The following is a 72,089-nucleotide window of genomic DNA, read 5'->3' as shown; positions in this document are numbered from 1 at the left end:
CTGTTGTGTCATGATTGCTCATCAAACATCAACATCAAATTGATAAGTGATACGAGAGCGCACAGGTATGCATATTTGGACGCCGGCGAGTCACTTATGAACTCGTAATGGATTTATAAATTATAGGTTGTTCAATAAGTTTTGTGGAAATCACAATTATATGGTTCGAAATACAATTTATTATTCTGTACAGTCTGCCTGAACATTAATACACTGGTTCCAACGATATTCCAATTCATGAATTTCATACCTGAAGTAAGAATCTGAAAGTGCTATTAAATGCACTTCTGCAGCTGTTATTACCTCATCATTTGAAGAAAAACTTTTTAACGCATAAATTTTTTTAGGTCTGGAAACAGATGGAAGTTGCTAGGGGACAAATCTGATGAATACGGTGGATGCTCCAACAATTCGAACTTTAATTCATGGATTTTAGCCTTTGCCGAAATGTTCTTTTGCAATGCACCGCGCACTGTGCATTTTTTCACGATTTCTATTATTTCTCCTGGTCTAAAAGGTTGCAATAATATTTAGAATTTATTGTATTCCCAGTTTGCAAGTAATCCACAAACAAAATTGCTTTCGCATCCCAAAAATCTTATGCTCACACCTTCTTGGCCGATTTCTGGGCACGAACTCATTTCGGAGCCGAAGAATCAGCTTCAAACCACTTCTTAACCTTTTATTTGTAATTTAGGATCATGGTGATAGACCCAAGTCTCATCCATTAGTAATGAATCGATGCGCAAAATTTGCTTTACCCTTTCGAAAACGCTCTAAATGTTGCTGAGTAAGTCGCATTCGAATAGGTTTTTGTTCCCATGTTAGCAAATGCATCACCCATTGGTTTCTGAAACCCAATACTTCAGTCAAAATATTGCATACACTACCCAATGAGATACTTGCAAAGGCTTCTACTAAATCTCTTTCAGCCACGATTTCTGGTGTAGTTGGACTTTTTTTGGACGTCCTTGATGTAAATCGTCTACAAGGCTTGTACGACCACGTTTAAATTCAGCAACCCATCTTTCTACTCTACTAATTGATGGCGAAAAGTCCTTATACATTTTCAACATTCGTTCATAAATTTCCTTTGTTTTTAAACCTTCCAAAATAAAAATTCAATCACTACACTATACCTGATTTTTTCCATTGTAGAAAGTACTGGCTTGTAGCAACGCCCTCGCTTATCGAACCGCAAAACTTATTGAACAACCTAGTAATCTTTGCCAGCTAATAGTAAGTTATGAAGTATTGCTCAGTCGCTGCTCATCTAGGTGCAATTCAGAGAATAAGTGTTCATTAAGGGGTTAGGTTATTGTGGACTGTTTTTTTTTTCAAGATGACCTAATACAAAGTTCATTCAACAAGTCTTTAACCCTTTCAGACCCTGACGCATCAGTTGCACATGTTGGTTGAGTTTGTTATATCTTCGTTTGCATGAAGTTCCAGAAAGTGTGGGCCTTACGTTATTTCGATCAAAATACGCCTACTTCGCAATTTTTGGTAATTCTTTTAGTCATTGTTATTTGTCAAAATGTGGCTACAAGTAAGTAAAGATATAATATTTGGGAGGAGATACGTTAGGTTAGGTAGTGATGGTTGCCCAAAGAGTAGGGCCCACTTGGACGAAAAAAGTTTGGTTCATCCTTAGTGGTACCATTGCAAGAGGGTGAAGGAAAAAAGGGGAGAAAGGGAAGGGATGGGGAATGGTGAGTGTTTGTGGACTACGAACGGTGATTAGTCTGCGGTTGTGTTAACCTCTTTATGCTGCTGCTGAAGTTCATCAGATTTTTGTTATCAACACCTGCTAAAGGGTTTTTCAATTGTCGCGGTGTTTGTTTTGGTGACATCTGTCAAATCGTTTGTTTATTATTCAGTTGTTTATGCCAAATCATGGCATAGTTACACGATTGAACAGCACGTTCAAATGATAAAACTTTATTATCAAAATGAGTGTTCATTAACGCAAACGTTGCGCGCATTGCGCCCATTTTTCGGTAGACGTGGTGGCCCTTCCAATTTCTTATGGCCCATATTGAACCATATGGACCTAGACGACATGTGGTTCGAGCAGGACGGCGCTACGTGCCACACAGCAAACGTCATTTTATTCCATTTCAACATCTACCCGCCCTTATTGAAAAATCCTTTATATCAGCAGGCGCAGAAAAGAAGTGAGAACCAAGATGCTTGAATCTTAGTCCCGCCAAAGCTAGGCAGCTAAGGAGCAGATGCTGAGATGATTCCACCTCATCCTTCATACAGCTGACGCAAAAAGGACTCGAAGTAATTCCGAGTCTCACGGCATGTATACCTCGTGCCCCGTGAGGGTGCCCACAAAATTTGAGAGATGACATTTTGTCATCCCCAGGATATCCCTCGAACGCCTCCTATCCAAACGTGGCCAGAAGGACTTCGCGACCCTACACGTTCGTGTACTTGCCCAGCGCTCGCTGAATTGGTGCAGAGCTCATCCTTCCAGGAGTAGAGCGCAGGTTGTCAAGGGGATCCCGATCCTCTCCTTTCGCGGGCACATTACCTCACAGGTCCTTTGTCTGGCCAGCTCGTCGGCTGCGCAGTTTCCTGTAATGTCACTGTGACCAGGTACCCAAATTAACTTTATGTCGTAGAATTCTGATGCAATCGAGAGGGAGACCAGGCATTCCCTGACCAGCTTCGAATGCACCATAATAGAGCCTAGGGCCCTAATAGCCGCTTGGCTATCGGAATAAATATTTACCTTCTTAACAGTTATTACGCAAGTAAGTAGCCAATCAGCTGCTTCTTTAATTGCGACCACCTCTGCTTGGACCACACTGCAGTGATCCGGTAGCCTGAATTTGAGTTTGATGGGGAGCTCTTTGCAGAATACTCCTCCTCCAACCCTACCGTCCAGCTTTGAGCCATCCGTGAACAGGTTAACGACGCCCTGTCCCCAAGTGTTGCCCCCGGTCCACTCCTCCTTTGGTGGAATATGGGTGGAGAAAGTTCCACTTGGACTTAGCGAGGGCACACACTCATCCGTCGACGAGGGAATGAACTCAAAGTTTCTGAGGATGCTTGAGTGCCCATATGTGATATTGAGCTTATAGCCCAAGCCCCTCAGTCTGATTGCGGTACATGCAGCGGTAATTCTGCCTGCGATGTCTATAGGTACCACATTCAACATTACATTAAGCGCCAGAGTAGGAGTAGTTCGAAGCGCCCCACTGATTCCAATGACTGCAGACCTCTGGACTCTCTCTAGCTTTTTAACTGATGTCGTCCTCTCCAGTGAGTTCCACCAGACAATGACTCCATATAACAAGATTGGCTTTATTACGGTATTATAGAGCCCAAATACAACTCTAGGCGAGAGGCCCCATCTTTTGCCAATAGCGCCCTTGGGAGAAGATATTTTGCAAGGAAATAAAGAAATGAAGCTAAAAAAGTTTATTGGATTTGATTTAATCACGGCTCAAGTCCTTCGTAATCTGCCAAAAAATCGCATAGCCTTTTTGACCAGTTTGTTTAACAGATTCCTTAGCTTGCCTGTACTATATATTAGAAACTCGCCGAAGTTACCATGATACCTAAGCCTGGTAAGTCACCTAATGAAGTGTTCTCCTACAGGCCAATATCTTTGTTACCAGTAATGTTGAAGCTTTTTGAAGAAATACTTTTAAAACATCTACAGCCAGTCATTGAAAATAAGCTAACCAGGATTCAGAAAAAATCACTCGATCAAATACACAGAGTCGTAAGCACTTTGGAAAGCGTTATGGAAAAGAAAAAATTGTATTCAGCCGTTTTTCTTGATGTATCGCAATCTTTCCACACAGTATGGCACAAATCGCTCCTCCAAAAGCTCAAGTCCGTGATGCCACACAATAGTGCTAGGAACTTACGCCATACATATCTTTAGGATAGATACTTTTGCGTAGAACACGAAAATGCATATTCGTCTCTAAAAAATATAAACGCAGGCGTTTCACAGGGAAGCATTCCAACATGTAACTACAAAATTTGCGGATGCCACTGCCATATTTAGAGGCGATAACTCTATTGAAAACGCAGCGAATAAGCTACAAGAAGCTGTTAATTTTATTGCTACATGGGCTAACATATGGAGAATAAAGCAAAAGTACAAAGTACAGAAAAGTTAAATTATCAAATGAAAATTGCTTATTAGTACACTTTTAAATATACTTGCTGCAATTTTACCGCTGGAATAATGAGAAAATCGCGGAATTGTGGTGTTCCGTGGAAGTCGCTCTGCAAGGTAGCGAACGGGTCACATTTTGCTGATAGTCAGACATGAAGGGTTACTGTGAATAAATATTTGTTTACAAATAAGCAGTCCCGCACAAGCTGCTGGTAGGAATAACGGGTGTGGGGTGGGGTGTGTCTGGCCTTGGGGTATGGCAAGTCCTTCAAAATACCCACAACGCGCGACAATTCCTACTGACAAGGCGACCAATTGTCGCCTTCAAATAAGCATTATGCCTAATTCCACATCGCAGCGTCTGTCTTCGTGTGAGGAAGACTACTAAGAAATAACATCTTGCTTCCATCGACAATAAAATTAAAACCATTTGATCCATCTTATCAAAAGCTAACCATTTTTGATGCTAATTCAATGGCTCTAGTCTAGTCTAGTATTTATTGAAAAAATTAAGGAAAAGAAAATGTCTAAATACTTCTAAAACGCAATTTCACCCTTTTTTCGAAATTAGTATAGACCGATTGCCTTGGAATTTTAACTGTATATTCAGCCGACATAGGTTCGAATCGACGTGCCTGAAACACCAAATGATGGAACAAGTTTTTCTAAAGCGGTCGCCTCTTGGCAGGCAATGGCAAATCGGCAAGTGTATTTCTGCCATGAAAAAGCATTGCTGTATTACTTTTTGTTTATTATTCACATTATTGAACCCATTGTCGGCGATTACCTATCTTTTGTATCAGCAGGACAGCGCATTAAGCCACACACAGTAGGTTCAATAAGTTTGCTATGGGTGTTGCATGGCTATTTCGGAGACGCGATTTCAACCAGTTAGATTAGATAGATAGATTGAATCACAAATGATAAGGCTCCTTTTACGGGTCAATTGTGGAATAGAGCTTTTGAAAGCAGCAATAAAGTCTTGGAAAATTGGCGTGACAAAATTAGCTTCCGCGAATCCGGCCACGGCGGGCGCATGAATGAAATCGACTGGTGACATTTTTCATTCTTCCTAAATAACTTTTGTGACTTTTATTTAATTTCTGAGGATACAGCTTAAGTCGAAAAATGAACAAAACAAAATTAGTTTTTCATTCAAATGACAATCTCCAAAAAAAAAACTCAGTTAGGAATAGCTACATTACTGTGGGCAAAAAGTAAGGTGAATTTATTTGTCAAACTTCACGGGATTAAAATTTCGCTCTAGTTATTTTTTTCATGGGTTGGCAGCACTGTTAATAACATCTGGGCCAACTTTCATGTGAATGTCATTATCAGTAATATATTTCGTCCCCTTAGTATAACAATAGCCTATGTGCTCATAGGCTATTATTTTTTTATTGAATTTTTGGATTCTCCATCGTCGATTTAATATGTGGTCAAAATTTTGTCAAATTCTAGTTCCACAAAGTGGGTCAAAACGTGGGTCAAAATAATAAATATTTACAAACATAACGAGATTTGAGTGAAAGCTACTTTCGACAAAAAGTTTGAAATTCATTTTCTCAAAACGTCAAAAAATGTATAGGCTATTTTAATACTAAGGGGACGATTTACGCTTGTGTTTACCAAACGACCAAGAGTGCATTTTTCGATTTTTACAATGTCTGATTTGATTGTGCAGAGAAGTGCCATCAAATTTTGTTTGCGGAATGAAATTTCGGTTGCGGAAACGTTTAGCATGTTGCAGAAGGCATTTGGTAATTCGACCATGTCGCAGAAAAATGTTTATAAGTGGTACAAAGACTTCAAAGAGGGTCGAGAACGTGTTGATGACTTTGAGCGTTCCGAACGACCATCGACGTCAACAGATGACTAACACGTCAATAAAGTGAAGGAGTTAGTGCTCAAAAATCGTCGGTTGACTGTTAAAGACCTTACTGATATGATCGGAATATCAGAAAGATCTGTGAAAACCATTTTGAAAGACCATTTGGGCCTACGAAAAATCAAATCTCGTTTGGTACCGAAAACTATCAATTTCTTGGAAAAAAGTCGTCTCGTTAATGTGTGTGAAACAATGCTTTCAGACTATCAGGACAAGCTCAAATGCATCATTACGGGAGATGAGACTTAGATTTATGCTTAAGACCCTGAAACAACCGACCAATCAAGCGAATATCGTGCTAAAGGCGAGGCCAGACCGAAAAGAGCACGTCAAAGTCGTTCAAAAATAAGGGTCAGGATGACAGTTTTTTTCGATTTTCGTGGTGTGGTGTACTATGAATTCCTTCCACCTGTCCAAACTGTTAATAAGGAATATTATTTGAGCGTTATGCGTCGTTTACGTGAAGCAATTCGTCTAAAAAGACCAGAATTTTGGGCCGACAACTCTTGGTTTTTGCGTCACGATAATGCACCGTCTCACACTGCACTCGTTTTTCGTGACCATTTCGCCAAAAATTCCACGCATATCGTTCCGCAACCACCGTATTCGCCTGCTTTGGCTCCGTGTGACTTCTGGCTATTCCCAAAACTCAAGAGACCACTCCGGGGAAGGCGTTTCGAGTCGATTGAGGAGATAAAAGCTGAATCGAAGAAGGTGCTGATGGCTATACCGAAAATGGACTATTTGGCATGTTTCGGGGATTGGAAAAATCGTTGGCATATGTAAGTGTATTTCATCTAGAGGGGATGAAATTGATTTACAAGAATAAATAAAGATTTTCCATTTTACAACCAAATTCACCTTACTTTTTGCCCACAGTAGTAAGTAGAAGTGACTTAAAATACTGTTTTTATTTTATTCAGTAATGTTTTTAGATACTCATGCCGATCAAATAGTTTAACTCAAATTGGCGGAGATATTAGAAAAAACATTGTGAATTTCTTTGAATTTTGGTTTAAGTGCATATGGGAAAATTTTTAGTTAATATTTTGTATTTGATTAAGATTACAATTTGATTAGATTGTAAGTGCGAAAGGGATTTAAAAGAATATATTTCGAGAAAAGTGTAGAGTCAGTGACTCTTTTCTATTTTTTGTAGGCAACTTAGGAGTCCCTTAAAGGATCTCGTATTTGGTTTACTCTTTGATGAGACGAAAATTTTACTGCGAACTGCAAAACTTATAAAAGCTGGCCGTTTTTTGGGTTTTCTGTACTTTGAATGCGATACGATTTAATAATAAATATAACACATCTTTTCTTTAGATATTTAGCCTGCTCCAATTTATGGTGCGCGTACTAAGGTCGTTTTACGGCGCCTCTGAATGACAGATTATTTCTATGAACAGCTTCTTTACGGCAAAGATATACTTCACTCACATTTTCAAATATTTATGGAATATGGAATGTCATTAGAACAACAAAAATAGCAAGCATACTAATAACAGTAAGTCAGTTAGTTAGATTTTATTTTCTATTGAGGCACTTACTTAGACTTATTGTTCCATATCACTAAAGGAGTGAGTCTTCATCTTTCGAGAGAGCTGCACATTCGGAGAGGCTGTGCTTCGGCGTTTCATGGCCCAATTCATAAAACCGACTGATTAGTTCTAGTTTCCTGAAATGATAGCGAGGTCTACAGAGTGCTGTATAGAATAAAGTGAAAGTTCCAGATTTAGGAGCCCATTTCATGTTCTTTTAGACGAAGAGATAAATGGTTTTATGTGCTTCGGTGCTGGACTCTGGTGTATGAATTCTACGTCCAATAACATTGTGCGACAACCGAAACCAGCTCGTAATTTGTTCACATTTTCTGAAAGTATACCAATCCAGTAACCAAATACTACTACTGTTGAAGTTGTTTTGATCACCTGAAACTTCTCAAAAATAAATTGGTATCGAGGTCGTGTAAGCTACAAATCTACAGGACGCTAATAAGACCAGAAGCAACATATGACTGGGAAGCACGAGTACTGGCATCTAAGCTAAATAACAGCCTTCTCCGCTTTGAGTATAAAATCAGAAGAAGGATATTTGGACCAGTAAGGGAAGCTGATAGATCTTACAGAATCCGATACAATGATGAGATCGAACAGCAGATATTGCGTTCGGACATTGAGCGTTTCGCTAAAGCTCAGCGGCTGAAATGGTCTGGACGCGATTGTGAAGGCAGCACTGACTTGCCACTAGCTTAAATTGCTATGATTATGATGACGAACGTTTTTATGTTCTAAGCCTAAGTTGCTTTCAAAATGGTGGAAAAATGGTTAAAATATAAGTATGCCTGAGCGAAACGAAAATGTAAGACCAGTGAAATTTCATAGCCGACATTTTCGTAGATAATTTTAACGCGTTAGTTCTAACTTAAAAGTGCTCTAAAAAATCATTTTTCGGAAGGTTCTACCAGTGGTCTTCTCAGAGAAGCTAAACTAACTGGAAGAGAGCTAAAATCCTTTGCTCTTGCCTTGCATTAGTTCGAACCTGAATGAAATGCCTAGCAGCTCGACAATATGAGAAGTTAAAATGTCTCTGGGCTTCAGGGCTGCTGAGCTTCAGGGCTTACTTAGATTCGCAAAGGACGCAGGCTTATTACAAGAAGTCAACTACAAAGAAACGTAAAGGTCAAACTCCATCTAGTAGCACTAAGTGCCAATAGTGGGCTTCGAAAACGGGATCAATCCAAGGTATGCACAAATGCACTCAGCTCTAGCAGCTGACTAAATATTTTCGTTTGCATAATTTTCTAAAATATCAGCATCTTTTTTACCACTTGCTAATGTATCCTCTGCTGCAGCTGATTATCGAAAATTTTTAATTTTGCACGAATTCTTCTTTTGCTGTTTTTTTGTGATTTGTTTTTAATAATTTTTAATTATTATAACATATTTATTAATTATTTTTAAATAGCACAGAACTTCCTTCATTCAATTTTATTTTTGTTTTTGCTTAGTTTATAGCACGAGTTCAATTGTTTTTTTTTTCAGTATAACCACATAACCCTCAATAATTTGGGATTATCACTTTTTAATGCAATACCGCAATTAATTCGACCGCCGCTTACCACCATCTACGATGACAGTTAAAAATCAAATGAAATGGACGACCGGTTGAAATTTTTAAAATTATGAAGAACGTGCAAAACGCGCGCAGAAGTTGGTGGTGCTGCCAATAGGCAGAGCGTCGGTTGCATGCAGAAAAGCTGAGGCGAAGCAATCAACAGCAGTACAGCAGTTACAGCAGTCACAGCAGCCAAGCAGCAAAACCACCCCCAATGCAAGGGCAGAAGGCGAGCGGCAAAAGCACGAAAAGCTACAGCAGCATCCGGCTGTAACAATGGCAATAGCCAAGGGGTGGGTGCTTGGTGAGTTGGTGGCGGCGATGATGGTGACGCTGAAGCTGACCGCATAATTTTGTAGTAGCAACAATTGGAATCACAGCAGCAAAAACAACAATAACAGCTAACTGGTGATAACCGTCAAGAAATCAACGCATCACAACAATTACTGCAACATCGTCAACATTGATTTCCACATTGCCTGCTTCACTGGGACGCAGTGGTTGATGATGACTTGAAAGGTAGCATTTAAGTGAAAAGAAGTTTGCAGATTTTTTTGCCATTCTCGTTGCTTGTCGTGTTTGCTACAACATAAAATATTTGTTGTGACTATTTTGCACGTGGTTTACTGCTGTTGCTATGATATTACTTTTGTTGTTATTGTTATGGCTGTTGACGTCGCAACCAGACTTGTCAGCATGCGGTGATTTTGTCACTCAGCATAAATCGTTGGCAACGCATTCACATCAACATCAAAATCAACATCAGCATCAGCATCAACAGTAAAATCAGTAACACAAAAACAATAACAACAACTGAAACACCAAAGTTCTCAACTGTCATAGAGTTGCTCTCATTGAGTGTGAGTTCGCATGTGTTGGTAACAGGAAGCAGTCATCATTGTTATCAACATGAAAAGATATGAGTTTCACAACAACAATAAACTACAACCACGAAAGATTTGTATGCGAAGAAGACTCAATACAAGTGTGTCATGATCATGCCATGCAGTTCGTTTTAACCGTTATTTATAGAAAGCACACTTAAACACTTTTTGCAATTTTACTTATTTCTCTTTTTACTCTATACACACAACTATGAATGTATGTATGTATGGATGGATGTGTACAAATTTCATTTGCCACGCGACGCGTCTTAATTATACAGATTTTAAATTCTTAATTTACAAACACAGATCCATATGCCATATATATACATATGTGTGCATGTGTATGTGTAAATGTAATTGCAACAAATGCCCAGCAGCAACAAATGCTAGATGCCTTTGTTGCTTACCAAGAAGAATGAGGTTGGAGTGGAGTAAATGTGTTGCTAAACTGACAGCAATTGTTTGTCGTATGCCTCGTATCCACATTCGCATCCGCAGCATTCAGTGGCTTCTATTAATGCACATGCAGTTGGAGAACAGTAAAGCAATTCTCCGCAATGAGTGCATAGACAGCACACTTTATTCGAGTCTCAGAAAATTGAGAGGGAAAGCCGTGACAGGAGTGTTCCATGGTTTATGTTATTTTCTCAGATTACTTATCGAAGTTGCGGCTGAGACTCAAATGCTAGGTCCGTTCATGAAGCAAATAGTTTGTACCAATTGTTACAAATTATCACTTTTTGGTGTTCATGTACCCAAAATTCTGCAAAGTAGGGGAAAGTGAGAGAGCGAAATGACATTTCATTTTGAGGGGAAGTTGCAAGTTTTTACTGGATAAATTTTTACTTGTAAGAATTTGCAGATGAGAAAAACTGCTGATTGCAGAATAAAAATAAACAGGAATTAAAATTGCGAATTGCAATTTCTAACGGAATGTTCTTCATTTATTTGCTTTATTTTTTTTTTTATTTACTACGAGGTAGCTTATGAAAACTTTTTTAATTTTTGTGATTTTTCCCGCCAACAATTTAACCAGCTGTTGCAAACTTGCAAATTGTTACTGGTTTTGCGTCCATAAGTTACTGGATAATTTGCGAAATTAAGTTACTGGATAATTTTTACATGAATAGACCTACTATCTGAGGATGAGGTAAAAGCAGGGCTTCGGAGCAAAGTTTCTAATCTTCCGCTTCCAAAGCCTAGATAAAACCAATCAGATTGTAGATTCTATAGATCTATTTGAATTTGTAATCGGGTACGATCATCAATTTTACCCATCAATTTTACAATAACAGCGGCCTCAGTAGTCTAGCGTTATTTGCATTGTGGTTGCATCAGTGGCGTCAGCAAGAGGAACCGGGCAACCGCGTTAATAGCATAGACACACCAAATTTAAAGAAGTCCTCACTTATCTGCGCGATCCTCCTGGCAGAAAAATGTGAAGCACAGAGGGCGCTCGAAACAGTAAGAAGGCGTTGTTCCTAAGCAACGACAGGTGGGCATTCCCACAACTTAGGACTGGTAGCGGCAGGCTAATCACCTACCCTGTCAGAAATCAAAATAGATTAACGAAACCAACGCAATACTGAGTCTTGTCGAGGCCCTATGCTCCCGAGAGGAGTTAACAAGGAAGAAAAAAGTTACAATAAATCTTGATGTAAATGTTATCGACAATTCATGAACAGAGACATTTGTTCTTAAGACATTTTTTTTACAAATCTTTTATTATTCTTAATGAAGTATGTCACATGGCACGCTCGGGAAGTTGAACCATAAAAATCATTTATTAGGAAATCCATAAATTGTTTGTAGTTACATCTGTTCCGTAAGAGCAGCTACATAACTATTGTAAATCTACAGGAATGTTACTGTGATTTACTTATGTGGGATGAGACTAGAGGTATAATTTACGAATGGTAATATAATTTAATCCCCTAAATGCCATGAGCACCTTAGTCGACTGTGAGTGCGCGTGACTACTATTCGGTGGGTCCTGGGTTGGGACCAGTTGTGAGCATGAAGCACCAAATGGTAGAAAAGATTTTTTCTAATAGCGGCCAACCATTGACAGACAATAGGGTGATCGGATTGGAGGTACTTTTTCCAATAGGGGTTTTTAGACTGATCACGTGCGACAACTGTCAAACTAAATACATAATTTTTTTCAGTATTCACTAATATTCATCATGGAAAGACCTACGCCTCAACAGCGTTTACAAATCGTACAATTGTATTACGAAAATCGACGCTCTGTCAAAAGTGTTCATCGAGCGCTCAGGCCAACAATTTTGTTCAGCGAGGAGGCTAATTTTTGGCTTAATGGCTACAATAATCAAAATTGCCATATTCGGGCTGAAGAGTAACCCAAAACCATTCAAGAACAGCCATTACATCCATTGAAAGACGAGGCTGACGCCAATGTATCATAGTAGTGAATGGCGAACGCTATCGCGCCATGATAAACGACTTTTTGATGCCGGAAATTTAAGCCCATGATCTCCACAACGAGACGGCGCTACTTGCCATACAGTCCCTGAAATAATGGATTTACCGCGTCTTCGTTTCGGTGAGCAATTTATTTCTCCTCTCTGATCAGTGGATTGAACAACAATATCGTATGATATCACACCTTTGGAGTTTTATTTGTGGGGTATGTAAAGTCTAAATGCTTTGTGGATAAACCCGCTTCGATTGAGGCATTCGAAGCCAACATTACCGAAGTTATTCACGAGACACCGACCAAAGTCTTCCAGCTAGTCATAAAAAATTGGTGTGACAGGTGATGAATCATGGATTTAGGCGTATGAGCCCGAAAGCAAACAGCAGTCGACTGTATGGGTGTTTCAAGATGAGCCAAATCCAACAAAAGTTGTTCGCACACGAAGCACTTCCAAGCAAATGGTCGCCTGTTTTTTCGGAAAAACTGGACATGTCGCAACCGTACCACTAGAACAACGCAGAACAGTAAATTCTGAGTGGTACTCAACCATTTGTTTGCCAGTTGTCTTCCAAGAAATTAGGAAAACCAATCGCCAAAGACGGATCACTCTTCACCAGGACAATGCGAGCTCTCACACATCGGCTCAAACAACTGCATTTTGGAGCACCCAAAACATCGAATTAATGGGTCATCCGCAGTATAGTTCTGACTTGGCACCGAATGACTTCTTTTTATTCCCGTACGTAAAGAACAAACTGGGAGGTCAACGTTTTTCGACACCTGAAGAAGCGGTTGCGGCATTCAGAATGCATGTTTTGGAGGTACCTCATTCAGAGTGGCAAAAGTGCTTCGACAATTGGTTCAAACGCATGCAAAAGTGTATAGATATATAGTGTATTATATGAAAACAATAAAGTGATTTTCGATGATTAAAATTTGTTTTTGTTCTCTAATCCCGACATATAAAAGGCACCCCTCGTAAATTGAGAGCAGCATGAAGTTCTTTGGATGCCGGAAGATATTTCGATAAATGAATAACATTTCAAATGATTAGCTCATGAAAAACTTGAATTTTAAGCTGAAATAACGAAAATGTGTATTATTTACAGGCTATTCATCTTCACTGCTATTACGTTCCAAACAGCAAATGTTGAATGGAATAGATCCATATGTAATTATGTATTTTAGCGAATGAGTCCAAGTCTGCACAGCAGCGCCGTCAGAATTGGGAAATACCTTTCCGAGCCATTTGATATCAAACGAGGTTTCAAAGAGGGTGACTCGTTGTCGTGTGACTTCTTTAACCTGATGCTAGAAATTATTGTGCGAGCAGGCAATTGAGACAATTAAGTAGAGAAGTCCCTCCTCGACGAAAAAAAAACTAAGTCTCTCATCGTGCCCGTTCAATTGTATGGCGGAAAACCTTAGACGATGACAACATCCGTCCTTGGAGTGTTTGAGAGGAAGATTCTGCGGAAGATTTTTGGACACTTGAGCGTTGGCGATGGCGATTATAGCAGGCAATGGCAAAATGAGTTGTATGAACTTTACAAGGATATAGACATTGCGCAGTGGATAAAGATCCAGCGGCTCCGCTCGCTGGGTCGGCTGTCGAATGGGTACAAAGCGCTCCGGTTCTGAAAGTATTCGATGTAATACCTGCAGGTGCTGGCAGGCGAATAGGTAGGTTTCCTTTCCGTTAGTAAAATCGAGTGGAGAAGGACTTGGCTTCACTTGGTGTGTCCAATTGGCGCCGGTTAGCATGAGAAAGAAACGACTGGCGCGCTTTGTTAAACTCGTTTAGGCAGTTATTGCACCAATAAAGAAAAAAAGAGTTCAAGTCTGTGTTTGCCTTGAAATGAAATATTCGTCTGAATTCAGTTTTGAGTTTCCTGAATGCATTTTCGGAAGAATGTAACAAATTTTTTGTGTTTACTCTTCTTCGTACTACAGAAATAGCTGTTTCACATTGAAAAGGTTTAATCAAAAATGCAAGATTTGTATGGACAATATGAATTCCGAGTCTTAGCAGTCCTTTCTGCAACACTTTTGTCGGAACGCCTGGCGACTTACGGCAGTCACGGCTTTTGGTCTGTTCGGGAAAGAAGCAGCCAAAACGGTCAACCCTCACAACACCCACTGTCAACCAGAAAAAAAGGAAACGATTATCCATTTCCTCTGTGAATACCCCGCCTTATGGAAGTAGAGAATTTCAACCATTGGCAAACTACTGTTCGAGAGTCTCGAGCAACTGTCTCGCTTAGACGTTAACAACCTAATAAAGTTCTTAAGCCGCACATACTGGATATAGTCATACTGTAATTAACCGTTAAAATCGTTGGTAGCGAGGATGTGGCAAAAAAATGGTGCGGAAGCGTCACTGAATCACCACTTTGACCAACCAATATCTGAATAGGTATGTTTTACATTTATTGGCAAAAGTCTACTTCAGCTTAGCAATAATTTGTCTATAATCAATGCCACCCTCCACACTATTATAATACTTCTCCTCGATCATAGTGCTCTCCTAAATAATTTTCCTATTTCAAACAGCATTTCTTCATTTTTGTTCATGCACGGCCCATTATTGAGACAAAACTACCCAACAGCAATGGCATGTTGGCAGCGAAATATTCTTTTTTCCATTTTTACTTTTTTTTTTTTTTTGCACACATTTTAATTCCTTTTCGTTACTACACTCCATATACATTTTCGTTGAGCCGAGCCGAGTTGGGCTGAGCTATGCTGAATTGAGCCTTTTTCCTTTTGGCTTACTTTGCATGTATTTAAGGGGGCCTAACTGTTACCACGAGTGCATTGCATTTGTTTCGATGATGCAAAGCGGCGCCCAATGGAAGGGGTAGTAAGCAACAAATCCAACAAACCGCCAACCGCTAACCACCCGACATCTCTCCCAAGCAACATTCATCTGCTTTACTTCATATCATTTGTGGTTGCTGTGTATTGTAGTAGTTGTTGTTGGCCCTGTTTGAAATAAATACCGATTTTTAACATACGAGTACATCACTCGTTTTTTTTTCTTGCCTTCTTTTTATTCTTGTTGCATTTTTATGAAGAATCACCGTTTCGTTTATTAGTGTGTGCTCTGTGGAAGGGGATGCAACTGTAGATGAATACCAACACCAACACAATAGAGTTGTTGGAATTTGTTGCTGCGTGTTTACACTTTGGATTTGGTTGGCTGGTTGGTCGACTCGTCGGCGGGTGTACAGGTTGATTGGGTTGGTTGGTATGGAAATGTGCTGCAGCAACTGCGAGTGGCTCATTGTGTTCCTAATGGTTGTGGCAGGGTGGTGTGAGTTTGCATTGTTAAACACTTTTTTCACTTTACATTTTTTTACATTTTGTACCAGGTTATTTGCATTCGCTTCCCATAGACGTTGCAATGCTTATTTCCATTTTGCTCGCTGCTCCCTCCTAACATTTTTTCTTAGTTTTAAATGTTTTATACTTTTCAGTTGATTGAAATGTGTTACTAGTAAACAAGCGGATTTCATGTTTTTTGAAGTTTAGCGGTGCCTGAGGGAGTATGAGTGTCATATCATGCCAGGAATAGTCTACGAGTATTGGAAAAAAATACAATGAAAATTCTAATATATATAGAAATATTCAATTAACATTCAACTAATTTTCTCAGTGGCTTCTACGTATAAGCAAGACTAAAGTAAAAACTCGTTTAAGACAATATAAATCCAAATTCTTCCACCTGAAGCTCCTAAAAGTAGGCAACATAACCGAAAAACTTAGTAAATAAAAAGCCGTGGCGTTAAATTTGTAGGAAATGATTATGAAAGTCCTCACCTATAGCAAAAACAAATTTATCCAAATCACAACAATCCTGGTACGGCAACCGAGGTTTCAAAGGTCTTACCAAACCATTTAAAGATTTTAGAAAAGTGGCTGGGGAACTATGCGAATTGAATTATGCTCAAAACAAATAAAGGGTTTTTCAATAAGGGCGGGTAGATGTTGAAATGGAATAAAACAAGCTGTGTGTGAGTTATTGACAAAATTATTTTTTTATTTGAAAGGCGCATATATGCCATTAAGTGTGGAATATGACATCATTCAAATGCCCGCCTCGGCTTCTTACGGTGGAACGGATCCGAGTGGTCCAATTTTCAATGACTCTTCCGCATAGATCCGGCTGAATTTGAGCGATGGCCTGTCTTATGTTTACCTTTAGAGCATCAGTCGATTGTGGTTTATTTGCATAGACCTGAGACTTCAAGAAACCCCACAGGAAAAAGTCTAGCGGGGTCAAATCGCATGACCTTGGTGGCCAATTCACATCACCCCTGCGAGAGATAACCTTACCCTCAAATCGTTCACGCAGAATGTCAATCGTGGCGTTTGCTGTGTGGCACGTAGCGCCGTCCTGCTGGAACCACATGTCGTCTAGGTCCATATGGTTCAATATGGGCCATAAAAAATTGGTTACCACCGTTGTGTAGCGCTCGCTGTTGACGGTGATCACCTCACCAACGTCGTTTTCAAAAAAGCACGGACCAATGACGCCGCCGGCCCAAAATCCACACCAAACGGTAACTTTTTGAGGATGCATTATCACCTGGTGAACCTCGTGTGGATTGGTGTCATTCCATATACGGCAATTTTGTTTGTTAACACAGCCATTCATCTAAAAATGCGCCTCGTCACTAAAGATGATTTTTCGCCCAAAACTGGGGTTCTCTTCCAAACAATTCGAGGCCCAGTCAGCGAACAAACGGCGTTGTCTATGGTCATCACCTTTGAGCTCCTGGATCAGTTGGATCTTGTACGGGTGTAGGACCAAGTTCCGACGCAAAATTCGCCAAGTTGAAGTTTGCGAAAGGCCAAGTTCTTGTGCACGGCGAGGAATAGACTGCCTCGGGTTCTACTGTACACTTTCACGGTCCGCGGCAATGTTCTCGGTTGATCTTGCGTTCCTTGAACGTACGGGTGCTGGCTGATTGTTTACTGACCTGGTCATCTCAAATTTGCCCACCAAACGTTGAAGAGTCGACTTGGAAAATGTCTACCGAAAAATGGGCGCAATGCGCGCAACGTTTGCGTTAATGAACACTCATTTCGATAATAAAGTTTTATCATTTGAACGTGCTGTTCAATCGTGTAACTTGCCATGAGGATTTGCCATAAACAACTGAATAATAAACAAAAGATTTGACAGATGTCTCCAAAACAAAATGGCTGCCACAGGGCGCCAAAATCGATCCGGGCCAATTGAAAACCCCTTTACATGTCCAGCTGTTGTTTTGAATAATGTAACCATTCTTTAGATTAGGTGAGGTGAAGTGGCTGCCCTTCGATGCACCTAGAGCAATTAGAGGCCCCGTGTGATACCAGCTATCATATGCTTACTCTACTTGGTCCTCTTTAAACTGCTGTGTGGCCTTTGGAAAGTTGGCTATACTAGCTAGTTTGAGATTCGCAACATCCTCATTGTTGTCCAGAAAAGCGAGACCGAGCAGTCTCAACCGTTTTCTACACAGAGCCATGCAACCGCATAGAAGGTGTTCGACTCTTCTACATACAGTTGCGGACAAAACTCTCCGTACGACCCCTTTTTTCTTAATTTCTCCCGATCTAAAGCATTTAAAAGAAATGTAATGATGCAGTTTTGTTTTAAGTCTAATTATACAATATAACAAATGTAAAAAAAAAAAAAATATTTTGAGTATTTACTTTAAAAGTTATTCACGAAAACCCAAAAAAATGCACTAACAAAAGTGTACATACGTTATATTAAGACACTTATTTTGCTTTTCCTTTCTGCGAAAACTTAACTGTAAAGTACCGTTTGTTTTATTTTGTGGTTCTACTTTGCATTCTTCTTAAAATTTATGGCATTCTGTCTTTTGAAAAAGTGTACGACCGGAATAAAGTCGCTCCGCAAAGAAATCTCTACTGATTTGTGAAAATTAGTTGTTGAGTAGAGAAGTAATAAAAAATCCTTTGGTGAAATAGCTGATTTATTACATTTAAGCAAGTCCACGGTACAAACTATTTGTAAAAACTTTGAAACATCCAATTCTATGAAAAGTAGGCCGCGTAATGGCCGGCCCAGCAAGCTCAACCGGAGAGGTGTATCCTTTATTCGCAAAGCAATGAATCAGAATCCGAAAATACATGCTACTGATTTGGCACAGGAGTTAGCCGAGAGGTATCAAAGTATTGTCTACCCACGTACAATAAGCAGGGCCCTTAATAATGAAGGTTACAACTGCAAAACTCCTCGCAAGAAGCCCCTTATAAGCGAGAAATACCGAAAGCTCCGTCTGGAGTTTGCAAAAAAGCACCTTAATAAGGGAATAGAAGTTTGGAAACTAGTTTTATTCACTGACGAGTCCAAATACAACATATTTGGATACGACGGCAAAGCCAAAGTTTGGAGAAAACCAAACACTGCCATGGATCCTAGGAATCTAATTCCGACTGTAAAGCATGGTGGTGGCAGTGTCATGGTTTGGGGAGCAGTTGCAGCCACAGGAGTTAGAAACCTCGTTTTCATTGAAGGAAGTATGGATCGCTTCCAATACAAGACCATTTTGAAATAAAACCTGATGCCATCCGTGGACAAACTAGGCCTAGGCTCGAGTTGGATCTTCCAGTGAGATAATGACCCAAAGCATACTGCGCAAATCGTCAAGGACTGGCTGCTGTATTATGCTCCACGGCAACTATATTCACCTCCACAAAGCCCGGACTTAAACATTTTTGAGCATGTTTGTGAAATTTTGGAGCGAAAGATTCGGAAGCACTCTATTACTAGTGCACCAATCCTCAAAGAGAAGTTGCTGGAGGAATGGCAGAATATCTCGGTGGAGAAGCTTGAACACTTAGCAGCTTCAATGGCCAGATATTTGCAAGCAATCATCGATGCTGGTGGTGGCCCAACAAAATATTAATTTCCACAAATTTAATCAGTTTTCCTAGATAACTCTTATTTTCTAAGTTCGTATGTACACTTTTGTCAGTGCCTTTTTTTGGTTATTCGTGAATAACTTTTAAAATAAATACTGAAAATAATTTTTTTTTTACATTTGTCATATAATTAGACTTAAAACAAAAATGCATCATTACATTTCTTTTAAATGCTTTAGATCGGGAGAAATTAAGAAAAAGGGGTCGTACGGAGAGTTTTGTCCGCAACTGTATATCCTACCAGCTTCTGCAATAGTCATTGGAAGGCGCCCCTAATCTACTGGCATGTCTTCCTATTAGACAATGCCCAGATATGATACCTATAGCACAATGATTCTTAGACCCTTTGCTATAGCGCCGATCCCTAGGCGCTTAATGCTAGAAATTGAAGAAAATTTCAACTTCAATGGCTTTCGCCAGTTGGTGGAAAAGAAGAAAATGTTCATCAAATACCGTAGAACGCGAATGTATCAGCCGTCCCTCGTATGTATTTGTATGTACGCTTCTGTGCGCAGCTTGACAATGCCATTCAGACAATCTGTGCATCTGCAATTCAATAAATGTTGTTCCTCACGAGATTTCCGCGCCAATTGAAAATTTGTTGTTTGGAAGGTGTCGGTGGGAAACACTTACCGGTTATCCGAGTCGCGCAGACCAACAAATAGATTTGTTAGTGAAACTCAAGTATTTGTATATACTCGTACTATATATGCATGTGTGTGTGTGAATAAACATGTGATGGCAAATTCAATTTTAGACAAGTGTCAGTTACGCGCATACATTCGAATATTTACAGACGTATTCATACATCGATTGGTGTTAGCTATGCAATTTGCCAACAATTGATTTGATATTATTCGATTTGTTAAGTGCGTGCAGGAAGCCCCCGCCGATTTGCATGCTACTATTCATCCCATTTGAAGTGCTCACAAGTGTTTGCTTTCTCAGATAATATTAAATATGTGGAGGTACAGGCTATGCAAGGCGAAATAGAAGATTGGGTTATTTTCATGCGTGGCTTAAAATCGGATTATATTTTCGTTATTCTCAAATAAAAATAAAATCATGGAAAAATGTTACTCTCTTCAAAGGCATAAAAAGCATTTTCACAAGGGTTTGTTGTTGTAGTAATCGCTTACAGACTCTTGCTTAGAGGGGCAAAAACCGCTCAATCTTCGTTGTCAATATCATTTAACGGGAAACCCAAGAAACGTACAGTTCCAACAGGGTCGAAGCAATGAGAAAAAGGTGTTAGATGAGTTACTTTAAATGTGAAGGGGTGGTTGTCGAAGCCAATTCTAGACAAGTGGGAATTTAACCTCCTATTTATTTATTTAAAAAATTAATTTATAACTACAATGGGAGTATTTAAGAATATTTAATATTAAAAAGTGTAGTAAAAAAAAATAAATATATACAAGTTAAAGTTGAATTTTAACGAAATTAATAGTTATAAAACTAAAATAACATCCGGCCGCCGTAGCCGCATGGGTTTGTGCGTGACTACCATTCGGAATTCACAGAGAGAACGTAGGTTCGAATCTCGGTGAAACACCAAAATGAAGGAAAACATTTTCCTAACAGCGGTCGCCCCTCGGCAGGCAATGGTGTATTTCTGCCATGAAAAAGCTCCTCATAAAAAAAATATCTGCCGTTCGGAGTCGGCTTGAAACTGTAGGTCCCTCCATTTGTGGAACAACATCAAGACGCACACCACAAATAGGAGGAGCAGCTCGGCCAAACACCCAAAAAGGGCGTACGCGCCAGTTATATATATAATCTAATTTGGAACGGACCAACGCATATTATAATATCTTAAGAGCATATGGGTCAGTGAAGTGCGATGAGACATTCTTATTCCTAATTCTTTAATCACATCAAATGAAGCAAGATATGTATGCATGTGTATTAATATATTATATGAAAAGAGATATTAAGGCGGTTTTGAAGATTATAAAAAGTGATTTTATGTCATTTTTCGATGTTAAGAAACAAGACAATTCATAATGCAACAGGAAAATAAATTATTCTGCTCAGACCATGAACATTAGAATTTCTCATTTCTGCATAAACTTTTCGATGAACACCCTAGAGAAGAAAATTAGCTAAGGAAAAACACGATCAGATATCATTAATAAATAAAATAAATAGCAAAGGTCCTAAAACACTACCTTGAGGAACAATAAACAGTTTCGAAAAAACCCCACCGATAACTACCTTACCTAACCACCGTTATTAAATAGGATCAAATCTAATCAAGGAAAGTCTAATAAAAACCGAGAAATACCACTTTAGTTACTAAAGTCATATCGGAGCTTTTGTCGAAGTCATTATATTTATATCCTAATTGCATCCAGGTAACACGAGTGTCATGAGGCAGCTAAAGCTATTCGTCTGCTTACGGAACCATTATTTGATTTAATTATATTTTTGTATATTAGATACATTTTAGGGAAATTAAGCCACTATACATATGTATATGAAATATGACACCAGATAAATGACATTTTGCTCGAGGTACAGTAGGGCGGGTAGATTTAAAAATCGCTCATTGCTCTGTGCAAATCGTATTCTAGGGATCAAAATAAGAAACTTTGCCGAAGGAACCATACATCTAAAACAAACTCGGATGTCCCCCAATTTGGGTCGAACTTTTAGTGTCTTTTGTGAGGAGGCAAAAAAATCGCCCATTGCTCTGTGAAAATCATATTCTAGGGATCAAAATAAGAAACTTTTCCGAAGGAACCATACCTCTAAACCGAATTCTGATGTCCCCCAATTTGGGTCGAACTTTTAGTGTCTTTTGTGGGGAGGCAAAAAAATCGCCCATTGCTCTGTGAAAATCATATTCTAGTTAGTGGGGGTCGGTCATACATTTGGACTCGATTGGAGCACTCTAAATGGGTCAAAGTGGGATTTTTCGTTCGACCCAAATTGGGGGACATCAGAATTCGTTTTAGAGGTATGGTTCCTTCGGCAAAGTTTCTTATTTTGATCCCTAGAATATGATTTTCACAGAGCAATGGGCGATTTTTTTGCCTCCCCATAAATCGACCCGGCCTAATGTGCAGTCACCTTATTTGGTAAAGATACAATTTTTTGTAACGTATTCTATACTTTATAATATGAAAAAACATAGTATGCAGATATTTTACTTATTTTGTTTTATCTCATTTCTCACAATGCTCCATACTGTAACAAAGAAAAAAAAACATAATAATTCACGCCGCAGCTTAGGCACATATCTCGTTTCGAATATTTTTCTTTAGTTGCCGAATAGTCTCTGGTTTATTATATTAGAATACACTTTTTCTTTTAAATATCCTCTCCAAAAAACGCCGGGCGCGATCTCCGATGAATGAGGAGATCTTAGAAACTATTTGATCATCGATTCTAACAAATTGTATTGCATGAGCTTATTTTTATTTATTATATATTACAAAATATATTTATTAAAATGTATAGCCACCACCATTAGCTATAATAGCTTTGCATGTTCCAGTCATACTTTGTGTTAATTTCTGCGTAAGTTGTGGAGCTAATCGGGTCCGAATCATTCGAATTCGCCTTGATAACTTTTTCATCGTCCGAAACATTTTCAATAGAGTTAGCTTCAGGCAACTGTGAAGGCCAACATACCAATCCCATTTCGCTGTTTCCACTCTACACACCTTCGGCCTCGATGGTTGGGATTGTTGTCCTCTTGTAAAACCCTAGATTGGCTAGTTCTTCCAATCATCTTCGCAGCTGACGGAAGAAATGATTCTTGGTACATTTTATTCATCAAAACTGCATTCATATTGGCGGTACACACAAATAAACGGCCAAATCCATTTTCAGAGAAGCAGCCCCAAGCATGAACCTTAACTCGTTCCCACGACAGTCGGTTCTACGTAACCGGAACGACCCAGATTTATATCCGGCCAAGGACTGTCACTTCAGTAGCATTCCTCGTATATTCCCGGGGAATGTTTATGCTGCTACAACAACAACATAAACCTTAACTGTATGTTTAACAGTGCGTTGAAAATGTGAATTACTAGCACTACACAAGAATATATGGAACTATTTTCCAAAATGGGAAATGCATCCGTGAATATGTATTACGTTTGCCCAATTCCATTTTGAGTTTGCTTTAGCCCAATGTGTGATATAGGGAGTCGCTATTTTTGCTATTTTTTCAATGTGCTCCGGAATTTGAGGTCTTCTGCGGTTGAGTTTGGATACATTACCACCACTGCTCCTTAACAAAGAAATCAATGATCTTCCAATATTGCTTTTGAAAGGTATTTTTTTGGAGTCTTGTCCGAGGAAGCCCTCAACGTTTTTAACTTCGGTATACCGAGGCACGCATTTTTTTATGAACGTCTTCGACTTCCTGAAATATTTTGCTACAGTTGCACGTGACATTTTTGGACGTTCAGACTGCTTCAAATTGTTCATACGTGGAACTCATCTATACTATAAAGGTGAAAGTCTGTACTTTGGACGTAAAAATTTTTATACATTCATATTTTCACCCAATGAAGGTTATAGGCATGTTTTTATGATGGAACTCCCTTCCCACAGCCCCCAGGCCGCGCCACAACTCTCATTCGTCACGAATAATCGCTCTAGACTTCATAATCTGCATAAGCTGTTCAACTATGACCCAAATGCAAAGTTCAAAAACGGTTTGAGATAGAAAATTAATAAAAATAATTTTGTTTGATATTTTTCTGATTGGTAGTTTTGATTTTATTCAACGAGGCAGAGCATCGGATGCCGGGTATTGTAATATTATGGTTATTAATAAAAAATTATGTTCTATGAAATTATTGTTTGTAATTCTTTTATATTGTATACATATCCTAAATCCCTCAAAACTACTCCTACGCGAGCGGGGCCGCGGGTTAAAGCTAGTTTTGTATAAACAAAGCACGCACCCTAAATTTCTAACAAAATTAATAAATTGCAGAACGCGTACAATAAATTACGAAGGAAATGCCTGTTTACCAGCATTTAAATTTGTTTCATAGCAAAACTCTAGGTATAAATTTTGCCGGTCACGCTTTCAGACTTAACTTTCGGCATTTTGTTCTTAATATTTGATAGCAACCCATCTAATCAATTAAATTACACAAACATTTTATCAAGTGCTTTCATGTAGAAATATAATTTTATGCGTTACGTAAATTTAAGGGCTTAAATGAATACCATTCATTTTAACTAGTTTATTATGAAAAAATACATTATTAGAAAATAAATAAATTAAGCTGTGATCCGAAATACTTGTGTTTTCAATGACAAGTATTAATGCGCACATACATACATATGTAAACATACATATATTGCAACGATAGGCGACTCCACACTTCATTTAAAAAAAAATCACTTTAGTTTTATTTAAAAACTCACCGCGCACTTCTTAAATGTATATTTCATGTTATTTTGCAAAAAAGTATTTAGCGAAACTCCAGTTTTTGGAACAACAATAATTATAGAACAACAATAACAAATTTTTTATTTTTTATTTTTATTTATTTATATAAGCTTATACAATGTAAATTTACATATGTACAACCTAAAAACATGCAGCGCTAGCATCAGAGGCTATCAGCTGACCGTTGAATGAATGATTTGTGTTAAATTCTTCTCAATAGGTCGCAATCTTTTAGAAAGTGATATATGGTTTTTATGTTTTCCTCAGTTGGGCTGGAAAGGAGGGAAATAGGATCCGTATTAGAGTAACATTCTCTTTTATCTCGAAGCATTGGGCAAAATTCTAATAGGTGGAGGACAGTTGCTGTGTCGTTGCAAAATGGACAGTTATTGGTTCTTATGCCACCAAGGAGGTGAGCATGCGTAGCTATAGTGTGTCCTATCCGGAGACGTATGTATGGAGTGAGAAAGTTAGCTGGAATTGTTGCAGGATATACTGGTTTGATCCTTGCTGAGTTGACTATAGTATAATGATGATTATAAGAAATCCAATCTATGAAGAGTTTCGAGTGCCTCTTTTCATTGATGAGACGATATATATCAGATTTTGTAAAGAAGTTGAGTGTTAATGTGGGCGCGTTAGATGCATCTTTTGCTAATTCGTCTGCGTAAAAATTTCCTGTTATACCAGTATGGCTAGGAACCCACATTAGCTTAATTTTCTTTTGATATAAAACAAGATATTCTCTAATTGAATTAATGACAGTAGTTTGGTTATAGCAATTTTTTATAGCTTGAAAACATGATAAGCTGTCGGTACATATTACATACTTTCCAGAGTTTTTAGAAGCATGTAGAACAGCGTGAAAAATTGCGGTGGCCTCAGCAATAAATATAGAACAGAAAGGGAAAAGCAGCCCATAGGATATCGGCTTACCTTTCTCGCTAACGACAGCAAAAGACGTATTTGAGTAGAAAATCGTATAAGAAACAAAAAATATACAAAATTAAATTTACCGGTTATTCGTATCTGTCTAAACAAATACAAATCTCGCCAAGTAGTTCACACTAAAATGTTGAGCAGTACCTTTTCTTACCTATTGTGAATGGGATCGTTCACATTTCCACCGACAGTGTCCTACCGGTGAACTGTCAAACAAATAATTGACAGCGTCTGATAAAACGCGTACTCAATTTCCACAATTTCTCTATCGATTCGAGTGTGATTTTATGCATTGAAATTTGTTAAAAATCACTGTAAGTGACCAATAATTTTTGTTTTATTAAATTCCTAAGGTAGGCAGCAATGAATCGCAGACGTCCGCACGATGGCGATGAAGAGGGATATGGTAAGCCTTTTTGCTTTGCTGTCGCTTTGCAGTAATCCAATTGTAATTGCAATTAATTTTTAGATCATCGTAATCGAAAACGGAGGCGCGTTTCTGAGAACCAGGAGATTGAAGACCGTTTGGAGTCACTGATTTTGCGCGTTGGTGAACGTAGCACCTCTTCGGTAGAATCGAATTTGGAAGGTTTGGTTTCCGTATTGGAGGCAGATCTGGGCACTTTTCGACTAAAAATTTTGAGAATTCTCTCGGATTGTGCAATAAAAATGCCGGAAAAATGCACAATTTACACCACTTTAGTTGGTTTGTTGAATGCTAAAAACTATAAGTTTGGTGGCGAGTTCGTCGATCACATGGTGAAGACATTTAAGGAAGCCTTAAAAATTTGTTGGTGGGATGCCGCACGTTATTCGTTGCGCTTTCTTGCAGATCTGGTGAATTGTCACGTTATCTCAGTTACCAGTCTACTGCAGCTTCTAGACACTATGATTGATGTATCGAACGAAGACACAGTACCACAAGTACGACGCGACTGGTACGTTTTCGCTGTGCTGTCCACGCTGCCATGGGTAGGTCGTGATTTGTACGAGAAAAAAGAGTCGTCTTTAGAGTCTTTGCTACTGCGTATTGAAGTCTACTTGAACAAACGTTCGAAGAAACACCACAATGCCTTGCGTGTATGGTCGGTCGATGCACCACATCCGCAAGAAGAATATTTAGATTGTTTGTGGGCGCAAATACGTAAATTACGTCAAGATAACTGGGCTGAAAAGCATATTCCACGTCCATACCTGGCCTTTGATTCAATACTGTGCGAGGCGCTCCAGCATAATTTGCCGCCTATAGTGCCACCAGCACATCACGAGTCTTATGAATATCCAATGCCTTGGGTAGTTTATCGCATGTTTGATTACACTGATTGTCCCGATGGACCGAACTTGCCTGGTGCGCATTCCATAGAGCGCTTTTTAATCGAAGAGCACCTGCATCATATCATCGAAACACATCGTTTGGAACGGAAGGATTGTGCAGCTCAATTGTTAGCCTTTCCGTATAAAAACAAAATACCTCTCGAATACTGCATTGTCGAAGTTATATTTGCTGAAATATTTCATATGCCAACACCACGTTATCTGGAAATTGTGTATGGTTCAATTCTTATTGAATTGTGTAAATTGCAGCCGGCAACATTGCCACAAGTGCTTGCACAAGCCACTGAAATTTTATTCATGCGCATAGACTCGATGAATACATCTTGTTTCGACCGTTTCGTGAATTGGTTTTCTTACCATTTGAGTAACTTTAAATTTACTTGGTCATGGGAAGAGTGGGATAGTTGTTTGCTATTAGATGCGGAACACCCACGTCCTAAATTCATACAAGAAGTATTGCATAAATGTCTAAGGTACAGACTGAAATATTTATTAAAAAAGAATCTAGTTCATATAATAGCTTATTTACTTACAGATTATCGTACCATCAACGCATTACGGAAATGATGCCCGAAGCTTATGCTAAACTTATACCTATTGCACCGCAACCAAACTACAAATACGCCTCCGAAGATGCAGGTGAGTTATTTTTATGTGTTTACAAGTTTGTCGTTATGTGGAAGATAAGACAAACAAATCTGAAATCACCAACAAAAATGCAAAAACTCGAGGTCACGTAACGGCACGTTAAGAAAGCATGTTTGCTAGTTTAAGTTAAAGAGGAAGAGTTGTATTATACTACGAAAATGGGTCCTACGCTACCGGAACTACCCAGATTTATATCTGGCCAAGAGCGGTCACTCCAGCAGCGTTTCCCAAAACATTTATGGGAAATTTTTACGCGGTTACAACAACAATAACAACTGTGCTGTTAGATGCGTGGACTTCAGTGGGCATGTGGCAATGAGCTTACTAAACCCTGCCTGTGCGATGTGCTCACCTGTCTAACTCATCTAACGGTTGACTCAGAAAGCGAGCTGTTTCAACTATTGGGTGCAGAGGAAGAGGGGTGTTAGGGGAGAAGTTTTGATGGGGCAAGTGAATAGATGGTTAGTGTCGTGTGGTGGCCTTGACATGCTGGACATATATTGGGTATGTCGGGGCCGATTCTGGATAGGTAGGAGTTTAACCTGCTACAATATCCAGTACGCAATTGGGTCAAAGCTAGGAAGCTAAATCTTTTCGTCTGCAATAAGTGGTGATTAGACTTTGATAACGGCATTCGGGGTCGGGAGTTAGGAAGGTGGTAAGAGTCACCCGATGAATGTCGTTTAGTGTTTGCTGCATACTGTCCGATCCATTAGTTGTAATTGTGTTTTGTCCTGAATCTCTTCAGTATAGTTAAAGAGATTCTCCGGATTTGCCTGGGAGGTGGCTCTGGCTCGAGTAAATGTCTGCAGGGGTGACAGCTGCGGCAGCACCCAAGAAGAAACTGCTTTCTGCGCATTTTGTTGAGCTCCTTAGCAGGAAGTATTGATGCGTCATTGTGTATTTGTTGTAGGGGGAACATCGAGAGACATCCCGTGGCTGTGTAGATAGCAATACTTTGAAAACTTTGTGGCTTAATCCATTGCGAATCACTGGCTCCAGGCGGTTTTAGACCTGGGTACCAAATGTGGTTGTATGCGCAGAAAAGAAGAGCAAACTATCAAAGGTGACCCCCAACATGTTGGGTTTTTTTACTGTCAGTATTGGTGTGTCATCGACTTTCACCTTATAGTTTGACCTCCTTCGTCCAGGTGTTAAAGAGGGTCGCCGAGGATTTGGTGGGGGAAGGTTGGAACACACCACGCCATCGATGTCATTACTCAAGGGGGTCGAGTAATCGATATCATACGAGACCAGGGAAACTCCCTCTGGTGATTGGGCGAGCCTCGATATCTAGAAGTTAAAAAGCAAGGTGCAAAGACACTTCCCTGCGGAACAGCTTGCTTTATCCTCCTTTTTTTGTTTTGGTCTCGCAGTAGGCTTGTGAAGCAAAGTTATATTTCCTGGCGGGAAAATTCGTGCTGTTATGGTTACCGACTGTCGAAGGAACGTCTACTTTGCTGATTTCTTCACTTAAATATTTATGATTAAACATTTTCAATTACTTTTAAAATGTTTTTTATCAATTCAAAATGCAAGATTGAACTGATTTATAATAATTTATATTCATAAAAACTTATATTATATGGTTTTCGACTTTATTTACAAAAAAAATATCAACATTTTTTGGTATTTTAAAGCACTACAAAAAATCAAGTCATCAATCTGTTTTTACCTCATTTTCACCATAGTCATTATCCTCAACAATGACGGGGATCTCTTCGCCGTTATTACCCACCTTTATGCTCACCGACTTACTAACCGACTTTTGTGTGAGCACCTCGAACACCTCATTACCCTTTGTTGAGAGCAACGAGTCATTGCCAGCCTTTGTTGAATTCATCATTGCTGATGGGGATAACTGCTTATCTTGCCTTTGAGAGTGGGAAGCTTTAGTTTCTCGTTGTTGTTTTTGTTCTTGTAGCAGGTTACTTTCACGTTGCTGTTCTTCTTTAGTTGTTGTATACGTTTGCGTTGCCTCTTCCGTCTGGGGCTTAGACTTCGCATCAGAATTTGACGTTGACTTGTTGTTGAAAGAATGCTTGCGTCTGGGCTTCCATTTCAGCACCGGCTGTTCGGTAGTTGTTGTTGAAGCACGCATGTGCTTTAAGCGGTAGCGGCTGAGCGCGCGCAACGAAGGCGTCTCTGATGTGGAAGTGGAAATGAAGTTAAATTTGCTCTGTTTGGATGGCAAAGCGGCATCATCGAGGGAAGTCGTAGAGGGCGCACCTGTTGTGGCCGAAATCAGCGAATTCGTAGTAGGCAGTGTGTTTGTGGGCGTTGTTTGCACTGAAGGCGCAAGTGTCTTAATCGTTTCCAGTTGATTGCTGCTTGTAAATAGCTCCGTTGTGGTAGCAGTAGTGCTGGTGCTGGTGCTGATGGTGGTGGATGTAGTTGTGCCGGGCGTAGTGCTGGACGTTTCAAAGAGCTTCTCGGTCGTGCTGGTGGGAGTTGGGGCTGTTGTGCTTGTGGAAATCTTCGATTTGGGTTTCTTTTTTATCGATATTTGCTCGTCCTTTTGGCTTGGCTTCTGTTCGAGGTCATGTTTGGGCTTACTAGCCTCTTGAGACTCATCCTCGTAAGGTATGCGCACATCCTGATCATTTTCGGGTGGCGGTAATTGCGCGGCTATCGAATCGGGCTTTTTATTTTTTCTGTTCAAAACTGTGTTGATGTGGACATCCGCATATTCCTTCAATTGGTTAATTTTCGGCGCTTCCAATTGTGGTTCGCTCAGTTCGTAAGAGGACACGTCAATCGGTGGATTATGCGCGAGATTAAGATAGAGTGGATCAGGTTCGGAATAGCGTATAGGCTCCTCGTCCATCGGCTCACTCTGTATAAACGGTTTATTACGTGCCAAAATTGGTTGTTCTTCCACTACAGGTGCTGGGTAGATGAGCAGTGGCACTTTGGAGTCAATCGGTATCTGATACATTTGATAAATTTGCGGCCTTTTCAGCGGTGGCACAGGCGTCACTTGCACCACGTGTTCCTTGTGCACCTCGGTCTCTGACTTTGGGAAATTTATGGTCTTTGGTGGATGTAGCGCCTGCTGGAAATTCGTTTTCACGTGTTCATTGTAGTAGCTGTTGAAGTAGGTGGGCGCTGTGGTTTCAGTCGCTACACTTTTATAAGCGTTCGTTGGATTATTTATGGGCTGTTCAGCGCTACCAAGTCCATTTTCAATACTGGTAGTACTCGGCATATAAAAGTGATGATGGAAATGATGTGTCACCACCGGCGTCGAAATTTTACCAAATCCACCACCCACGACCGGTTCCTTTGGATTATCCGGGAATTTCATAGGCTCGTGGTGAGTGGTGGGCGGATATAATTCCGGGCGTGGAAATTTCGTTTGATAGTTCGGTCGGTAAGTAGTGGGCGTGGGATAATAATTCCGACTTACCGCGTTGAGTATATTCGGAAAGAGCTCGACTTTTGGTGTCGCCTTAGCGGGATAGTCTTTAATGTACTCACCAATGTTCAATTTCTGTGGCAACGGCGGCGGAAAGTGCGGATGCGGCTGAAAGATGCCATGCATAAACGTTGGTTGTGGCATGGGGGTCGCCTGTCGATACTGATTTATTGGTGCCTGTCTAAAATTTCGTCCAGCATAGTCATCAAATCGACGGTCAGCAAACCGCGACTCGGCGTTGTAAACGATTTTTCCGAATGTATGTGGATAGTCATCGTCGCGCTGTATAAAAGTTTGCGATACGCTTCTCTTGCTATTGTTGCTATCCAGCTCAGCTTTCCTTTTGATGTTGCCCCCACTTTCTGCGCGCAACGGACTCACGCTAAATTTCATTTCGTAACGAAATTTTCGATTTGCATCGCGATGCCGTATCCTCTGCACTTGCCACAGAGCCCACACGTACTCGGCATCACAATCGTAATCGCATAATCCTTCTACAAAGCGAAACGAGTTATTGGCTGTTTCCTCCAGGCGACCGTTTGCAAGAGTCACAATATCTCCAAAACGCGTGTCGGACTCGCTGTGTTGCTGAATGTAGGGGGATGAGAGGAAGTCGCTGTAAGCCTTTTGCTTGCTGTGGAGGCATTGAATAAAATCATGTATTTTTATTATGTAATTTAAGACAGATTTTGAAATGAAAATAAAATTGAAGTAAATACACACATTAAGGAATAAATCTGGCTCTGGTGTCTACGTAGAATCCAGCTGGATTAAACTACTCTTTGCTCTTGGGATGAACGCATCTGTGTATCAAGCGGAGGGGTATGCTGTTCAAGAAACAATGAACTTTGTTATGGAAAACAGATGGAGAGGCAGATCTGCAAGTGTCTGCAGCGACAGCAAAGCTGCACTCATGGCCTTAGACAGCTCTCCAACCACTTCAAGGGTAGTTGAGGCTTGTAAATTCAGGCTCAGCTGTGTCGGTAGACATAATATCCTGATACTAACATGCGACCCGGGTCACGTGGGTATCGTGAGTAACGAGATCTCTGACTCTTTAGCTAGGATGGGCTCTGAGGCCAACTTCTTTGGCCCGGAGGCTGTTCTGCCACTCCCTTCTGCAGCCATCAAAGCAAATGACTAACTTTAACACACAAGCGATCCTAACAGGCTGTGAGAGGCGGCAGATGGACAAAACTGATGTTACCTGTCATGTCCGACCGACTGTCGTAGATCCTCATATCATTAAGCAGAAGGGACTGTAAGCAGCTGATGAGACTGATGATGGGCCACTTTTTATGGACGAAGCACATGGAAAAGGTAGGCAGCTCAGACAGTGGACTCTGCTCAGCATGTGGAGAGGAGGATGAAACAGCGGACGTCTTTTTGTGCGTCACCCTGGAATTTACTCGAATCAGGCTTGGGGTCTTTGGCACTGATGTAATAAGAAGCGACCACCTTGGCTCCTTGGCACCACAAGATCTCAGATTTCTTTAGAGGTCGGGTAGATTTAAAGAAAATTGACAAGGGAACCCGAGCGCAGTACAATGGGCTTAATGTTGTCTGAGTGCTGTACTTGCTAATCTGTCCCGACAAAAAAAAAGGAATTTTCAGCTAACCTCAAAAAATTCGCTTATTTCAAAAGAAAAAACTGACTCATAAAACTTAAAAAAAACATAAGTATTGAGAAAACACGATTTTCCTTATTCGGTAAATAGTTGACAGTTATAATTTTGAGGTTGTAAAAGACTTCGTGTATTTAGGAACCAGCATTAACACCGATAACAATGTCAGCCTTGAAATCCAACGCAGAATCTCTCTTGCCAACAAGTGCTACTTTGGACTAAGTAGGAAACTGAGCAGTAAAGTCCTCTCTCGACGAACTAAACTAACACTCTATAATGCTCTCATCATGTCCGTCCTAACGTATGGCGCAGAAGCTTGGACGATGGCAACATACGATGAAGCGACGCTTGGAGTGTTTGAGAGAAAGATTCTGCGCAAGATTTTTGGTCCTTTGCACTTTGGCAGCGGCGAATATCGCAGGCGATGGAACGATGAGCTGTATGAGCTTTACGACGACATAGACATAGCGCAGCGAATAAAGATCCAGCGGCTACGCTGGCTGGGTCATGTTGTCCGAATGGATACAAACGCTCCGGCTCTGAAAGTATTCGATGCGATGCCAGCTGGTGGTAGCAGAGGAAGAGGAAGGCCTCCTCTGCGTTGGAAAGATCAGGTGTAGAAGGACTTGGTATGTCCAACTGACGCCGGTTAGCACGAGAAAGAAACGACTGGCGCGCTTTGTTAAACTCGGCCAAACCGCGTAAGCGGTTAGAGCGCCAATTAAGGAGAAGAAGAAATAGTTGTACACCACTACTCCACCACATAAAATATTTCCCATAAATTTCAGAGAAATTTGGATCATATCAGTCATCAGCCAAGTGGTTTGTTTTTTAGTTTTGTTTGTAGTAGATTTTATTGTATATTTTTGTGACGGAAAAATGTTCAAGGACTTGCCAAGGAACGCTCAAGTTACTTAAGTCAACTCCATCAAATACCTATCAAATACAAATTGTTGACTTTGAGTCTTCTAAATGATGAAGAATTTAGTCGGAATTGAAAAAAGTGGCACAATGCCCTAGGGGAACTAACTCGGAATGCAACAAAAAATACCTGGACATCCCTGATATATTTTTTAAAATTATATTTGCATTATCAGGAAATGCAAGAAGTTGGTGAGACCTTCTCTGCTTTGCCTAGAACGAAAGGAGAAGGCTAAGCTTAGCTTGATTTGGCATTAGAGAAAAAACGAAACTGAAACGAAAACGAAACTGTGAAACATGACTACAATCGGCAAGCAGCTTTAATATAAACTACAAAACAAAGGGATTTTAGGGGATTAAGGGAGTTAGTTGAAAATAAATAAATAATTGGCGCGTACACTTCTGTTCGGTGTTTGAACGAGCTCCTCCTCTTGTGGCGTTGGCGTGTTGGGCCGACTTCGAACAGCAGATGGGAGTTTTATGAGATGCTTTTTCATGGTTTGCCATTACCTGCCGAGGGGCGAGCGCTATTAGAAAAAAAGCTCTATAATTTGATGTTCATGCACGGATATTCGAACCTACGCACTGCCAAATGGTAGTCACGTAATAACCAATTCGGCTACGGCGGCCACCGAATTTCTTAAAAATATTTAAACATTACTTTTCATAAGTTTTTATACCAACATTGGTGTGATTTGTTGTTTTAAAAGTTAGGGCCCACCGGCACTACCTGTTTCATGAGCACAGCTGTAAATACATATACATATGCACTAGGCCGGGTCGATTTAAAAAACACTCATTGCTCTGTGAAAATCGTATTGTAGGGATTAAAATAAGAAACTTTGCCGAAGGAACCATACCTCTAAAACTAATTAAAAATATCACCATTTTTGGCCTTTACGTGAAAAAATAAGATAAATGGCTATGTTTTTTCTTTATTTTGATTTATTTATAATAATATCTATTTTTTCTCTTAAGAAATTTATTTAGTCAGAACATATGTAAATGAAAAAATTTATTTAAGTGAGTTATAGAAAAGAAACTAAAAAGTTCGACCCAAATTGGGGGACATCAGAATTCGTTTTAGAGGTATGATTCCTTCGGCAAAGTTTCTTATTTTGATCCCTAGAATATGGTTTTCACAGAGCAATGGGCGATTTTTTTGCCTCCCCACAAATCAACCCGCCCTAATATGCACATATAACAACTTTAGCTTACTTATTCTGTGCTCACCATAGAGCTTAGCGTGCGTTGTTTGAAACAAACAAAAGACTTACGGCGCGAACTCGCTTACCCCAAATGAAAAATTGCAATCTGATTTGTAGTTTTTTAAGTGCAAATTTTTAAAAAATAAGAAACAAACAATTTTCTTTAAATCACCAAAAAAAAAAAAACAAAACAAGTGATACCAAAATTAGTTCAAGCAACATTGCACAAGTATTTATTACAAAAAATCGCTACTGGACTGCGGCACAATTAAATTACAATAAACTCGATTACGACTCGTCATAAAATAATTTGAAACTTCAGCCAATTTAAACCGTCATCACCCAAATAGACTTAATTGAATTTTCGATACAGTTTTATTCGATTTGGTAATTGCATTCGACTATTTGTTGAACAAACCTTACATACGTGCAAACTACAACCCGGTTACGTACACACACATATATAGATGCGCATACATACTTGTATAGCAACAAAATAGCATGCAAACGCACCTCCACATACCGCATGCCGCACGCTTCACGAAAACATCGCTCAGCGTCTACGCAATTTTTAGTAATTTTACAAACGTAACATTCCGCACTGTTGGTTTTCACTGACGCAATACAAACAACCAACACCACATCCACCTCCAACTCCACCGTCTCAATTAACCAAATCCATAGCTGTGTATATGGCATGCGTCTATACTCTTTTATACTAAGTAGTCGTAAAATCTTTTGATTACCTGATATTCCCGGCAACAGCATCAGCCGCGGCATTCGTGAAAAGTGTAACGAATGTTACATGCTTCAATGTGCGCTCCCATGGTCTCAAGACCGTTTGATTGTGAGTTGTTGTTGCACTCGAGTCTTCCTCATAAAATATACTCTTACCGCTCAGTTGTAGACCTCGTTTGGGTGTGAGAACTAAATCTCGCCCTATAATGGCATCGGTGCGATGCAGCTATAAATTGAATAAGAAATTGAAGCGCATAATTTAAATACTTGTAAGTGGCTGGAGTGAAATGCAGGGAAAATTAATGTGTATATCATGAGTTAAAAATATTTTCAATAAAAAGGCAATAATCTTAACCAGGTTTTAATACATTTTACGTTCTTTGGGAACTATATTCCAGCGGGCAATTTTAATTCTTCGTTTGGCGGTTGTTTGGTAATCTGACTTGACTCAGATACAGATTCCAAGTTGATAAAATTGTAGGAAGGGACCAAAGCACATACACTAAAGGTGCTAGCGCTAAACCAACAACAAACTTTTGTGCATAGAAATATCTGGACAAAAGAAAGTGGAAAAGAAACGGATGAACTTCATTGCACAGCCGACATGAAGTTAGAGCTCCAAGCATACGACGATAGGCCGATTTGTCATTTCATTTTATGGTGACATCCGGATGTACACAAATCAACTGATTTACCGAAACCATCTTTAGTAGATTCGTCTAGGAAGGGACATGAAATTTCATGGCATGGTAGATGGCGCCATTTGAAATATATTTGATTTACAATTTACGTAAATAAGCAAAGAGGAGTTATCTGTAAACGGAGAAACGCACCTGCTGTTCTAGCAAATGTGCAGATCGCGCAAGACAAAGATTCGTACACATTCGGCCGTTGAAAAATATTTTAATTAAGAACGAACAGTAAACAGACAAACACTAAACGACATTCATCGGGGGACACTTATAACCTTCCTAAATTCCCGACCTGTGAATGTCGTCATCAGAGTTCAACCACCACCTATTGCAGACGAAGAGCTTCAGCTACCCCGCAAGACCCGCATAACTTTGGCCCAATTGGGTTCTGGATATTATAGCAGGTTAAACTCCTACCTATTTAGAATCGACACCGACACCCCACGTGTGGAGGTATGTGAAGGCACTCCGCACGATACTAACCACTTTTTCACATGCCCCATCAAAGCTACTCACTGAAACCACCCTGTCGAGAAGCAGCACGTTTCCTGGGCCTACCGTTAGATGAGTTAGACGGAGACAGGCGGTAACTACATCGCACTGGCAGGGTTTAGTAAGCTGCTACAACAACAACAACAACCTAAGAACGATAGATACATAACGTTTTCAATCTATATGAGCCTTTTTATCTGAGAAAAAGATTACATTTTTTTTACTACAAATCATAAAAAAATTATGCGAAAAGGAAAAGTATACATTAATATTTTGTTGAAAGTCATTTTTGCTTTAGTACTGTTGCCTTTGCATTAACATTATTAAACCTTTACAAAGTTCAACTGGAATGGATTCCCATGCTGCCTTGGCCTTCTCAAATAACTGATCCAAACTTATTGAAATTTCCAAATCACCAGTAAGTTTCCTTCCGCATAAGCTAGCATTCCATTTTGAAGTATCTGAACGTACTTGACCTCATCCATATTACCTTCAATAAAATAAATTGGCCGGACACCGTTCCACTCAAAGCAATTCCACACCATTTTGAGGCCTGCCTCGTGCTTTATGATTTTGGTTACGAACTTGGGGTCGAATGCTCACGTTTTGGCTGCCGCACGTATTTCCTATTTATTTTCGTTGCATCGCCAAATAAACTATAACGCCACTGATTTTGTGTCCCGGATATGTGCTTTCGAGCAAACAAGTTTAACAAAGTGGCCAATCATTTCTTTCTCATGCTAACCGGCGCCAGTTAGACACACCAAGAGAAGCCAAGTCTTTCTCCCCTGATCTTTCGAACGCAGAGTAAATCTTTCCGTTCCTCTGCTACCACCAACTTGTACCGCATCGAATACTTTCAGAGTTCGTGAAAAGCAATAAATATCAGAATAAATACCTTGATAAGTATTGATGGAAGGATGGCACCTGGTCTGAGAGCAAATTTTTCATTAGGAAATGTTCATTGTGGCAAAATCGTTGGAATGAGTGCAAACTTTTGATTCACGAGATTTTTTAAAAGATTTGCTTTCGAGTCGTGGAGCCCGCTTTCCATTACTTAAAATCTTAAAAATCTTAACTTTTCTTTAGCAAATTTTGGCATTTATTTTTTTTAAGCACTTCAATGCCACGAACATGCTCGGTTAACGCCATCTCACAAATGCTTATCGAGATTTCATATGCTTACACACAGAAATTAGTTTGGTAAAATGATAACTGATCACCTGTGGAGGTGCGTCGGGCTTCCCAGCGGAACTAGGACGAGTACATGCAAGGAGCCGCCGCAAGTTTTTTATTGCTAAGCAAAAATATTTCTTTTATCTCGAATCGAATTCAGATTGCATGATTCGTTTTTTAGGGGGAGATTCTCTATTTGTGGAACAACATCAAGACGCAGGCCACAAATAGGAGGAGGAGCTCGGCCAAACACCCAAAAAGGGTGTACGCGCCAGTTATTTACTTTATTTTTTCTCCCGATAGTGGATTCTATTTTATCGGAGTGATCCGTATTTACATACAGCCCGCGAATGATATCACCTCAACATTTTGACAAATTTTGACTATTTGTCTTATTTATTAATTTTTGTTTTTCCAAGTTTAGCTCATTGACTAACACATTAAAGTGCAAGCTCGAAGTTGGTGAAATTGAGGCTCGAGAGTGGCAGCAGCAGCAGACCAAAGGCTGCCGCTCTGGTAAACTAGAACGGTCGTGCGCTGAACTTCACCTCTTCATAGTTTCTATCTTTGAGTTCTGCCTCTAATTTATAGCAACTTAAACTACTTCATTGCCACTTCTTGAAGTGCACCATTACGAATCTAGTCTGAAATTAGTTGCTTTTAATACACCCATAGTCAAAAGTATTTACACAATGCTGAATTTGTCATGTTAATGAGTGCTTTAATGTGAAATATGCCGTTTCTTTGACTTTGCACTATTTATCTTTGTATACTCTAAAGATTTCAACAACAATATTTTTCAATACAGTTGTGTAACTATAACAAACAAAGGCTTTCTAATAAATAGTGTGACAAATTCAGCTTTGTGTAAATACTTTTTGACTATCGGTGTATACTTCGCGCGATAGTTTTTTCTTCGACAGTAATTTTCCGCAATTCATTTAGTCAAATCAACAAAAACCATGCAAATGCTCAAGTGTCCAGGTCAAAATTTTCGAATTTCACAAGAACTGCAAACGTTATCAGAAAAAAGTGTGTGGAAAATATTGACTTTCCACTGCACTAAAATATTCTATTTATTTAAATTTTTTAATTTTTTTTCTTTAATTAAAACAAACATTTTGTTTTTTTTTATTTTTTTTTTAGTTTTGAAATTGTTTTTTTTTTTGTTTCTAGTTTTACAATATAAGATTCATTTTTTTTTTAAGTTTTTTTTTTAATTTAAATTTTAATTGGTGTTATGTCTATTTGATTTAAAAAAATTCTGTTTGCTTTCTTTTATTTTATAAAAATTTGGCTTGGTTTTGTTTCCAATTTAATAAAAACGATATTTTTATTTAAATTGTTTAATATAAAAAAATTTTGTTTTTATTTTTAATCTTATAAAAATTGTTCTTTCTTATTTTAATTCTAAAAAAATTGTTTTTTTTTTCTTTTTTAATTTCAAAATAATGTATCATATTTACTTTCTTTTTTAATTTTATAAATATTTGGCTTGGTTTTATTTCAATTTTTTAACCATTTTCTGTTTTTATTTGAAAACATTTTTTTATTTACAAACCTTTTTTTATTTAAGAACATTTGTTGTTTTTTTATTTAAAAATAATTTTTAATTAAAAAAATTTTTTTTTTGGTAAATAATTTTTAATTAAAAATTCATTTTTTTAACTAATTTTTAATTATATTTTATAAAAATTGTTTTTTCTTTTTTTTTTAATTTTATAAACATTGTTTTTTTTATTTAGAAACGATTATTTGTTTTTTTTTCTTTAATTTTGTAAAAATTTGATTTGTATTTGTTTTCAATGCAATACATTTAATTAAACTGAAAAAATGTTTTAATAAAAAGAAATTATTTGCTTTTATTATTTAAAAAAAAAATTTGTTTGGTTTTGTTTTTAATTTAGGAAAAAAAAAATTTACATGAAAAAATTTTGTTGTTTTTATTTAAAAAATGTTTTGTTTTTTTAATTAAAACAAAAAATTGGTTTTTATTTTTTTATTTGAATTTATTAAATTTTTTTTTTTTAATTTTAATTTTAAAAATTTTTGTTTTCTTTCTATTTAATTTTTTTTTTTAGTTTTAATTTAAAAAATTTTTGTTTCTTGTTTGTTTTTTATTTAAAAAACAAGTTATTTGCTTTTTTATTTTCTAAAAATTTTGTTTGGTTTTTCTTAAAATTTTGTAAATGTTTTTTTTTTTTATTTAAATTTTTTTTTCTATTTAAATAAATGTATTTGCTTTTTATTTAAAAAAAATTTTGTTTCGTCTTTTTTTACACTCCACGCCATGCATTTGTTCAATAATTCATATTCCAATCGACATAATTTTCACTTACATGCGCCACCGCTAGTATTATCAAAAAAATGCGCAGCACACACACAAATTGGTAATCCATGGTCCAATATTGTGCATAAGGTTGTCAGAAAGTCTATCAATTCAGATCCTTAGAGAAGTTCTCTTTTTTTATCGCCGCGAACTCGATTTTTTCCGAAAAACAACGCTTACTATTCGAATGTCTAAACTATACTGAACCACCAAACGCACGCGTTTGCTACTTTTTCGTACCTCAGCGACAAACAAATGCGTTTTCAGCCCAAACGCTTGGCGATAGGCGTCACTTAGTTGGCCCACCACCCGCGCACACTAAGCTTTAGTTTTGTTGCAGTCAAGTGAAACATGAGGCTTACAAGCAAACAACGACTTAAAAAAGTGAAAAAGGTAACATCTGTGCATATATACGAGTATGTATGTTTATATAAATGTATGCATGTATAATAAAAAGAAAAACAATAACATTAAAGAAAATGAAATGAAACTGAAATTTTCGCAATGCTTTTAACAACTGGAGTTACTCAGGCACACAAAAGTGTTGGTGGCTTGTTTGTTGGGGTAAGTAGCGTCGTTTCAAGTGTGCTCCGATTGCAGTCTCGTATGCTGTCTTTCGCCGATTTCGATCAACGAAAATCACTTGAACAACTGTTGCTTCTGTTAGACTCACAATCAGTCAGCCGGCGTTGGCACGCGTATGTGCAGCAGTTACGCCCGATAGGCATCGCTGATGTTCGACGGCGCAAAGCAGTTTCCTGTCTGAGTTAGCATATCAGAGTAAAGATCAATACGGACTTTGGTTAATATTTAATAAAAGAGAGATGCAAATTGAATCTATTCTGATTAAAAGCTAGATTCGCACGCAAGAAGATTTGTTGACTTTTATAATCTTACAATAGCACTGCTTGAAGTCTCGTGTCAACGCAGGCAAAGCAATACTCAAAATACAAGGTGCAGACGTAGTAAAGCGAAATCCATTATTTTTCCAATAGATGGATTTAGTAATCTGTATCACGCGTAGTACAAGTGCGAGACAATTTTGTAATTACTTGACTCAGTATTGGTTAGCAGGCGTGAAAGGTGGGCACCAGGAAAGAGGAAACACGTCTTAGGTATTATTTTATGAATTGCTACAACAACGACGCTATATTACATTTTTTTTCGATACAGTCGAAAACACTAGCCAAGAAACTGTTATGTGAGTAGTGTTTATGGTACTGATAATGCGAAATTTTGGTCTCATCTATTTATATATTGTATATATAATATAATTGGCGCGTACACCCTTTCTTGGTGTTTGGCCGAGCTTTTCCTCCTATTTGTGGCGTACGTCTTGATGTTGTTCCACAAATGGAGGGACCTACAGTTTCAAGCCGACTCCGAACGGCATGAGGAGCTTTTTCATGGTTATGAGGAGCTTTTTCATGGCAGAAATACACTCGGAGGTTTGCCATTGCCTGTCGAAAAAACTTTTTCTTCATTTTGGTGTTTCGCCGAGATTCAAACCTACGTTCTCTCTGAATTCCGAATGGTAGTCACGCCCCATCCCATTGGGGGCGGCGGCCGTCTCATCAATTTAATATCAGTAATTTTAATGTCAGAGATGTACTACGCTCTGGAAGATCAGAAAATTCCGATAAAATAATACAAATCCGCCAATCATTCAAGCGTTTTTTTTTCGATTGGTTTGAAACTAAAAATTGCACAGAAAATCGCTTGGAACCTCTTCAGAAAGGCTGACGCAAACAAAGTCTCGATATAAGGAGGCCCGATTCAACGCAAAAAACCTCATAGACCGCATTTCCAGCTGCGAATTGCTGTTACGTCAAGCTAAACCGATCGGTGTGAGCCGCCGCAAAAAGTGCCCAAGTCAGGGTTGATGGTTGGGAAGGTGTTGTTATGTTTTTGGTGGTATTGACAGAAAATAATTTATTGTGGGCTACTCCACTACGACCAGACTCTTAATTCCGAACTGTTCAGTCAACAAACGACCGTATTAAAGGTAATATTCGCTTAAATGCGGCCATCGTTGACCAATTAAAAGAAGAATTGTGTCCAATCAGGAGAACAGCGTCATAAAATAAGAAGGCGCTGCCAAAATGTATTTGCATTTTTTATAACTTTAGACGGTAATGTTACATCGGAAGAGACATTTATTGGATATTTAGGCGAAAATTGGAAATGTTGCAGTTTCCACACTACCATTGAAGTATGCAAACGGTGGGATTTGGATACTCGGCTCTCGCGCGGGCGCGCTCTCACATAAAAATAGAGAGTTTCGCATCACTATAGTTATCCATGACGGCGAGTCATGCACATGAATAGGGGCTCACCAAAAACTGAGCGAATTTAGTTGGGAATGGGTTCTTATACATCCTCGTTAGAGTCTAGACTTGGCACTAAGTGGCTACCACCTGTTCCTGTCTATGGTAAAAGATTTTAGTAATGTGAAAACTAACTTTCACCGCTTTTTCTTGGCTTATGCAAGTTGCAAGTTTTGGTCACAAAATGCATTTTCCTCTGAAACATCTGTTAGAAACTCAACTCATGAGCTGATCGAAAATTTCAGCTGTACAGGCGGTTACATGATAAGTAATATGGCCGGCAGTGTTCCAGGAGGGTAATTTGGCTATAAATAGAGCACGCATGAATATTTTCCAATCCTTGCCTTTAAACATGAAGTCCCATCCGACAAGCTTCGGCACTTATTTCAACAATAAAAACTTCGATTTCATGTTCCAGCCATTTTCTGTTTTTTGTAATTTAATCTGTTCTCTAAGTCAAACTTTGTTTGTTGTACTCAGAGAATGCACACGCACTCAGAGAGCGCTTGTTGTAACAGCATAAACATTCTCCATACAATTACGGGAAGTGCTACTGGAATGACCGTCCCTGGCCGTATATAAATCCGGATCTTTCCGGTAACGTAGAACTGACTGCCGTGCGCGTAGTGTCCTGACCTACCGATTATTAGTTAAGTGAATTTAGAAATGTGGCTTGGTTCCAGCTATTAAGTAGTCTGTGGATACTCTGGTGCGAAACGGCAGTCTAATGTCTAATGGACTTCTAACATCAACGTTTCGGTTGATTAAGCGATTTTCAAAGATTTTAATGTATCCCAAATCTCATAAAGCAAAAAAACATTTTGAAAATGCCTAACCATAAACGATCTTTGCAATCCTGCAGGCATGGAAAATTCTTAGGGAACGTGGGAGCGAGTGAGATATTCACATTTTTTCTGATATGGCTATCAAAGCTCTGACGACGCCAATTTAATCAACTCCTATAAGGAGGACATCAAATCTCTTGAGTGTGCAGGTAACATTTCTCTGATCTGGGCCACAAGACATATGGCCATAGAGGGAAATGAAATTGCTGATGAACTTGCCAGGAAGGAAACTGAATTGCGCTCAGAGGCCTCCGACCCGGTCATCGGCATCCCCATGACTGTTGTTAAAGGGGAATTACACAACTTATTTTTCAGGAAAGCGCGGAAAAGATGGAGTTCTATGTCTTCGTGTGCTATTTCGAAAACCCTTTGGCTGTAGGACTCCACGCCAAACTCGTATCTGTGTTTACCGGCCATTGGACGATCGGCGCACAAGCGAGAAAAATAGGTTTATCATTTGACCCACATTGCAGAAGCTGTGAGGACCTTTCAGAAAAGGAGACTGTTGAGCACTTTCTCTGTAGATATCCAGGTTTGGCAGCTAGACGATTAAGGTCACTGTGTGCTCCTTTCTTCAACAACCTGGGGCAGTGCGCCAACCTAAAAGCCACCAATCTTCTCCATTACATCGACAGCTTTGGCTGGCTATAGATATTCGCCTGTTGAAGGTCTCATTGGCATCAAAACGGCGCTTTAGCGCTACTTGGGGAGTGCTAGAGTTATACTTCAACCATTTCACCTACCTACCATAAACGAGATTTCTGCCACGTCATGAATGTTGTTACTACAATATTATATATAATTGGCGCGTACACCATTTTTTGGATGTTTGGCCGAGCTCCTCCTCCTATTTGTGGTGTGCACCTTGATGTTGTTCCACAAATGGAGGGATCTACAGTTTCAAGCCGACTCCGAACGGCAGATATTTTTATGAGGAGCTTTTTCATGGCAGAAATACGCTCGGAGGCTTGCCATTGCCTGCCGAGGGGCGACCACTATTAGAAAAATGTTTTTCTTAATTTTGGTGTTTCGCCGAGATTTGAACCTACGTTCTCTCTGTGAATTCCGAATGGTAGTCACGCACCAACACATTCGACTACGGCGGCCGCCGTAGTCAAAAATAATGCCGATGGTTGAAATTCTAAACGCTCGATGGAGCACCCTGTACAATAGTGTTGCGTGTGTTTTACCATTTCTTGTGTGTGTTTTTTTTTTTTTGTGTTTTACTTTATTTACATTTGGCTATGTGAAAATTTCTGAAGACTCACTGCCTGCCTGCTACCTCACGATATTCTTACTAACGGCATTTTAAGTACTTAGCAGCAACATTTCATTCACCGCACTTTGGCTTTTTTAATGCTATGTTGCGGGTTTTCTGTGTTTGTTTCTGCTAATTTGCTCGTTAGCGGTTTCGCATTGACACTGTCCACTTGCTTAGATGAGTTAATAAAACTTCTGACACGAAATGTTAGTGGGCGGCGATACGATAGCGACCTTGTGTTTAATTTTCTTCCGAAGTATGTAAATTTATTACTTCTAACTTATTTGAAATATGTCTTCACATACATACATGCACCTATGTATGATTATATATGTGTTCTACTACATATATTTAGTACATTGCATGGCTTTAACTTTGTCTTATTTATAAAGACATCAGGGTTCCCAGACCTTGATAAAAAAAGCTTAATTCTATAATCACTTGTGAGTTTCTTATAAAAAACAATAAACAAAATGCGGCCCAAAATCATGAGGCGTTTATATTAGCGGCAAGAAGTAAAGTAATTATTTATTCATGCAAAAGCTAATTTTAATATTGAGTAAAATACCCCTTAAAACCGCTTGAGTTTTAGGAATTTCAATGCATTCAGATAACATTTTAACCAATTGTTCAACTTCATTTTACACAGCCCTATCAGTTTTAAGGGTGACTAAAGCGAATTTTCTATTTATCGTACTTTAAATATTCAAACTGCTTTTTCGGGGCGACCTTTTTATTTAAAATTGTTTTAAATATAGGGTTTTCCAATAACAGGTGTTATTAGTGAATGGATTGCACTATCGAGAGATGATTAACGATTTTTTATGACCGGAATTGGATGGTATCAGGGTCGATTCAAGACCTCAAAAATGGAATTCGTGAGGCTATCGAGAACATAGGGCACCCACTTTGCAATTCGGTTATGGAAAACTTCATGAAAAGCATATTGCCTTGTAAGCGTAGTAGTGGTGGTCATTTATCTATCACGCACTACCCTGATATCATTCGAGTTATTTTTTTCTTAGTAAGGCCACCGGTATCGAAAACTGATGAAAACATCAATAAAGTGAAAGAAAGGTTGATCAGTAAATTAACCATCAGAGAGCTGACAGAGTACTTGAACATTGCATATGGATGCGTTCAGGGCATTGTAGTTAATGATTTGCATTGCGCCGTGTTGCTGCAAAGTTGGTCCCAAAGAACCTGAATTTCATGCGAAAAAGGGACCGGATATTGTCAAAGTCAGGATTTCCAAGACAAAATCCAACTCAACATTCATCAAAAGCATCATTGCTGGAGACAAGACGTGGGTTTATGAGTACGATACGCAATCCAGACATCATATCAGGCGGCCGAGGGGAGAGCTCAAAATAAACCAAGAGAAAAGAAATACCACAACTCGTGAATTTCGCATCATGATAACACCGTCGCACGGTGCCATCATTATGAGGGGATTTTTTTTTACCAAGAACAAAATAAATATCATCCAACAGCTATCGAATTCTGTTTGTTCGAGTAAAAAACCTACTACGGGAACCGAGTTTTAACAGCCGAAGGGAAGTGATAGACAAATCGAAGAAGACTCTGATGGCTATACCAAAAGTAGAGTTCCAGAAATGTTTCAAGAGCTGGATCAAATGCTGGTATACGAGTAAATTCATTGCAGTTGATGGCCGATAATATTACTTTGAAGGTGATAGTATCACTTTGGAGGAATAAATTTGTGTTTGAGTTTTTAAGTGGTTTTAACATTAATAAAAAAGATTTTTAAAGTATTTATTAATCAATAATATATTTTCCTTCATTATTTACAATGTCTTCCCAACGTTTAGGCAAATTTTTAATTCCCTGCTCAAAAAATTGTTTGTCATTGGAGCCAAAATACGCTTCGATATCCCTTTTTATAGCTTCTTTTGAGGAGTAGTTCTTGTTACTCATGGGATGGAAGTCCACGGAAAAGGTGATAATCACAAGGTGCAATATCCGGAGAGTATGGTGGATGCTGCATTAGCTCCCATCCGAGCTCGTTCAGCTTGCCTAACGTTTGCCTTGCGGTATGAGGTCTTGCGTTGTCGTGGTGAAACAAAACTTTACGTCTATTCACTAAAGACGGTCGATTTTTGTTAAGGGGGTCTTCTGGTCTCGAGGCCCTGAAATTAAGGGTTTTTTTGGGGATGATTGTGACAAATCCTGTGAATATTTAAAAAAAAAATTTTTTTTATTTTAAAGGTACATGTCTTGGCTTTTAAAAAATGGTTTTGACTTTGAAAAAAATTAACACCCGCGACCTTGAAATGGCGCTGAAGACGTCCACCTCCAAACGAAACAGGTCTCCATTTTGGTCACGGTTTTTCCACCTGGGTAATCAGAAAGCAAAAATCACTTGTGAGTTTCTTATAAAAAACAATAAACAAAATGCGGCCCAAAATCATGAGGCGTTTATATTAGCGGCAAGAAGTAAAGTAATTATTTATTCATGCAAAAGCTAATTTTAATATTGAGTAAAATACCCCTTAAAACCGCTTGAGTTTTAGGAATTTCAATGCATTCAGATAACATTTTAACCAATTGTTCAACTTCATTTTACACAGCCCTATCAGTTTTAAGGGTGACTAAAGCGAATTTTCTATTTATCGTACTTTAAATATTCAAACTGCTTTTTCGGGGCGACCTTTTTATTTAAAATTGTTTTAAATATAGGGTTTTCCAATAACAGGTGTTATTAGTGAATGGATTGCACTATCGAGAGATGATTAACGATTTTTTATGACCGGAATTGGATGGTATCAGGGTCGATTCAAGACCTCAAAAATGGAATTCGTGAGGCTATCGAGAACATAGGGCACCCACTTTGCAATTCGGTTATGGAAAACTTCATGAAAAGCATATTGCCTTGTAAGCGTAGTAGTGGTGGTCATTTATCTATCACGCACTACCCTGATATCATTCGAGTTATTTTTTTCTTAGTAAGGCCACCGGTATCGAAAACTGATGAAAACATCAATAAAGTGAAAGAAAGGTTGATCAGTAAATTAACCATCAGAGAGCTGACAGAGTACTTGAACATTGCATATGGATGCGTTCAGGGCATTGTAGTTAATGATTTGCATTGCGCCGTGTTGCTGCAAAGTTGGTCCCAAAGAACCTGAATTTCATGCGAAAAAGGGACCGGATATTGTCAAAGTCAGGATTTCCAAGACAAAATCCAACTCAACATTCATCAAAAGCATCATTGCTGGAGACAAGACGTGGGTTTATGAGTACGATACGCAATCCAGACATCATATCAGGCGGCCGAGGGGAGAGCTCAAAATAAACCAAGAGAAAAGAAATACCACAACTCGTGAATTTCGCATCATGATAACACCGTCGCACGGTGCCATCATTATGAGGGGATTTTTTTTTACCAAGAACAAAATAAATATCATCCAACAGCTATCGAATTCTGTTTGTTCGAGTAAAAAACCTACTACGGGAACCGAGTTTTAACAGCCGAAGGGAAGTGATAGACAAATCGAAGAAGACTCTGATGGCTATACCAAAAGTAGAGTTCCAGAAATGTTTCAAGAGCTGGATCAAATGCTGGTATACGAGTAAATTCATTGCAGTTGATGGCCGATAATATTACTTTGAAGGTGATAGTATCACTTTGGAGGAATAAATTTGTGTTTGAGTTTTTAAGTGGTTTTAACATTAATAAAAAAGATTTTTAAAGTATTTATTAATCAATAATATATTTTCCTTCATTATTTACAATGTCTTCCCAACGTTTAGGCAAATTTTTAATTCCCTGCTCAAAAAATTGTTTGTCATTGGAGCCAAAATACGCTTCGATATCCCTTTTTATAGCTTCTTTTGAGGAGTAGTTCTTGTTACTCATGGGATGGAAGTCCACGGAAAAGGTGATAATCACAAGGTGCAATATCCGGAGAGTATGGTGGATGCTGCATTAGCTCCCATCCGAGCTCGTTCAGCTTGCCTAACGTTTGCCTTGCGGTATGAGGTCTTGCGTTGTCGTGGTGAAACAAAACTTTACGTCTATTCACTAAAGACGGTCGATTTTTGTTAAGGGGGTCTTCTGGTCTCGAGGCCCTGAAATTAAGGGTTTTTTTGGGGATGATTGTGACAAATCCTGTGAATATTTAAAAAAAAAATTTTTTTTATTTTAAAGGTACATGTCTTGGCTTTTAAAAAATGGTTTTGACTTTGAAAAAAATTAACACCCGCGACCTTGAAATGGCGCTGAAGACGTCCACCTCCAAACGAAACAGGTCTCCATTTTGGTCACGGTTTTTCCACCTGGGTAATCAGAAAGCAAAAATTAGATATGCGTTGTCTTCAGAGTTGCCCTGGTTAAGTTTTCCCGTGACAGATTTTTTTTTTAAATTTTTTTCAAAAGTTATGCAACAATTTGCAAAAAAAAATTTTTTTGCTAATTTTTTGAACTTTAAAAGGTTATAAAAATGGAATGAAAAAAAATTTCAAAAATCGTACACGGGGAAACTTAGCGGTAAGTTTTCCGAACCTTTTAAGACCAAAACCATTGAAGTCGGAGTATAACTACTATGAAAAGTGTGACCAAAATGCTTAAAAAACACGATTTTCGGGGAAACGCGATTAAAGATAAAGTTTATGATAAAACGGCCGGAGGAGGGTACACTTCGGTGCCCAGAAAAATGTGAAAAAATGCGATTTTCAAAAAATCCTTTCTGTGGCGTCTTCTCGCATACACATACAACAAAATTATGCAAAAAAAAAAAAATCGATTTTTTTTCGCTGGAGACCAGAAGACCCCCTTAAGTGCCTCATTCAGGTTTGATAGCTGGTGTGAATAATAATCAGCAGTTATCGTCTGGTTTGGTTCCAGAAGTTCATAATAAACAATACCGGCCATATCCCACCAAATAGACAGGAGAATCTTCTTGGGGTGAAGGCCATCTCTAGAGGTCGGTTCTGGTGTTTCATCTTTGTCTAACCATTGGCGTTTGAGAACAGGATTATTGTAAAGGACCCATTTTTCATCACCAGTAACGATACGGTTCAAAAAACTTTCATTTTCAAGCCGTTGCAGCAGCTGAGAACACACATTCACTCTCTGCTGAATGTTGGCGACGGAAAGTCTATGCGGAACCCATATGTATTCATGCAGACGCTATTGAATTTCAGGTAGACGACTAGTGCTCTGTCAGACCTTCCTTGGTATTAGCTTATTGTTATATGAATTTAGAATCTTATAGGTATTTGGAAGAATCGTTTCTGTATCCTCCCAGATGAATGGTAATCAAAGACTTTACCCACTTGCCTTTGCTTGCTCTATGTAAGAAAAATGTGAGGTTCTGATGAATCGGAGCGGGAGAAGAAAGTTTGTTAGGAAAACAAACCCGTAACTCTCGATATTAATGCTGATTTTAATCAGATACTTCCTGATATAGTTAGGCTCCACATAACTTCAAGTATCTTCTGCAGTAGCTAAGAATCTGAAAAATGCTGATGTGGAATCATCTCAAGAGCCACTCCTTAGCTGCCCTGCTTTCACTAGGCTAAATTGCAGGCATCTTGGTTCTCACTTTTTAACTTCCCCTGAGGTGCTATAAGTCATGGATATAGCACGCATTATTTCTTCTATCCGCAACATCTAATAGTAAAACTTTTATTTTGAAAAAACTTAATGAAACTTCAGAACATTTTTACACAACATAAATCCATAAATCATTCAACAAAATTTCCAAACTGCAATAAACACCTCGATCTGCGCCCGAATCAAATGCTTCATATTCATATTGACCGTAGCGGTATTAATTCCAGCATTCAGAGAAGAAATGGTGTTATGAGAATGCTTATTGGTGTCGTTTCTGCTGTTGATCTTTTGGTTTTCGTCAAAAAAATGTTCATCAGAAAAAACCCAAAACAGCTCAGGCTGTTCTCGTGTTTGCTTCGACTGAAACTGTCTTCATAAGGTTTATACCGGAGATCTTCATGAACAACTCGACGAATAAGATTCTCAGAAACATTATGCTCCCTCGCATGGGCCCTCAATGATTTTGGAAGGTCCTGGTCAATGACCACCTGCACTTGTTGAATAAATTCTGCAGATCGGGCAGTGTCAGAACGTTTCTCGTGTTCCAGATTCTGCATCCCGCCTGATGCTTCCATTTCACAGCGAACCTTATGGACGAATGAACGGGCACTTAACAAAATTTGAGATTTCTAAATCGGTATGATTTGCACAAATAGCGTTGATATGTGCATGTCTCTTCTCTTCTTGAGTTATGTTGTAATTCTCCATATCTCATCTGAAAAAGAGCAAAAAGAAAAATAATGGTTTCGGAAAGTTATAGCCACATGTATGCATATCCTCTACTACCGTATATACCCTGAATTTAGTTAATATATTTTAAGGCTATTACGAGGGGTGCCTTTTATATGTCGGGATTAGAGAACAAAAATAAATTTTAATCATCGAAAATCACTTTATTGTTTTTCAAAATATTCTCCATGAAGATCTATACACTTTTGCATGCGTTTGAACCAATTGTCGAAGCACTTTCTGAATGCCGCAACCGCTTCTTTAGGTGTCGAAAAACGTTGACCTCTCAGTTTGTTTTTTACGTACGGGAATAAAAAGAAGTCATTCGGTGCCAAGTCAGGACTATACGGCGGATGACCCATTAATTCGATGTTTTGGGTGCTCCAAAATGCAGTTGTTTGAGCCGATGTGTGAGAGCTCGCATTGTCCTGGTGAAGAGTGATCCGTCTTTGGCGATTGGTTTTTCTAATTTCTTGGAAGTCAACTGGCAAACAAATGGCTGTGTACCACTCAGAATTTACTGTTCTGCGTTGTTCTAGTGGTACGGTTGCGACATGTCCAGTTTTTCCGAAAAAACAGGCGACCATTTGCTTGGAAGTGCCTCGTGCGCGAACAACTTTTGTTGGATTTGGCTCATCTTGAAACACCCATACAGTCGACTGCTGTTTACTTTCGGGCTCATACGCATAAATCCATAATTCATCACCTGTCATGATGTCATAGACGTGTTTCGAAGCCCCGCGATCCTATGTTTTGAACATTTCCTTCGACCAATCGACACGAGCCTTTTTTTGGGCGATTGACAAATTGTGTGGGATCCAACGCGAACAAATTTTTTTGACAGTCAAATGTTTATGCAATATTGAATGTATGCTGGTCCCACTAATGCCTAAGATTGTCTCAATCTCACGATAGGTCACATGACGATCTTGCAATATCAGTTCGCGCACAGCATCAAGGGTTTTCGGAACAACAACTGATTTTGGACGACCTTCACGAAATTCGTCTTGGAGTGAACTACGACCACAATTGAATTCACCATACCATCGATAAACACTGGTCTTTGATGGAGCTTCATCGCCAAAAATTGAATTAAGTTCATCCATGCAATGTTGCTGAGTTAATCCACGTCGAAAGTTGTAAAAAATAATCGCACGAAAATGTTCACGATTTAATTCCATTTTTGGAATATAAGTTACTGTAAACAACACAAATAGCGCTGGTATTTCAAAACGTTCTGAGTACGTAAAATCCAAAAAATGTCAAGCTTTGCGATACAGCTGTCAGTTGCCAGATTGCAACACCAGGGTTGCCAAATCCCGAAATATAAAAGGCACCCTCGTATTTTTTGAACATTAATACTCCACTCCTTGATTTCACTTTAAGAAGTAGCAATAGCCATCTTCTGGTTACAGAGGGGCTACTAAGCAGATAGCAAAATATTAATTTCCAACGGCCGCTTCACATTTTATCCTATTGTTTTAGTCCATTTCCGGTTTTCTGCTTTTCTTAGATTTTTTTCATCGATCGCCGGGCAAAGCTGCAGCCAAGTGCGCCGCTTTATTTTTCGTTTGGAATATTTGACATTACTTTATAACTGTGAATTTCTCGTGATTTCTGTGAGTACAGGTGGAAATTCATTTTGATGCTTCCTTAAAGAGTTGAAGTTGCTGTAAGTTTTGTAAGAAAAAATATATATAGTATACACATGCCCCACAAAGTCTGCGTTCACCCTACAATAACTTTCTAGTGAATGAAACACACAACCTGATTTTATAAGTTTTTAGATAACGGTGAATAATGGCTGTAACAAGTAAATAAAGCGACCATAAAGTCTGCGTTCAATATTAAAGTCTAATACAAAAACATGATATGCTATATGCAAAAATTAAATCTAATATTTAGTTGGATATCCACGTTGCCTATTTGGCAGTGAACCTACTAGTTTCCCTGTTTCCTCTGCTGTTATCTTCCTCCATTCTGCCTGCATGACACTCCGCAAAACCTCTTTACTAGTAATCACTTGCTGACGAATTCTTTTTTCCAATAGATCACACAGATGCTCGATGGGGTTAAGATCTGGGGACTGTGGCGGTGTTTTAAGCCGTTTTGGGGCGTTGTACAAGAGCAAAGCTTAACGATCTCGGCTGTGTGCTTCGGGTCGTTATCTTGTTGAAACCAAAATGTTCTTGATAAGCCGAGATTTTCTGCACTTTGCTTTAAATTCCGTTTTAGTATGTTCAAGTATCCCCATTTATCCATCGTCGAATCAATAAATTCTAATGCAGCCCCAAATCATAACCCCGCCACCTCCGTGCTTAACCGTGCCAACAAGATTTTGCTTTTCAAGAGCAGTTCTAGGTTTTCGCCAAATAATTTGACGGCCTTTTATTCCGAATATACAAAATTTACTTTCGTCTGAAAATATTACTTTTTTCCAGAACTCGGGAGGCTTATTTATGTACTCATTAGCAAACTGAATGCGTTTACGTCTGTTCACAAGAGAAATGAAAGGCTTTCTTCGGGCGACTCTACCATGGTATCCAGCTTGACGTAGAACTTTTCTGGCAGTTTCAGCGCAAAAACTTTTTTTAGATGTTTGATTTATGTTTTCAACTAATTTTGAGAATGTAATCCGGGGGTTAACCTTTGCGAATTTGATTATAGAACGCTCTTCCCGGGTCGATAATTTAGATGTAAAAATTACAGTTTGCCGAAAATTTGTTACAACTCGCTGAACAGAGGAATACGTTCTCCCAATAGATTTTCTTATTTTTATAATTATTTTCCTCTCAGAAACGCTTATTTCTTTTCCCTTTCCTTCCATGTTTTTAATTATATCCAGTTATAAATAAAATGTTCAACAAAGCTTTGTTAATATTCAGTCGAAGTAATGTGCAATAAAAAATTAATATGAACAAGGAAAAATATCTTAAAATTAACGGTATCATTAAAATAAACAGGCTGAACGCAGACTTTTTTGGTGCCATATTTACAAGCTGCTGAAACTATTTTCCCGTTATCTAAAAAGTGAAGTGAGGAATCTTCTTTTAACGCGTTGTTCCATCGTGGTAAATTTTGCATCTGTCTCTTGACAAATGTCACTTTTTATTAATTTTATTTGAATAATCTGCAGTACAAAGTACCTTAGAAACTAGCCAAAAATGTGAAGAAAAACATGCCAAATTTAGGTACTAATACAAAGTAATGGCGCAAAAGTAACCTTGCGATGTTTTTGACTGTAATTTAAAAAAAAAATGAAAAACTTTGATTCTTCTTGTGGATTATTTTTATTTGGTCTTTTCAATTTTTTTACATCAAGTCGAGAATATGATGTCATGTAAATGGCCGCCGCCACAGTTGATTGCCATTTGAGCCCTTTTTATGGCATTTTCCATCACTTTGGCCAAAACTTCCGGCGATAGGTCCTCACATTCTTGACGGATATTGTCTTCAGGAGCTGCAAGAGTCTGAGGCTTGTTGACATAAACCCGCGACTTCAAAAAGCCCCATAAAAAGAAGTCTGGAGCGGTCAAATCAGGCGATCTTGCTGGCCAGTGCAAATCGCCAAAACGGGAGATTACGCGCCCGGGAAATGTATCCTTCAGCATATCGGTTGTGGCACGTGCAGTGTGTGCCGTTGCACCGTCCTGTTGGAACCACATGTTTTCCAATCCCAATTCATCAAGTTGCGGCAAAAAGGCACAGTAACCGTTTGGCCCGCTACGTCTTCGAAGAAAAAAGGTCCGATGACTCCTCCAGCGAAAACAGCACACCATACAGTGAGCGGGTGTAATGGCTCTTCGTGGGTAACACGCGGATTTTCAGTGCCCCAGAAGCGTAAATTTTGCTTATTTACGTACCCGCTAAGATGGAAATGGGCCTCATCACTCATCATTATTTTTGATGAAAAATCATCTTCCACTTGGTGGTGATTAAGGATGGCTTGAGCGCATGTTAGACGCGATTGGCGGTCAGCAGCTAACAGCTGATGCAGCGTCTAGACTTTGTACGGAAACATCTTCAAATTTTGTACCAAAATTCGCTGTAAAGACCGTCGACTGATACCCATTTGCGTGGCACGTCGCCTGGTCGATGCCGACGGCGCTTCCATGACATCCTCGGCTACAGCAACAATATTCTCTGCAGAACGGCTACTCCGGGGTCTGCCACGCCTGGCAACATCTCGTGTTGTACCAGTCTCTTCGAGGCGAGCGGCTAAACGTCGCAGTGTTTCACCAGTAGGCGTTGGACGGCGATGAAATCTGCGACGAAATTCACGTTGTGCCAAAGTCACCGACCGATTATTGGTCAAATAAATAGTCAGCAATATTCCGCGTTCTGGAGCAGTGTAGCGTAACATTGTTTATTAACGTGCATGTGTTTGCTACACAAATGTCAAAACAGAACTGGCATTACGGGCCAATCGCAAAATGTATAGCATTTTCTGATAGGAGGATTACTTTAGCGCCAGTAATCAATACCAAGCAACTAAATTTAAAATTTTTATTGGATAATTTGTTCTGGAATTTGACTGCTTGATTCCGCGGTCTGGAATTTGATAATGAATTAAAGTCTCGAAGCGGGCGAGCAGTGGATGCATTATTCGCAAGTTTAGTCTTAAAGTTTTCCCCATAAAAAGAGTAAAAATTGCGAAGACTTCTTTGTGGAGCATTAAAGCTTATCCGCTCAAGTAAAAGTGGACAGTAAACGATGCCGTTAACAACACTGAAAATAAACGAAAGTGAAAGGACGGTCCTTCACTTTTCTAAAGATTCTAGATTAATTAGCTTTAGCTGAGAGTTATAGAATGGAGCAGCGGCCTCAAATCGTAAGGAACGTAATGCCTGCATAAGAAATATTTTTTGATACACTCAATTCCATTTGTCGAAGGTTGGTCGTAAGGTCTCCAAATGATAACAGCGTACGCTAAGTGAGAACGAACAGTAAACAGACCCTTTCCTAGTATTAAAAGGGCTATAAGGGCCTTTGAATAAAAAGTAGGACATTTTTATGTATTTTTTTTTTAATTGTTAAATTTTTGTGAATTTTGTTCAAAGTTTGGGGATTTGAGTTATATGGTTTGTTTTGTGGAATGTTTTTATACTTTTATAAAACATGAATCAAATTAAATAAATAAAAATTAAATACAAGAGAGATAGTTACAACTTGGCAATTCGTCGCGCTCCTATTATTTGGAGCACGGGTGCAGGTGGTGTTACATTACACCAGCGGAGTAGATTGGTTCATTGGAATCTAAATTTATTAAAGTACTTGTATTCATATTTTTGTTTTCGTTCTTTTGTGTTGTTTTTGATTTTTTTGGTATATTTTTTTTTGTATTTTGTTTTTTTTTATTGTTTTTTTTATTCTTTTTTTTTATTTTTTGTTTTGTTTTCTACTTTTTTAAAAAGGTTTTTTTCTTCTTTTTTTCTACTGTTACTCCTATTTAACACATTATTGCGCATGTTATCACAGTAAATGCGAGTTGAGTGAGCGCAACAACAATATCACCAAGAAGGAAAACCTAAGAAATAGAAATTGTTCCAGACAGGCGAGCACAATTATGATCTACTGTTGCACACTTGCATAGTACATAGAAAGAAAAAAAGGAAAAAAAGTATTTTTATTAGCAATGGCAGCAGTTAGTAACGTCACTAATGACAATTGTTGGCAAAAATTCATAGCTGCAACACTTCAAAATACCCACAATTTATGTAACTCCAAATGTGCAATGCATAATATGCAGCAACAACAACAGCAATTACCGCCTCCACTACAGCGAGCTGCATTCCAGTGCATTGTCCCCTAGAAATGACAAAATGTCGCACGACTGAACATTTCTATTACAAGCGAAAGTGTCTGTAATCAACTTCTATACGCCGCTGCTTTCCATTTCATAAAACAATGTATTTATTTATTTGCTGTGTGTTGCGTTGCCAATTAATTTGAAATTATATAGCCAATTTCATTTCCTCATTTTCAAATGTGTCGAATTCAATTTGCAAAAATTTTCTAATATCTCTGAAAAATGAGTGCTTTATAATTTTAGATTTATTTCTATTTGGTTTTGTTTTTTACCTACTTTCAGCGTCGTTGGCGGGCACCCAGGTGGCACATCAGCTGGTGGTGGCAATTCGCCAGAAATGCACACCCGAAGAGGTCATCAATATTCTGAAAGAGTTACCGAATTCCGGTGAAAATGCGGATCAGGAAATGTCGGAGACATCATTCAATCCACTTAAAATTGATGTGTTCGTGCAGACGCTGTTGAATTTGGGCGCCAAGTCGTTTTCGCATAGTTTTGCTGCCATATCGAAATTCCATTTGGTGTTTAAGGTGAGACATTATTGCAACTCAGTTATATAATAAAAATATTTACGCTTTACGTTATGGTGAGCAATTTAAAAAATACATAGGTGGACCATGGGGTAAACGATATTTGAGTAAAACAACAATGGCGTGAGGTATCAATTTGATTGCGGCTTTATTTTGAAGCTATTTTCATATCATTGTTTGTGGAATTGCATATTGACAGTGCCATCAATATGTGCCATCATCAAGTGGACAGCACCAATTTTTGATGACTTGGTTCAGTAGGTCGCCGCATTTATGCGAAGCTGCCACTCAAGGCTTGACTAGAATTCTGTTAACAAGATTGACACTTTTAAATCAGGTTACTTGATATATTTACGGAAGAGGTGAATTCGACCGTATATCTGCCTGGAGGTCTTCCATGCTCGGTTATGCAATTTCTTACTACCTTAAGGCTAGCAACGGCCAAGGCGGCCGCCGTAGCCGAATGTGTTGGTGCGTGACTACCATTCGGAATTCACAGAGAGAACGTAGGTTCGAATCTCGGTGAAACACCAAAATTAAGAAAAACATTTTTCTAATAGCGGTCACCCCTCGGCAGGCAATGGCAAACCTCCGAAAGTATTTCTGCCATGAAAAAGCTCCTCATAAAAATATCTGCCGTTCGGAGTCGGCTTGAAACTGTAGGTCCCTCCATTTGTGGAAGAACATCAAGACGCACAACGCACACCACAAATAGGAGGAGGAGCTCGGCCAAACACCCAAAAAAGGGTGTACGCGCCAATTATATATATATATATATATATATATAAGGCTAGCAACTTGGTATTGAATTTTGAGAATCGAGAGATCGCTAACTCCTAAAACACTCAGGTTAAAAAGCCCGTTGTATTCAAAGCTCTGGAAAGTAAAAGAGTAGATTGTCAAGAAGGAATGGAGAGAAGTAACAAAGAGAAAGAGATAGGGTAGGATAGAGACAAAGACAGAGATAGCCATGGGACAGAAGTTTCCGGATTCTTTGGTAAATCTGAAAATAACTCCAGTTTGAGAGAACTAATATTACTTATTCTCATTATATCGGAACCCCAAATTCGCAGTCCGGACTTCTCACCAACCAAGAGGAAAAGATACAGACGAGGCGTCGAACGCACGGGAACAAGTACGGCTACAAGTAAATAGCGGCTTGAAACTGTAGGTCCCTCCATTTGTGGAACAACATCAAGGCGCACACCACAAATATGAGGAGGAGCTCGGCCAAACACCCAAAAAGGGTGTACGCGCCAATTATATATATATAGAACCATCAGTATATCACTTTCAAGATCAGTGCGAGAACGGACTCTACCCCAACACCAAAGGGCACTCGGAAATGGAACATGGCCAAAGTGAACACTGTAGCATTCCTGGCTCACTTTGATGCAAATTCCATGCCGCACAAGAGTGGTGACGCTGGCTCCCATGCGAGCGCCATGATGCAGCGTATTGCCAAAAGCTGCAAGTTTTTTCTAATAGCGGCCGTCCTTTGGCATGCAATGGCAAACCTCCGAGTGTATTTCTGCCATCGTCTCATAAAAAACCATTTCCCGTTCGGAGTCGGCTTGAAACTGTAGGTCCCTCCATTTGTGGAAAAACAACAAGACGCGCACCACAAATAGGAGGAGGAGCTCGACCAAACACCTAACAGAAGTGTACACGTCAATTATTGATTTTTTTTATTATCACTTATTAGACCCTGGGTTATTGAACCGGTTTTTTCTAATGTGATCGACCCTTGGCAGGCAAGCGAATGCATTTCAGCTATGAAAAACCATAAAAAAACAATTAATTTTAATTGAAAATAGATAAAAATATATATTAAAGAAAATACATTATTATATTACCACTATCTAATAAAAAAATATCTTTTTTAGGCACTCGCCGAATCCGAGGAGGCGCAAATATGCATACTTCACAACGTCTACGAGTTGTGGCAGAATCATCAACAAATGATGGTGGTTATTATTGACAAATTGCTGAAATTACAAATTGTTGACTGTTCGGCTGTCGCCACATGGATATTCTCCAAAGAGATGACCGGCGAATTCACCAAAATGTATTTGTGGGAAATACTTCATTTGACTATAAAGAAAATGAACAAACACGTAATTAAACTGAGTAAGTAAAAGTGGAGCATGTCTCCACAGACATACAGTGGCGGACATTGAAATCTGGAGACGCAAAAATCTACACAACTTTTATTGTATTTTTGCACAGCTGAAACTATGTCGAAATTAATTTTAAGATTGCAGGTGGCACATATAAAAATTTTTTAGAAAAACAAGTGTGTGTTTAAGACAGAAAAACGGCTTCGGGATCCTACAGTTTTTATACAAAATATAGTTCATTGCATATAAAAAACCTATAACAAAACTTTGGGAAAAATTCATTTAACGAATTTCAATAAATTGTTATCAAAATCTTCAACTTTTTAACCAGATTTTTTCATAAACTTCGCGATAGTAATTTTATAGCCCATTCAATTTCAGTATAATAAATTGTAAGTTTACAGTCAAAGCGCAATACCATAACAGTGGCAGAGACAGGCAAAGTATTCAAAAAAGTTACAATAATAAAAATGTATACAATTTTTGAAAAAAATTAAAGAAATGCTCCACGAAAGTTCAGCTTTCTGTTTTGCCGAAATCGCGCGAAACTTTTGGGTCTGAACATGGCCAAAGTTCGGTCTATAGTGCCTCTATAGGAGTACTATGTCAAGCAAAATATTTTGTTAAAAAATATCTCTTATTACAGGTAGTGAGCTAACTGAAGCGAAGGATAAGTTGGCAAAAGTGGACTCATCGTCCAGCGAATCAGAGGATGAGGCAGTGCCCAAACGTAAAAAGCCCATCAATCACGTGGATAAGCCAACTGAAGAGGTGAGTTAATTAGAAGTATTCTATGCTTACAAGGGCCTCTTTTTATAGTCTGAGCACAAGGAATTAAAACAAATACTCATCAACGAAAGCGACTTTATTCGTTTTTAAATTATTGCACATCGCGAACAATAAAGTATATTTTTTCTAATGTCACTCCAAAACATGGATTTTGGATGCATCAACTGCGTCAAAAAACGTTGTATACGCAATTTATTCTCGATGTCCGGGAGTAATCTGTTCAGTTCCTTGTCTACACACATCGCACATTTGCTGCGGAAAGTATTAATAAAAAAAAAACAAAAAGTGTTTGCATGTTGCAGAAATGACCTCCAGTTTTTATTTATGCTGTGCACAAAGTTCATGGAGATATCTTTTAATAGCATCTCATTAGATGAAAATGTGTCTTCACTTTTATTTAGGGAGGTTTAGAACTTGAAAACTTCAAATACGTGCAGAAAATCAGTGAAAAATGCCGTGTGTCTGCAGCTCTTCGCTAAAGCAGTATTTTGCACTGATTTTTATTTTCATTTCATTTGTTACAAAACCTTTCAGACTAGAAGTGCAAAATGACTTAAATACAAGGTTTAAAAGCAATTCGAATCCAGCTTAGACCTGGAAAATTAAGGAAATCTCACTGTGAAACTGAGCATAATGAAAAAAATAAGATAAAAATCTGAGTGTTTTTCGAAAATACCAAACAAAAATTTTGAAGTACAAAAAAGATTATTTAAGTACAGTAGATTCTGTTTTTATGCGGTATATACGTTCCGCAAGAAACAGAATAAAAAAAGCTACCAGTTCTATAGTAAAATCGCATAAACAAAAAATTGTATTTTTGAAAATTATATCTTTATTTAAGAAACGTCAGAATCGAAAAATAAATTTACATCGTCAGAAATAGAATCAGACAATACCCGCATGTTGCGCATTCGTTTAGGATGGCGTAAAATCACTTCCGTCACTTGAGGAAATGTACTCGTCTGATCTGGATGGTGATGCAGGCGGTTCCATACTTGTAGGGTTAGCATTTTTGATATAATGTGTGATGAGTTTTTGCTTAGCTGGCTTAGAATCTTGTTTATATGTACAATTCCCGAAAGGTCGACATGCATTTTTTAATTAAAAAAAAAAACCGCATAAAAACAGAATCTACTGTATAGCTTTTGGAAAAATTTTAAGAAAATTTTGAAATGTTAATAAGAACCGAAAACAATTCGCTTTAAAAAACTCTTGAAAAAAATTTTGAACATCGAGTAAATCTCAAACTCATTAATTATTATTTTTTTTTTTTAATTTTTTCAGTTTATTTCTTATTCTACTAAAAAAAATATTTTTTAATATTAAAAAGAACTGAATATATTTCGCTTTAAAAACTCCGTAACAAAATTTTCAACATTGAGTACATCTCAAACTTATTAATTTTTTCAGTTTATTTCTTATTCTACTTAAAAAACAATTTTTTTTAAACCTGCATTATTGGAAAGGTTTAAAAAAAAGTTTTAAATGTTGAAAAAAGCCAAAAATAATTCACTTTAAGGCCGGCGGGCCAATTAGATGTCCTAAATTCAGTAGTTTTCGCGAAGCGTTGTAGGACGAGAAAAAAAACAATTAGCCAAATGAAGTTTTGGGGATAGTTTAATATATATGTATTTGAACTAAAAAAAAAAAAATTTGTACAATCTCCAACAATATATTGTAAGCCGAGTTATCAATAGATTCCCAGAGCGCCTTGCCACTGAAGTAGCCAACTTCTGTACAAGATACAACTTGCAATTTTCATCTGAAAACAAAAAACAAAAAGATTATTAATTTTGATGTAATTATCTTCGATGTGAACTAAGAAAATTGGGAGAAACACGTAAAATTCGAATTTTTGGGGAAGGTAGAAAAAAAAGTGGTTTTTCAAGGAAAAAAAACTCTTCAACTGGGTAAAAAAGTCGCTTAAAAAAAGTTTTTGGATGTTTTTTTTAGTTCACATAGAAGAGAAAACAATACTGAAGATAACGCATTTTGAATGAAATGGATAGCTCGTTTAGTTTTTTTGCAATCGTGTACATAAATTAGGTAAAATCGTGAAAATGAAAAGCCGAGAAAACGCGCTTCAAACTACAACAATAAGCGCACGGTTGCTCGACGCCGCACTACGCTCGGCTCTGTAGCTCTGCAAATACTTGGAATTTAACTCTGAAAATTTGTGTCTCATGTTCTTGAATATCTAAGCTATTGATTTCAGGAAAAAAAAGAATCGATTTTTTTGACCTTTTAATTGGCCCGCCGGCCTTAAAAAACTCTTTAACAAAATTTTCAGCATTGAATAAATCTCAAAATTATAAATTTGTTTTTAATTTTTTTAAGCTAAAAATCAAAATATATTAATTTTTTTTTTAATTTTAAATATTTTTTGTTTTTCAAATTTTTTCAGTTTTCTTTTCATTATACTTTTTCTATAAATAAACAATATATACCTCCGCCCACCCTGCGCTCGGGCTTTGTGCCTTCTGTGTAGACAGGGATGGGCGCGCCCTGTCTTACATCGTGCCATTCCCTGTCTTCCCTTGAAAGTAAGAAGATCGTGAACTTTGTAATGCCAGTTGTAGGCGGTAGTACATAGCCTACAAGTGTGGGCAGCTCCGAAATGTCAGCTAAGATTTTACCGTGGCCCTAGTCTGTATTTGACCACTTACTTAAGGGGTTCACTGCGAGTGATATATCTTGCCTGCAGATCTAATTCATTATTTGTGTGCATAATTGTTGTAGATATTAGATATTTTTAGTCACCCTGTATAAACAGCACCCCTCGTAATGAGGTCTAGCGCAAACCAATATAAGGCCAATTATGTCAAGTTAAAATTTCGTTTCACATTAATTTAAAAACTACAGCTTATTTTCTTGTATACGCCCATAGAAATCACTAAGCAAAGTGTTGGGAAAATATTTTGTTTCTGTAAATTTTACGCCATTTTCACTTTTCATTGCCTTAAGGTCAACGTATTGCGGATTTGGTGTGCATTTATTAAATTCAAAATGACCTAATTTAGTTTGATTTTTATTTGCATTTACTTGTATGCTCCGTTGTACTCTATTGCTCTAGTATTCAGTTTCGTTTTCTTTTAATTAATAATAACCAAAAATTGTAATTAAATATGCAAACTCATTACGGCATGGCAAGCCAGCCGCTATATTTGGATTGCGCAACTTTTCGAGCTGCTCTCCTACATATAAATGTTGTAAACATTGTTTATGCCGCCCGGCTTGGCTGGCCACTCGGCCACTGAGATACCACTGCGTTTCATTCCTCATTCGCTCACTTAATTATTCACAAAGCTTTTTCGTTTTGTTTGGTTTAACGCTTCGTTTGACACGCAAAAGATTTCAGCTTCCTTTAGCCACCTGGCCGAAAAGCGGAAAATTAAGAATTCTACTACTTCAGTTGGCGTAGATTTTTTCCGACTTTGCTGAATATTTGCTGCTTTGTGAATTTCACTACTCATTTATTTGCATGCCCGGCCGGGGTTCTTTCAAGCGTTAGTTGCGATTTGCGCTTTGTGTTGAAAATGCGCGCGCACACAAAATTAATTGGGGGCGCGCAATCGCCCAGCCATTAAAGATAATTCAGTGCAACCCAAAAACAAAAGGTCGTTGTCCAAGGTGTGGGTATAAATTGTTGGCTGTGATTTGGTTCCTCGGTCGCCGTTTTAATGCAAACGAATGTTGGCGGTAGTTGCTATTTGTCAGAGGTAACTCTGCAACTATGTGGCAGGAACTAGTTTTTGAAAAATTAAAGAACTTCTTTTTCAGGCCGGTCGTAAAAATATAGTTTATACTAAAACAAAAACCAAAAACCATATAACTTAAAGTTTCGAACTATGTATTAAATTTTAATAAATTCAATAAATTTTCATCAAAATTTCAATGTTTTTAATCAATTATTCTAGAGAACTTTCATGTATGCAGTTTTATAGCTCATTAATTTTATTATAATAAACTGCAAGGTTGAAGTGGTTCAAAAATCACGTTGATTTTTCACAATTTATTTTTGCTGACGGTCTTGCGCATTTTCTTCATATAGAAAAAATTTCAAGCAATCGACGTATGGAAGAAAATGTGTTAAGGTGTTATGTACCGTTAACCAAAAAATTATCAACAACAAATCGGATTTTGAGCCACTTTAAACTGACACAATATTAAAAGAAGACAGATTGGGCTACAAAACTGCATAGCCAAAATTCTAAAATTTCTACCTAGAACGTCGGAAAATAAAAAAAATTAATTTCAAGCATTTTTAGGTAGAAATTTTAGAAAACTTTCTTCCAAAAAAAATTTTTTTTTTTTAATTACAAACAATTTTTTTTAATTTCAAACATTTTTAGATAGAAATTTTAGAAAATTTTCTTCCAAACAAAATTTTTGTTTTTTGTTATCTTTTTACAATGTTTGAAATTTTGAGCTTTATGGTCACCCAATAATAGTGGACACATGCATTTTTGTTGCAGCGACATTTCCTTTAGATCGGACCGAAAGGTGGGCGATGTTAAATTAGTCGAAAGTCTTAAATATTTATTTAACAAGTATTGCAGTATCTACGTAGATCGAAACTAGTCCCAGAGTCATATGAGTGTAACGAGGCAATGCATTTGTCGATGTTGTTGTTGGTATAGGCACTTACAAACCCATGCTAAGAGTGGTGAAAGCTTCAGTCATCGCTTTCAATATCATCTAATGGTAGGTTCAGAAAATGGGAGGTGAATAAAGATAGTTTGGTGTTACATGAGTAGGTTAAAGAGGGAATATGAAGAGGTGGGGTACTTTGACATGCCCGACTATGTACTAAGTATGACGGTGTCAATGCTGGATAGGTAAGAGTTCAAACTACTGGCTTTTAGGATGGCGTTAGCTCTATTTAATGCTTATTCTTCTTCCTTTGACTTAGATTTTTCTTACTCTAAGTTTACTTTTAAGAAGTTACTTATATAACTAGTGTCCTACGGTCTTTGTATCTATCTATCTGATAGTCTGTAAGCATCCTGTTTGTTGATTAATAATAAACAAATATAATAAAATATGCATATCGTAAATATGCCAAGCTGATGCAGGTCTCACGAGGCTGCTGGCATTCATGGGACGAGAGCTCGGGTATGGTGGATGGTAATGGGCTCTCGGTGACCGTCTATATCCCGTCGGGTCCAGTGACCGTTTAATGTATGTCTAGATCTCGTCTGTGATTTGAATGAAATAACTTCTAACGCTCCTAGTAGGTGGTTATGCTTCCAGCAGAGGACTGTTATCGGTAGAACTGTTCAGCTACAGAAAAAAATCATATTTGAGTATAAAGATATAGGTATACTATCGTAAAACGTTTATTGAGAGAGAATAGTATCGTTTTCCTAATCGTGAAAAGCGAAATGCTGCAATGAGAGTTAAAATCTTGGCACAGGAATCAAAATGATTCATTTGTTTTACATTTTTTAAAAACGCCTAAAATACCCTGATATTCGAGAGGAGGGAACATTAAGATTAAGTCCCGGCTGAAGAAAAGAACTGGAAATCGATCCTGTAGGCAGCCTAACCATGACACAAATAAGTAAAGGGTGATTTTTTAAGAGCTATAGGAAAGTTTTTCAAAAAAACACACGTAAAATTCAGAAAAATGCATGAAACTTTATTATTTCATGCAAATGTTGACCACGACTGCGCTTGCAAATGGTACATCCGCTTAATCCAATTTTGGCACACTCTTTCCAATGTTTCGGTCGGTATCTCACATATAAATGCTTTAGTGTTGTCTTCCAATGCGCAATGCGTTAATTGAAGCAAGCTTGGCTGAATAGATATGAGCTGAGGCGTTATATCGCACGATCTGGGTGGCCAATTGACAGGTCCCGAACGTGAAATAAAATGTTCCATTGTTACGCGTGCTGTGTGGCATGTGGAAACCACATGTCATGCAAGTCAAGCTCTTGCATTTTGGGCAAAAAAAAGTTGGATATCATTTCACGGTAGCGCTCACCATTCACAGTTACGTTACGATTCGCAGCATCTTTGAAGAAGTACGGTCCAATGATACCTCCAGCCCATAAACCGCACCAAACTGTCACCTTTACTCGATACATTGGTCGCTCTTGCAATTCTTCTGGCTGGTCTTCACTCCAAAATCGACAATTCTGCTTATTTACGTACCCATTGATCCAAAAATTAGCTTCATCATTGAACACAAAGTGGATCTTCGGCCAACTTTCCAAGAGCCCATTCACCAAAAATCGTGCGTTGCGGTAGGTCGTTCGCTGTCAATTCTTGCACCATCTGTATTTTGAAAGGCTTCACACCTAAAACCTTTTGCAAAATTTTCCACGTTGTTGAGTAACAGAGGACCAATTGCTGCGAACGGCGACGAATCGATAATTGATGGTCATCATTAACACTGGCCGATACAGCTGCGATATTTTCTTCAGTTCGCACTCTACGTAAGCGTGTTTGTGGTTTGATGTCCAATAATGTAAATTTGGTTCTAAATTTAGTCACAATAGCTCGAATAGCCGCTTCAGTGGGCCGATTAAACTGACCATAAAATGGAAGAAGCGCGCGATTAACTTTCTGAACAGAACACGCATTTTTATAATAAAATTCAATGATTAGCAAGCGTTGTTCGTTTGTAAGACGATTCATGGTTAAATTATAGACCAAACTGAAGATGTTTGACAGTGAAACAAAACACGAAACGTGCGTCAGCTGTTTAAACAAATTGTTTAAAAAGAGAATAGCTAAAAAATCACCCTTTAGTATGCCTATCATTTTCTGCGACTGCAAGAGTAAAAGAAAGAATTCTAAACTGCCGTCCAATCAAACTAGTAGCAAGAAACTCAGCCAAAAGATCTGCTCTAAGACTGAAGATGCCAGGACAATTCTCGCAGAAACTTTCTGGACACAGCAGACATTCTGGATTCAAAGGAAAGGACGGACTACGTAATTCCACGAGTTAAATTTGGAAAAAAGCCCAGCGTCATTATACAGCAAAATGGATGGCAAAAAGGAATCCAAATACCATGTATACAATTTCTTTGCAGATGGGTCCAAATCGGCGGAAGGAGTAGGAGCGGCTGTCTTTTGTCCACAATTTGATCTCCAAACGTCTTTCAGACTCCCTATTTACTGTGGTATATGTAGCTGAAATTTATGCCACAACAAAAGCACTTGAATTACTTGTGGAATTAACACTTCTTCGTATTAGGACAAACATTTTCTTTGATAGCCAAGCGGCTACTAAAGGAATTATGCGTCCTTGCACTAGCTCGGAATGTGTTCAACAGTGTAGATCCAAAATGGATGAACTCTATGGAAATGCGCAGTTCACTATTTACGGGGTACCAGGACACAAAGAAATAGAAGGAATTGAAAGAGCCGATGAGCCTGCTAAAGCAGGTATTCGCTTGACGAAATTGAGCACGCCTGACATACCTATATCCATCACTCTCCTTTCTGGAAACGGAACTAAACGAGGAAATAACTCGGGAAAGGCAATTGATATGGGAACACCCAATTTCGTACAAAAATGCCAAAATTATGCTAAAGATTTGGAATACGAAAACTGCAAACTTTATATTATCATTGTCTAGGAAATACTGCAAGATATTCGTTGGTGGCCGCCGTAACCGAATGGGTTGGTGCGCGACTACCATTCGGAATTCACAGAGGGAACGTCGGTTCGAATCTCGGTGAAAACACCAAATTTAGAAAAACATTTTTCATTCCGGTCGCCCCTCGGCAGGCAATGGCAAACCTCCGAGTGTATTTCTGCCATGAAAAAGCTCCTCATAAAAATATTTGCCGTTCGGAGTCGGCTTGAAACTGTAAGTCCCTCCATTTGTGGAACAACATCAAGTCGCACACCACAAATACGAGGAAGAGCTCGGCCAAACACCCAAAAAGGGTGCACGCAGTTATATATATATATATATATATATATATATATATATTCGTTGGGATTAGTCCAGAAGCTTGGATGATGAGAATATCCGATGAGGCGTCCCTTGGAGTGTTTAAGAGAAAGATTATGTGGAAGGTTTTTGGACCTTTGCACGTTGGCAACGGCGAATATCTCAGGCGATGGAACGATGAGCTGTTTGAGCATTACGACGACATAGAGAAAACGCGACATAGAAAGATCCAGCGACTCCGTTGGCTGAGTAATATCGTCTGAATGGCTCCGGCTCTCAAAATATTCGATGCGGTACCAGCTGGTGATAGAGGTAGAGGAAGGCCTTCACTTCCAACTAGCGCCGGTTAGCACGAGAAATAAACGACTGATGCGCTTTGTTAAACTCAACCAAAATCGGTTACCGCCAATCAAGAAGAAGAAGATGCGTGTAACATGCAACGAAGCGAATGCTAGGGGGCTTTGGATCCCCTACTTTGCCACTACCCTACTATTTGCAGGGCTCGACAAATGTGCCTAGGATCAACACATTTTTATCGTTGAAGGTTATTGCTGACAAAAGGCTGAACGACTTTTTGAAACTGCCGAAGACGTGTATTAAGAACTGCATAAAATAATATATTCGACTCCAAATTCATAGAACTGGTAACACAATGGGCCATAGAGGTCTAAGTGAGATCTTTTTACAGATCAGTCAGCACTACCTAACCTAATGCGCTTTAAACAACAATTGTTTGAAGGAAGATCATGTAGCGAGTCTTCAAAATTCGTAATCAGAAGTTTTATAGTCCAACAATTTAACAAATTAAAAAAAAAACTGCAACAATTGTAATCGGAATCTATATAAAAGTTTCTAGATATGCAATTTTATAGCCCATTAAATTTTAGTATAGTCAATGAAAAGTTTGAAGTCGCTTAAAAACCGCTGTAATTTTCAAAGACCAATAAAGAGAAGGCAAACACACTAGCTGAACACTTTAAAACAATATTCTCAAACGAAAAAGACAATCAGCACATTGAACAAAATGTAAATACGAGTAACCCAGAAAAGAGAATGAAAATGGCAACCACAGCAAAAACCAGATATCATCTGAACAGTAAAAAAGCACCGAGCTTCGATCTAATAAATGGTGAAATACTAAAAGAACTACCTGATGTAGAAATTACATAATATAGGTATATACGACAAATACTCAACAGCATATTAAGGACACAATGCTTCCCACGCCTCTGGAAAGTTGCACAAATAACGGCAATCCCCAAACCATCAGAAACGACATCATATCGCCGTGTCAGTCTCTTGCCCATTGTTTCAAAAGTGTTTAAAAAAATACTTTTTGCCAGATTAGACAAAATTCTGATAGAAAAAAATATTATAACCAGCCATCAATTTGGATTTAGACGACAGCATTCAACTGTGCAACAAGTTCACAGAGTTATAAACAAAATATTAAATGATATGGAAAATGAAAGGTTCTGCACAGCTGTCTACCTGGATATTGCAAAAGCTTTTGACAGAGTGTGGCATAAAGGACTACTGCATAAGCTCAACCAAATATTACTACGGATTCACTTCACCATTCTCAAAAGTTATCTGGAAAACTGACATTTTTTATAAAGTTCGAAGACGAATGCTGAAGCATGATGCAAATGGCAGCAGATGTACCCCAAGGTAGTGTCCTAGGGCCTCTATTGTACCTGATATTTACAGCAGATATTCCGATCCCAGCAACAAAAAATTGCATGATAGCCACATTCGCGGATGACACGGCTTTGATGGCATCGGATAAAATAGAAAAAAACGCGACTGACATTCTTCAACAAACAATAAATGACACTGTATCATGGTTCGATAATTGGGGAATAGAAGTCAACAAAGATAAAACGGTACAAGTAATATATACAAACAGAAAGCCTAAGAAACATAAATTAACAATAAAAAACAATGAAATAAAAATCCTCCCTGGGGCAAAGTACCTTGGCATAACTATAGATGAAAAACTAAATTGGAAACGACATATACAAAACAAACGAAATGAAATCAAAAACAAGTTCAGACAACTATACTGGCTGTTGGCTAAAAATTCAAAACTAAGCCTTAACAACAAAGTAGTGATATATAAATCTATAATCTAACCCATTTGGAAATATGGCATTGAAATCTGGGACACACCAATATTAAAATAATTCAAAGGACGCAATCTAAAATACTTCGAACAATAACAAAAGCAGGCTGGTATATACCAAACGACGTGATCCACAGCGACCTCAACATCGACACAATAGATGACACAATTAGAAAATACAGCATTAAGCATATACAACGACTAACAAATCATCAAAATGAACAAATGCGCAAACTACCACAATCGGAGAAATTGGGAAAACGAAGATTAAAACTATTAACTCCAACAGAACTCACAATATAACAAAACAAAAAAAGAAAAACCAAAAAATAATAATTATCACTTAGAAAATAATATAATGTAGAATAATCTAAAGCAAAATTGAATGTTTATCTAGCATAGGTTAGAGAACAAAGAATTCCAATACTACTTTGAAAATAATTACTTATTGTTAAAATTTAACAGATTGTAATTTAAAAAGGGAAATAATAAAAAAAAAATTTTTTTACCAATTTTTTCACACGATGTTGAACTTTTTTTCATATAAAATACTTCTTAAAATTTGCTTCATTTGGCAGAAAATTCTCAACAAGTTTACCTCAAACTAATTCACTCTTCTTTCCCCTTCATTTCCCCTAACAGATGGTCGAGCGCATGGAAGAGAAACTGGAAGCAGCAAACGTGGACCAAAAACGCTTGTTCTTGATTGTTTTCCAACGCTTCATTATGATATTGTCCGAACATTTGGTGCGTTCTGACACGGACGGACGCGATCCGGATACTGATTGGTATCGCTGGACAATCGGTCGTCTGCAGCAAGTGTTCCTAATGGTAAGTATAACCTAATTTTCTATAAAATTTATTACAAAAATATTTGTAATTTTTAAATACGATTTTTTTTCTTCTCACTTTCAATAGCACCACGAGCAAGTGCAAAAGTACAGCAGTACTTTGGAGACGCTGCTCTTCACATCGGACTTGGACTCACATATACTGGAAGTGTTTCATCAGTTTGTAGCTTTAAGAGCTTAAGGCAGTAGAGCATTTTTTTTTTTTTGTTTTCGTAGTTAACTATAAACATTTTTTTGCTCCATTTATTAAATTTCATTGTTCACTTTGTAAATTTGGCTGAAAAAAGCCAATAGTCCATAAACAATGTAAACAAGTACAGGTCTGTGAAATTTCTTGACGCTCGGTTAACATAGATTCGACGGGACGAATCGAAAACAAATGAAAAAATGTCGAGCTAACAAAATAAAAAAAATGCTTTTAATTAAAAGTTGTTATTGTGTTCAGCGATTTCGAAAAACTGAAAAGCAACCAAATAATGTTTTTATAAACACCAGAAAATGAAATAAATTTTTAGAATTTCGTTAACAAGAAAACTAAACGAGACAGCCAACAATTTAGTTTTTTTTTAACTTTTCATGTCGTTTCGTTGAGCTCCATAAGAATGCATCCACTAATTTGCCTTCAAAGTCTTAAAAAAAACAAAATAAAAAAAAATACAGTAATATCTGTGCATTCGTAATTATACTGTGCAGCAGCTAAAAAAAGTAGGCAAGAACGCCGTATAACAATGATGAAGGAGGAAGCTCTGTAGAAGCAAACGGTGTTTTTTTATCTTTTCTTTTTGTGTTGTGCCAAATATTCCAAGATTCTTACTGAAATTTTCCCGGAAATATGTTTGTGAAAC

General features: G+C 38.3%; 3 protein-coding genes across 5 annotated transcripts in view; 1 reads left to right on the top strand and 2 right to left on the bottom strand.

Moving 5' to 3' along the window:
- LOC128856667 (basic-leucine zipper transcription factor A-like) overlaps nucleotides 1-9,240 on the bottom strand; it is a 23,483-nt gene extending 14,243 nt beyond the window's left edge. Inside the window, exon 1 of one of the 3 annotated variants that reach the window (XM_054091981.1) lies at nucleotides 9,114-9,240. The gene's annotated coding sequence lies outside the window, so the exon portion shown is untranslated. Of the gene's footprint in view, nucleotides 1-7,582; nucleotides 7,698-8,859 lie in introns of those variants that run through there. The other 2 variants (XM_054091979.1, XM_054091980.1) reach the window with 2 other exon arrangements.
- Nucleotides 9,241-25,975: 16,735 nt separating this feature from the next.
- On the top strand, nucleotides 25,976-71,818 carry LOC128858675 (nuclear cap-binding protein subunit 1). Its single transcript, XM_054095127.1, has 8 exons — nucleotides 25,976-26,191; nucleotides 26,255-27,593; nucleotides 27,656-27,759; nucleotides 57,199-57,446; nucleotides 59,333-59,576; nucleotides 60,213-60,337; nucleotides 71,036-71,224; nucleotides 71,312-71,818. Exons 1-8 carry the CDS (start codon nucleotides 26,149-26,151, stop codon nucleotides 71,423-71,425), a joined length of 2,406 nt encoding a protein of 801 aa, XP_053951102.1. The 5' UTR covers nucleotides 25,976-26,148; the 3' UTR covers nucleotides 71,426-71,818.
- On the bottom strand, nucleotides 29,374-40,500 carry LOC128858676 (mucin-2). Its single transcript, XM_054095128.1, has 3 exons — nucleotides 40,378-40,500; nucleotides 35,687-35,904; nucleotides 29,374-31,820 (listed from the first exon to the last, which is right to left on the bottom strand). Exons 1-3 carry the CDS (start codon nucleotides 40,435-40,437, stop codon nucleotides 29,429-29,431), a joined length of 2,670 nt encoding a protein of 889 aa, XP_053951103.1. The 5' UTR covers nucleotides 40,438-40,500; the 3' UTR covers nucleotides 29,374-29,428.
- Nucleotides 71,819-72,089: the final 271 nt, after the last annotated feature.

Source organism: Anastrepha ludens, chromosome 3 (genome assembly GCF_028408465.1).
Source record: "Anastrepha ludens isolate Willacy chromosome 3, idAnaLude1.1, whole genome shotgun sequence".
In the NCBI taxonomy this organism is placed as follows: Eukaryota; Metazoa; Arthropoda; class Insecta; order Diptera; family Tephritidae; genus Anastrepha; species Anastrepha ludens.
Note: the sequence above shows the minus strand (reverse complement) of the source record. Positions and strands in the feature narration are given on the sequence as shown.

Excerpts from the sequence above, each read along its gene's own strand:
- LOC128858675 (XM_054095127.1), top strand. The coding sequence starts at position 26,149 with ATGAATCGCAGACGTCCGCACGATGGCGATGAAGAGGGATATG. Across the intron at positions 60,338-71,035 it reads TGGATAAGCCAACTGAAGAG|ATGGTCGAGCGCATGGAAGA; the intron begins GTGAGTTAATTA and ends TTCCCCTAACAG. Across the intron at positions 71,225-71,311 it reads TGCAGCAAGTGTTCCTAATG|CACCACGAGCAAGTGCAAAA; the intron begins GTAAGTATAACC and ends CACTTTCAATAG.
- LOC128858676 (XM_054095128.1), bottom strand. The coding sequence starts at position 40,437 with ATGGATTACCAATTTGTGTGTGTGCTGCGCATTTTTTTGATAATACTA. Across the intron at positions 35,905-40,377 it reads TAATACTAGCGGTGGCGCAT|CTGCATCGCACCGATGCCAT; the intron begins GTAAGTGAAAAT and ends TTCAATTTATAG. Across the intron at positions 31,821-35,686 it reads GCTGTTGCCGGGAATATCAG|CAAGCAAAAGGCTTACAGCG; the intron begins GTAATCAAAAGA and ends ATGCCTCCACAG.